General features: G+C 45.9%; 4 protein-coding genes and 1 non-coding gene across 7 annotated transcripts; all 5 read right to left on the bottom strand.

Moving 5' to 3' along the window:
• Nucleotides 1–14,750: 14,750 nt before the first annotated feature.
• LOC136524772 (disease resistance protein PIK6-NP-like) lies at nucleotides 14,751–22,517 on the bottom strand. Its single transcript, XM_066518024.1, has 2 exons — nucleotides 22,129–22,517; nucleotides 14,751–15,318 (listed from the first exon to the last, which is right to left on the bottom strand). Exons 1-2 carry the CDS (start codon nucleotides 22,515–22,517, stop codon nucleotides 14,751–14,753), a joined length of 957 nt encoding a protein of 318 aa, XP_066374121.1.
• Nucleotides 22,518–26,150: 3,633 nt separating this feature from the next.
• Nucleotides 26,151–35,338, bottom strand: LOC136520785 (uncharacterized). Its single transcript, XM_066514435.1, has 13 exons — nucleotides 35,024–35,338; nucleotides 32,961–34,134; nucleotides 32,065–32,283; nucleotides 31,751–31,977; nucleotides 31,085–31,159; nucleotides 30,657–30,728; nucleotides 30,138–30,236; nucleotides 29,979–30,050; nucleotides 29,779–29,893; nucleotides 28,715–28,783; nucleotides 28,295–28,604; nucleotides 27,721–27,838; nucleotides 26,151–27,624 (listed from the first exon to the last, which is right to left on the bottom strand). The coding sequence occupies exons 1-13, from the start codon at nucleotides 35,144–35,146 to the stop codon at nucleotides 26,620–26,622; spliced, it is 3,678 nt and encodes a 1,225-aa protein (XP_066370532.1). The 5' UTR covers nucleotides 35,147–35,338; the 3' UTR covers nucleotides 26,151–26,619.
• Nucleotides 35,339–60,560: 25,222 nt separating this feature from the next.
• LOC136520786 (uncharacterized) lies at nucleotides 60,561–64,111 on the bottom strand. 2 transcript variants are annotated; one of them, XR_010775374.1, is made up of 5 exons: nucleotides 62,277–64,111; nucleotides 62,012–62,117; nucleotides 61,456–61,898; nucleotides 60,863–61,349; nucleotides 60,561–60,736 (listed from the first exon to the last, which is right to left on the bottom strand). XR_010775374.1 is itself a non-coding variant. In XM_066514436.1 (4 exons), the coding sequence occupies exons 1-4, from the start codon at nucleotides 64,083–64,085 to the stop codon at nucleotides 61,155–61,157; spliced, it is 2,553 nt and encodes an 850-aa protein (XP_066370533.1). In that variant the 5' UTR covers nucleotides 64,086–64,111; the 3' UTR covers nucleotides 60,561–61,154. The 2 variants fall into 2 exon arrangements, 1 of the variants encoding a protein (XP_066370533.1); XM_066514436.1 differs by having other exon boundaries at nucleotides 60,561–61,349.
• A 180-nt stretch (nucleotides 64,112–64,291) lies between these two features.
• Nucleotides 64,292–64,363, bottom strand: TRNAT-CGU (transfer RNA threonine (anticodon CGU)). The gene has a single exon. It is a non-coding gene; the product is annotated as a tRNA-Thr (tRNA).
• A 2,250-nt stretch (nucleotides 64,364–66,613) lies between these two features.
• LOC136520792 (DNA-binding protein MNB1B-like) lies at nucleotides 66,614–68,586 on the bottom strand. Of its 2 annotated transcripts, none has more exons than XM_066514441.1 (7): nucleotides 68,356–68,586; nucleotides 68,051–68,161; nucleotides 67,898–67,955; nucleotides 67,673–67,717; nucleotides 67,475–67,555; nucleotides 67,239–67,364; nucleotides 66,614–66,946 (listed from the first exon to the last, which is right to left on the bottom strand). In XM_066514441.1, the coding sequence occupies exons 1-7, from the start codon at nucleotides 68,397–68,399 to the stop codon at nucleotides 66,926–66,928; spliced, it is 486 nt and encodes a 161-aa protein (XP_066370538.1). In that variant the 5' UTR covers nucleotides 68,400–68,586; the 3' UTR covers nucleotides 66,614–66,925. The 2 variants fall into 2 exon arrangements, with proteins under 2 accessions (XP_066370538.1, XP_066370539.1); XM_066514442.1 differs by having other exon boundaries at nucleotides 67,239–67,355.
• Nucleotides 68,587–70,717: the final 2,131 nt, after the last annotated feature.

Genomic DNA, 70,717 nt, shown 5'->3' with positions numbered 1-70,717 from the left:
CGCCTGTTGAACAACGGTGGCTTCTACTAGAACCCAGAGATTTTGGTAGACTACCCGCTCCTAGGGGTCGATAGGCTCGAGAACACCACGTAGAAGCATTGCTGCAGCAGCGATGTTCTGGCCGGCCCTCGTTCATGATGTCGTGTTGGACCTGGCGGGTGCGACCCCGGGTGCCACCCATCGGGCCATGCGCATTGGGCACAACATGTTGTACCGAGCGCGCCGGCTCAGGCGGCGGCTGGTTCTGTCACCGTTGTCGTAATTCTTCGGCATGCGCTTGCACAGACACGAGGGCCCCCGCACATGGGTCTAGAGGGGTGTGAGTCTACATAGATTCCACAACCACCGGTGGCTATCCTGGAGCATCCACCATAGCGCACTCTTGGGACGGACGGTGGTGAGGTGCCATGTCACCGATGCTAGAGCCGTCGCTCTCACCCTCATCATCCGGGAGTTCATGGAGAGTGGCAGGAGCGTAGCTTGCCATTCCCCCGAATTCAGATGTGAGAGGGGGATGGCGCCAGCATCCTTCGGAGACCTAGAGCGTACACATCCATGGGGGACGCGAGGCCATAGGGGAACCGATCGTATGGTGTTCGTGGCGTGGGTAGTATGGTCCCTCCAGATGATCGGCGGGAGATAGTAGATAAAGAGTAAATAACAGTACGCATATTACTTACAGCGGGGTTTGAGCAGAGAGTTTGCTCAGAATGAAGCGCAGATGCCGCATCGTTGAAGTTGTGTGTCCCGGAGTCGATGGAGGGCGCCCCTCCGACGGGTGTCGGAACGAGTGCCTCCTCACGGAGGTGTAGTACGCCGAGCCAGTCGGCGATGAACTCTAGGCTTCTGAAGAGGAAGGCCTAGGATGGCTCAAAGACAGGTGGAACCCACATCCCAATAGGTGAGAGTGCGGGAAACTCCAGCGAGCCGAAGCGAATCATATCACCTGAGCCCGCCACGGCGAGGGTGGTGAAAAAGTGGGTCATCCGATGACCAAAAAGTGTTGAATATACAACGTCTTCCCCACGAACGGTGCCAACTATCGGGGTAGAAAGTGTCCAACAAGTAAATATTTGTAGTTTTGCCATACGTTGTGATCGAAGGTGGCCTAGCACTCAATGACACAGGGTTTATACTGGTTCAGGCAACGTGCCCTGCGTCCAGACTAGGTCGGTCGGTGACTTTATTCCTGAGCCCAGGTGCTCAAAGTTTGCAGTGGGGTTACAAATGAGGAGAAAGATGGGGTGTACAAGAGGTCCGGTCGGCTCTGGTCGGAAGGGCCAAGAGCGACAGGAGCCCCGCTATGAGCTAAGTGTTCAAGCATGTGCTTGAGGTCCAAACCTAGCAGTTCTGTGGTTGTGAGCTAGTGAACTTGATCGATCTAATGAATCTGAATCACCTAAGTCTCTTGGGAGAGAGCGCATCCCCTTTTATAGATGAAGGGGATGGCCTTACAAGTGAGAGGGAGAGAGTACGTATGCTTCTAAACCTTGTTGCCCACATCGGCAGGTATAGGATGATGGTAGGCACCCACAACACTGTTGGATGTCGGGTGCATGTGGGAGGTTACGTCGTCTTGTTTTGGGTATGGCAGATGTCGGTACATGTATATATTGTTGATGCCCAGAGGCATGTGAGGGGTTTCACCATGTTCACTCGGTATGGTAAATTCTGGCGCCCGCAACACTGTCGATGCCCAGAGGCATGTGGGGGGGCCTTACCGTATGGGAGTTAATGGCGCCCATAATATTGTAGGTAAAATGTCGGTGCCTACAACATTGTTCGTGTCAAGGTGGTTGCAGAGTACTGTTCCTACTGGTGTACATGGTATGGTCCCTGGTATCGTGGTTTGACTTGAGCGCCTTGCCTTGCTTTCTCCGCTCGTTCCCTGGTCCTTTTCGAGTGGGCATCCCCGATCGGTTGGTCCCAGTCGGCTCTGGTTGTGCCAGTCGGAGAAGAGCGGTGAGCAGGGCTTCTGCGTACCCCGGTCGAAGACACGGGGTCGGAGTCGGAAGTAGTGCTTGGGCCAGGCCTTCCGGTCAGAGAGGCTGTCCGAAGGCGGCTGGAGTCGGAGCAAGCGCTCCGATCGGTGAGGTGGGCCAGAGGCAGAAAATGGGTGCCGCTCCTCCTCGGCCAGACCTTCCGATCGGTGATTGGATTGCCCACCTGGCCTATTTGTTTAGATACTTGGGTTGGCCCATGAGTTGCTCGCTGTCTGCTTGGGCCGAGCCTTTTGTTGGAAAGTCGGTCTGCGAGGGACCCCGGGTTTATGAACCCGACACAACTCATTCATCATGGATGAAAGAACTACATAAAACATTGAGTGAGGCGGAAGGTCTAACAAGGTGACAAGATCGAAGAGCAAAAAGATGGCATGACAAAAGGATGAGAAAGGAAGGGTGCAATCTAGGAGACAAGAAACTCATGAACAGCTCAAGCTGCGAGACTAGCCGAACAAGGAAAACTTTAAAGGGAAGGACCATCACGAGTCATCTACCCTTCATCATATGGTGACATCACGCTCCAATGACAAATGTAACATCCTAAGGTAAATGGTCCTTATTTAAAAAGTTTTTTCTTGATTTTGGTAGGCACATAAATAAGAAACAAAATATGTTTGAGTTATAATTTACCTGATCCAACCTGATTAGCTCAATATGTCTTGTTCTTTAAGCTTGTTCCTAGCACCACTTTCTTGATCTCATAGTTTTAACCCACGAAAAAAATAGCGCGCTATTTTGCCGCTATAGCGCGCTAATAGCGTCCCAGATAGCTCGCCGCGACGATATCTTGCATTTTCACGCTATACGCGCTATTGCCGCTATAGCGCGCTATAGCGCCGCTATTGCCGCTATAGCGCCATAGCACGCTAAATCGCCGCTATTGCTGTTTCATGTGCTGACAAAAAAAAACGAGGCAGAGTCAGATTTAGGCCCATCTTGAGCCCTCTAACCCTAATCCAGAGTACCCTCCGTTATTGTTGTTTCATGTTATCTACTGAATATTTGAACCTTATGGATGTTTAGACTGTATGGAAGTATGAAACTATGAATATGTTGCCTGTTAGGACTGTTTATTATTTTTTTGCCTGGCTGTATATAAATAGCACGCTATAGCGGCGCTATAGCGGCGATATAGCGTGAGCAGCTATCTCACGCTGCGGCGCTATAGCGGTACTATAGCGCGGCTATAGCGGCGCTATAGCGGCGCTATAGCGGCGCATAGCTCCCAGGAGTGGCCGCCGCTAAATTATATAGCGCGCGATTTTTTTCATGGGTTTTAACCAAATGAGCTAAAACATTGCACATCTTATCTCTAGAAGATGATAGTCATAATCATGTAAAGATTGATACATTATGAAGAGATAGGCAATCCTTCCATGGGTTAGGCAATTCAACCCTTTCTGCCAAATGAACATAAATGCTACATTCATGCTCAATCTTCTGATCTTATCACCTATGATATAATTGAACACATCATATAACATCAACTTCATCTTGTTAAGTGTGCCCAAGGCTAGAGAAGAATAAATGAAGTTTTGGTTTTGTTGGTGTTTTCCCACCAATAGAGCCCATGCACTTGATCGCTACCTTGTCTATATGAGCAGGACACACTTCAAGTAGAGTATGGGAGAGTCATTAATTCTCCAATTTCTACAAGTGAAGGTTCTGAACCTGCTAACCCAAAAATTAAAACTCAAAACCAAGACGGGTTTGACGGAAGAAGGTAACATCATCATCAGAGACACTGTCATAAGATATGCAGCCATCTGGGTCTCCATCGCTGAGACCGGATGATGCTCCTGAAAGGTAAAGGACTCTTCTCTAGTCGAGTCCAGTCCGGAGGACTTAAAAATCTGAACCCTAGACATGAGGATGATCAAGAGTAATGTCATCCATCCAAAGTACATTCTTCTGAACTGCTGCTAGACCCGCTACGCGAGGAACACAACTTCTGGATGGATAAGAAAGACCACGACAACATCTAGCTTGGGGAAGGAGCATCCTCCATGTATCTAGCTAAGTATTTCTTTCTCTTTTTGGTTCTACTATTTTTAAGTTTGCTTCATATTTGCAAAAGAAATAAAAATATGCACAACAAACTAAAACAAAATAAAAAATTATCTTAGCTATATATATTAATAAGGTGTGATTTTACATTATGAAAACAAAATAAAAAGTATGTCTCTAGTTTTCTATTTTTAAGAGTTGAATAAAATAAAGAGGACTCAAAATAAATCTCTTGAATGGAAATGATGAATAATTGCTTTGTTATAATTCTTTTCAAGTACCTAGTTTTCAGCCTTGAACTCTCCTGAGTTTTGGATACGACTGATTTGATATAAAGATTTACTCTGAACTTGAAACTCGTGGGTAGCGAATGCTAGATCTAAGTCTAGGTAATTGACGGATATGATATGAGAAGGTCTGAGCTGTTGTTTATTTTATTCCTAGTGACACTAAAGTTCTAGAGATTTATCTTTGAAAAACATAAAAATTCTACATTATGAGTTCCTGTACGACAAAGCTTGAATTCCCACCAGAGCCATACATGTTATTTAGGCTAGAAAAACTTCCATATATATGCTGCTTGTCTTGTATTGAGTTTTGTCAAGTTTTGTTGACCCTTATGAAAGGTTTGTCATGCTCTTAAAATCAAGATCACGTACACACCACATATACTTGTTGCTCCTACACTGGGAGTAGCAAAAACATGCCTTCCATCTAGAACCACCCAAAAAAGTTCTACTCCTACACTGAGGGTAAACACAAAAACATGTTTGTTAGGTTTTTCATCCACCAAATAAATGCTCCAAATTTTTTTTGATATCTCCCTCAAAGTTTTGTTGCAGAAAAGAGACATGGGGTTATATAAAAGTTATTCATAAAAAAAGAGAGAAAGTTGAGAAAAAATGGACAAGTGTCCAAGATATTTAAAACAATGGGTACTAAGATGCCCGCCTGAAAAAGATGAATAAGATAGCCCCTACTCTCTAGCAAATGTTTCCAAGTTTCAAAAGAGAAATAAGTTTTCAAGGAGCAAAGTAGAATTAGGTTATCCTCCACACACATGCATATCTTGATTTGATTGTATGACAACTCTCTTTGGATTCGTTGTTTGACTTTACAATATATGCATTGCAAGTATGCTTTAGTTTTCTCCCTACCCCTATGAGTATCTCCAAACAACTCTGCATGCAAATTTTCTTAAAACATTCTCTTACAGAATCCAACACAAGACCCACAAGTGTGAGGTAAAGTTATTAAAAGCTACTATTTTCAGTTTCATCTCACCCCATTCTCACGTGAGAGCACGATTTAAGAAGCTTCATGGGTGAAGCTATTTTCTTTTTGAGAATTACACAGTACAACGTAGACGCTCACAACACACACACACTCACCCCTATGAACACGTGTTGACGGTAGTTAACAACAATTATAAACCATCAATTAAACATGGATAAGGACATAAACATAATCACCAATGAAGATTTAGGGGTTTAAACTAATAAATTCTATGAGTTTTGGTGAATCTATATTTTTAGCAGGGTTTATCTAGACAACCGCCAAGGAGGACCTAATCGTCAAAGAAAATTATGGAATTCCACCGTGGCACCGACGTGGGAAGGATCTAGAAGGGTCCAGAAGGCAAATCATCGAAGCTTGGGCCAATTGGCCACGATAGTGGGCCGGCCGGCCCACTAGGAAAGCCGCCTGGCCCAGTGCAGAGCCCAATTGCTCTCCCCTTCGACGTGGACTCTTCCACCACCTTAAGGATTAGGTCGAAGCCATTGCTTAATGTTAGTTTGATCCAAGGGCACATGTTGGACCCTCAAGGCTATATATACCAGCCCCTGCCCCCTCCCTAAGAGAGATCCTGAAACCCTAATTCATATTCACCTCTTGAGGATCAGAGCTAGCTATCAAGAGAAGATTAGTCCTCCATAGGATCTAGTATTTAGAAATAGAGAGATGGAGAGTGACGGAAGAGTTTGGAGAAGGTGTCGGCCTGTCGGTGCTCTCTCTACGGCTTATACCTTGGTGGAAGTCAACCTTGCGTCTGGGATTTCTCTGGTAATCAACTTCTGATTTAAGTAAGTAACGTGTTTATATTGTTCTTCTAGTTTGCGAGTCTCTTTTGAGTGCTTTAATCTATTGGCCTTAGGTTAAAGTATTATTCGTAGTGTAAGCGTGATGCTTAGACTCGGGTAACTCATGGATGTACCCTACATTCCGGATCGCTGGTAGCTCGCGAGGGTGACTCTTATAGCCTCATTGAATCCTCTGTAGTCCACCTCCCGTTTGTAGGACTAGCAGGATTTAGTAATTATAAGAAACATACTCTGTCTGTGTTTCCCTTAGTAGTATCCCCAGTCGAACAATAGAAGACATAGCTTATCGAGATTAGAACTAGAAGACCTTAGCGATCTCCTCTACACTCCCGACTTTCTTAAGTCTTGTTGCTACTTCGGGTTAAGTTGGACTGTAGTTAACCTCACATGTTTCCCTGTGGATACGATACTTGGAATACCTCCGGGTGAAAGCCACAGCGGTATCCGTACGCTTGCGGATTTATCTGTGTGCGTTAAATATACCAACAACACGCGTACGCAAACCTTACCCCTATGAGCACCTTTGAAGGACTGAGCTGGCAGATCTCGAGATTCATGAAGTCACCACATGCACCTCGTGTCGACATGGACGTCGCCTACCACTGATAGCATAGCGCCGTTAAATCCTGGAATAAATTCAGGAAAATGCAAGCACCCATGCCAAGTTGAGGATTTGAACCCGGGTGGGTAGGTTCCACCACAAGGAACCCAACCAATTGATCTATGATCAGTTCACGGGTGAAGCTATTTTCAAATGACCCGTTTGGCAAAAAAACTCACAATAGTTCGTGAAGTTGTTGGTGAAGCTGTGCCAATGATGACCTAAAGAACGCACGCGAGCTCACCCCGCCGGCCACCGCTGCTACTGCCGTCGTCCATCATGTGCCCCACGCTGCCGTTGCTATCGCCAGACTCAACCATAGCATCCTGCATCGTCCCCTGTTGCCGCTGGATGTAGCGAGCGAGGTCCGATCCGGGCTCAGTGGTAGGCGCTCGGGAGCCGTTGCTAGGTAGGTGCATGTGGTAGAACCGCCTAATCTAATGCCTCACAGGAGTGCTTGTCTTCCATTAGACACTAAGCACTCGAGGGGGAACACTAAATTACTCGGTTCCGTCGGACACACCCCAGGGGAGAACCCGAAAATCCACATTTTTGCCATCAGGATCACAAATGAGAGAATAAAGCTTACATCATTCATAACCATTTCTTACATCACTTTTAATACAACATCAGAGTATAATATTTATTAATATAACAGCGGAATGAAATCATGTTATCAGAGTTATAGACAATTTAATTGAACAGCGGAATAGAAACATGTGAACAGAGTTACGGCGGAAATAAACCTCTATTAATGACATGATGAAGTATCGATATATATAGACTACGGCAATGGATTATGAAACTTTCATTTATAAAAGTATTTGGTGAGAGTTATAAATAACAACTACGATCGCAGCGTAAAGGAAATCCTCTCTGAGCCCACCAGGAGGAATCCACACACAAAGGTCAGCTCAAGCGTCCACCTGTCACCTGCAACAGGGGGAATAAAACCCTGAGTACTCAATTGTACTCAGCAAGACTTACCCGATAGGAGAAAAGAAAAGACTCCAAGGATATGCAAGGCTATCTGGTTTGTGGGTTGCATTTGCAGAAAGCATTACTAAGCGTGCATCCTTATATTCGATTTTTATTAAAAGCCGCATTGGTTCATTAACTAACCATTCTATGTAAGCACCTGTGCTACTTTCAAGTAGGTGGTAAGCAATCAGATTTCCTTTGTCCATCTTCCATCTTTCATCTTTCAGTTCTTACTACGATGCTAAACCGTAGACAAGCCGTACCGGATAGCCCGGCGATTCGCGAATCAATGCCCCCAGCTGGGTACCCCGAAAACACACGCCCCGCTTGTACCCCGGGCACAAGCAGGACCAACCCATCACTCTCCTGTCCCGGGTGTCCAGGTCCCCGTCCAAACTGGGACTCCAAGCCCCCGCCCCTGAGTCCCGGACTCAGTGCGGTGCAAGGACCTCCTCCACCAAAAACAAACCCAAACAGTCGGTCCGAAAAGAGCTGGATCCGCGACAAGAGAGCAACAAGTCTTTCAAGCGCCCATACACAAGTATGTGCTCGAGATAATAAGTCCGTGACCTGCCTAGAGTCATATGCAACGATCGGTCCTTAACCGACCAGACAGGGAAAAATGGTGTAACCAAGCTATGACCCGCCTCCGCGGCGACACAACTTCTTACACCCACCAATACCCAAACCCTATCCCTGCCCGGTCACCATTTTCCTTTCCACCATTTATATTTCGAGTGATGATCATGCAGTAACATATTTCCTATACCTCGCGAGTGATAGGCAATCACTCGACTTCTACCGGAGTCCTGTAGCATAGCAATCTACACGATCCTATCATACTAGTAAGACTCATGGGATGAAGATATGTATGCAAGTGGTTTCATTCAACTCCTTGAAACTTAATGCACAAATATAATTTAAACTGCAGAAAGTACGGGTTATGCACCGGGGCTTGCCTGGGTAAGATATATTAAAAGTTAGTATCTACATCTTCAGATCATCAGGATAGAAAGCCCATTGCATCACCTCCTGGAGAGAATACCATTACACCATCTTCGGATTCCCAATCATCCTTTGATCGATCCGTTGATCCATCATCGTACCTATATGATATGCATGCGATGAAATGCAAAGATGAAATTAATCAACTGCAATCGTGACTCGTATAAATACAATATATGTCTCTCAAGTGAACGAGCTAGTTCTAACGACGACCGTACTTAGGCTACATATCCATGTGGTCGCACAAGGCGTTATTTCCCCATAATTATTTTAGTTATATAAACCAAGGTGTTTCTTTATTCGCAATAGGACATTATTATCTAATTAGCAACTAGTTATTCCGGAGCTACAAAATTTATGGTGAATAACTAATATTGCTAGGGATCTACTGTAAAAATTTCGGATTCAACCCTATTACCAATTTACCACGGAAAATCCCTACAAGTTTATATTTTGCAATATTAAATATCTTAGATTAATTATATGGCTTCCAAAATTATCATCGAATTATGTGAACAAAATATACTAATAGGTAGGTCCTAATTTTAGAGACTCAACAAAACTGGTTTCGCTATTTATGGACAACCACACAATTTTATATTTTAAATTTACCGATTTACCTTGTAAGCTAAAATAAAAACTGTCCTACAAATTGAAAAGCCGGCGTCAACGAACTAGCCCAGCTGCATGGCAGCCCAGACGCACAGCAGCGGGTGGCCCACAGGTGCGCGCGGCAGGCCGGCCCAGCGCAAACGGCGGCCCAGCAGAGCAGGCCGCGATCGGCCAGCGGGGCAGCGGCCTAATCCGCCAACCGTGGCCCAGGCGGGGCGCAGCGCTCGCGGCCCAGTCGCGCAGCCTGCCAGGACGCGGCAACGGTGCGGCGGCCAGCGGCGGCCAGCCCAGCAACCGTGCGCGGCAATAGGCCGGCCCAAACAGCCAAGCCCACAGACTCGATGCGTATTTGCAAAAAGAGCCCCGCACTATTCCCTATTCGCTCCGAGATCCACAATCACTATTCATTCGAGTCACGTATTTGCAAATGAAACCCTGTATAAAACTGCGTCTTGGAGTTATACCCTCTTCTACCTTCTTCAAGCAGAGCACGGCATGGGGAGGGGCACGGCGGTCCGGCTGCACGCGCAGCACGGCGAAGACCCGACAGGAGACCGCGGCACAGACGACGGCGGAACACGGGAGTGCGGGGCACTGAAGGCGAGGTGGTGCAGCGCTGGCTGGGCGTCTCCGAGCGTGGGCTCCGGTGAGGCGCTGCAACAGCGGACCAGCGCGTGACATGGCGGCCACGCATGGCGGTGGAGGCGCCTGGGAGGGGCACGGCGGGGCTCGACGGCAGGCGGTGGTGAGGCCCGCGACAGACGTGGAGCGGCACGGGCCCAGGGAAGCGAGTGCAAGGCGACGCCACGCGCGGGGGTGATGGCTCGGGAAGACGCAGCGATGGTGGTCCGGCTGAGCGGGCAAACCGAGAGAGAGCGGGGAGGGTGAGCCGAAGCTAGGACCGTGGTCCAGCGAGGGTGCGGGAACTCGCCGTGGGGAGGAAGAGGAGTGGCGCCGGTGCTTCATGGCCCAGGCGCGCGGCCGAGGTGGAGCAAGGCGCTGCGGAGCTTGAACGGCGGGGCAGCGCGGGACCAAGGGGGCAAGCGGGAGAGATGGCGCTGCTGGCACAAGCGGCGGGGATGCGGCCGCGCCTGGCACGGGCGCGCTGCGCGTGGAGCTGCTGGTGCCACGCGGGACCGCGGGGATGCCAGCGCGCGGCGGTTTGGCGTGGTGCTGCGCTCGGCGTGGCCCTGTGTGGTGGCGCGGGGAGCCGGATGAAAGCGCGCGTGGGCAAGCCGAGGGAGGTGAAGGAAACGAGGATTGACCGACGAACACGGCAGTAGAAATAGAAAATGAAGTGGACATCGTCACGAGGTTCGGCCGAACATGACAGACACACAGAGACGGCAACAGCAGCTCTGAGATGACCGGCACAGATACGTTGGCAGAGGCAGACAAGGACACACAGAGACAGACAAGACCGAGCCAGCAGAAAACAAGCGCGTGAGGGAAAAAAAAAGATGACGCGCCAGGCAGTGGCGGAGCTCGCCTCCAAAGCAAACGGGGCCCGGGGCCATTTCACAAGTCCATGACAAAGAAGCAGCGAGTACTCAAACATGTGTGGCAGTGAAGAAAATAGGGAGTGTAGACTTTTACTACCAGCCAGTGATCACGTGGACAAAATTTCTACACACTGCACGTAGCAAGGGGGGGGTCCATCATCCTTACAGGTGCAATGCAGAGATAGAGAAATTGTAGTGCTCGCGAGCTGTGTTTCAGAACACGAGGAGCAGAGACAAGACAAAGACCAGACAAGGTTGCTTACACGTCCTTTATTTAAAGTTACTGCCGTAACGTGGGTGTATATATATATATATACACACACGTACATATATATATATAACGGTTTACTACTTTAGTCAATTTGCAACGTCTAGGCGCAGGAAAATTTCAGCAAGCTCGAATTTACATTTTATTCAAAAACTATATACATATATATATCGTTCTATTTATGAATGGATTTTATTTTATTTATAAACGTTGTTTTTCATGCTTAATCTAATAGAACGAACCGTTTGCTATCGATTGGCTCGAATTGTCGTTCGGCATTCCTAATTATTTCTACGCCCGGCGTGATTCAACTTGAGCGTTTACTTGAGCCCGCGAACTAAGTCACACTGGATTCGCGTATCGCGTCGAATATGTTTTAAATCAAAAATTCGAGAAACTCGTTTCGAAAACTTTACTGAGGCCTAAATTGCGGCGCTAAAAAGGATCGTAACACCGGGGTGTTACAGTGCGTAGGCGCATCACCACCGTTTCTGCCGAGTAGGGGCGCGGGTGCCGTCTTTGATGGCTAGGTCTGCGGGCACGTCGTTGCCGCCACTGGGTAGGCGCGTGGGCGAGCCGCCATCACTGTCGAACCCGAACACAACATGTTGCCTTCGTGCCTATCATTGCAACACACGCTGACACGCAGGCCTAGGATGGTGGCACCGCATGGACGGTGTCGTGGAGCAACAACACTAGCTGGGCAGGTGATGACAGCGACCGCGACAGCGGTAGCGTGCGCGCACAGGCGTGCAACAGTAGTCGGGTGGCGCGGGCCGCGGGCATGAAAGGGGTGTGGCGGCGCGGGGCACTGGCTGAGGTGTGCCGCGAGCAGCGGAGGGTGGGCGGTACACAGGGGACGGTCATCGATGTGGAGAGATGGTGGCACGGCGGTGTGCCAGCTAGCCGTCCATGGCGATGAGATAGTTGGAGAGGAAAGACGGAGCCGACACATGGGACAAGACCCATTTGGATGTATTTGAGACCCAAACAAAGTTTAAGGATCAAAATGACATATTTTTCTGAGTGTACAGGGACCGGATGACGGACTCTCATAAGTTCGAGGATCGACCATGCACTTTACAGGAAAAATAAACTAGGAGGATTGTCTAAGCTGATCACGCATCAGCGTGAAATAATAGCGTGATTATGCTCTTGTTTGTCCTTCTTTCCTAAAAAAATACCGATATACCCTCAATGATAAAATTTAAATTTTATAAATTATCTTCCTTAGCTAAATGGCTAGTGAAAAATGAAAGTACTTGGAAGTACCAATGGTACTTTTCAACCATTGTAAAAGAAAGGGTTTGAGTGCGTGCATAGAGGTAAATGTGTATACGTGTTTTGGGCACCTATATTTGTACTGTGTAATTTGCAAAAAAAAAATCATATTTGCCAACCCAATCTCGTGTCCACCACTGGTCCCTTTTGAAACAAAGAGTTTAGAAGATGTAATAACTAACAAGCTTATTACCTAGTCTACCCAATCAGCAATGCAAGTTAAACATCATAAGCAAAGAAATAGTATGTGTTACCCTTAGACAGCTAGGTTGTAGTATTACATTAAACTCAGCTAATCTAGCTATCTTAAGCTGGAACAAAAAATAGATAAAGAAAAAGGGGAGGAAAATCCATCAAATCCATTATTCACTTTCACGTATTTCTTTAGAATGCAGAAAGTACACATTTTCAAATTTTGAAAGCTAATTTTTGCAAGTTTGATGGAAATTCAATGATAATGTATTCGTTCATGCCAATAGAAACTTCACATTTCAGACATTTCAAACTTGCTTTCACCAGGGAAAAGAAAATTAAATTAAGTAGATGAAACTCATATATTAAGGATTGTGATAGCAAATATAATTTCATCACAATACAATTTTGTCGGTTTTAATGTAAAAAGTAGTTGTGGTAAAAATTGTGTATTGGAGACCGTGCTAATGTCCAAAACATTGAGCCTATGCGAAGGAATAGTTGATGTAGGGGTTATGCTTCTTAAAGTCATCTTTTTCACTTTAGGACGCAGCCGAGGCCGCCGCCGCCGCTGGCGGCGCAGGCCCCCCAACTCCATCACAGCTGGTCCCCATTCCTTCCACCTCCAGCAACTCGCCAAAGGCCGGAGGGAGTGGGGATCCATCTCTAATAGTTTTCTAGTAGATCGAGTTCATTAGGGATAAGGTTTCTCCATGTAAGTTTCTTGGTATTGGTGATTTGTTTCTTCCTCTTCCTTTCCAGCGACGGCGAGGAGGTAGGGTGGATTTGGTTTCACCATGGCGACTCTGATGAAGATGAGGGCGACAACTACGACGTCAGCAACTTCCTTGGCACGACGACATGGAGATGAATTATGTTTTCGGACGGCCACATCAAGGCGGGGATGATGTTGCCGCCGTGGAATAATTGTCTCCGGTCTCTTTTCCGTTTTGTTCCGGTGGGATCTAACCGCGATGAAGGAATAGTAAAAATAAGTCTGCCCTTCAAACCGATTACTGGTTTTGAGTTGGGAAGATTTAGCTCGATTTTTCTTATTCTTCGGTGACAGAAGGAGGAAGAAGGAAGACGCAAGAAAAAAGAAGTTTATGCTCAACTCCACCTACAGAAATGTTGACCACCGTTCTTTAGGCACCTGTTCTCAGCCTTTTTGCTGAGTGTTTCTTTAGGCACCTGTTCTCAGCCTTTTTGCTGAGTGTTTGCCTGTGGGCACATCCATATGAATGTTCATACTGGTTTGGGATTAAGATTTGGGGTTATATGATACGTGGGTACCATGTAGACGAAGAACAGTTGCTACGTACACTTATTGTATTCCAGAGTGCTTGTAACGTAATAATGTACTTAGCTATAATTGAATATAATCTTTCTTTCATCTCATAAAAAAATTTGTCCAAAACATTGTGTGCTTATTAGAATAGTGAACATAATAATAAGTATGTAGGAAGTTACGAGATCCAGATTGCCCTTTTGAAAGAATTGGCATATACATGTGACTGGATGACTACATCTATATCCACCTACCAAAGTCTGAACATAGGATGAGGACAATAGACAACTCAATAACTCATCATAAACCGATGATATTATCGTACGAGTGCTACATGTTCAGATCTAAACAAGAGTACGTGACTATCAGAATTGATGATTAAAGTAGGGTTGTATTACATTCGTAGTTTTGTATAGGAAAGAATACAATTCTAGCATTTAAATATTGTAAAAAAACAATTCTAGCTTAGGGCTAGCTTGTGGCCCTCGACTCTGTGTATAGTGTCTTAAAAAGGACCATCATATAAATGCAAGATGGCAATAAGCATGGGATTTATAGATGTGATCATTTGCCTTGTCCCAACCAATACATATGCTGACTTAAAAGAGTAGGTGTGCATGCGATTACTATTCACTAATTTGTCCACGAAATGTGGTAATTGGGTACTTTATTATGGGACGGAAGGAGTATTATGTTATGCCGTTGATGCAGCAGACTCTGTAATTAAGGATATATAATGGGACGAAAGGATAGAATTGAATTTGTGGCTTACATTGTTTTTGAAGAAGGCACAAAGGAATTGGTTATTACCATGGAACTTTGTGAGCTCCGATACTTGGTATGGCTCCCCTGCGCACAGAAGGGCAATCCCTAACTGTGGCGTCGACATGACTATCCGGCTACCGTTCTTACTGTCCGGCAGGTACATTCTGTGCCACCGCCACTACATTTTCCAAGACAACGAGATACCTTTGCTCACTCATTTTCTGCATGAGTTTAGGTAGTTTGTCTTCTTCCGTAACCTCTGGTTTCATCCTTGTCCAGAAATCTACACCAGCATTTGCTTGGTGAGAGGAGCTCGCATAGAATTGAGCCAGCAAGCTCTTGACAAACTCATCCTGATTGAAGGGATGCATCAACTTCACCCAGGCGCGGCTTTTGAATTTTTCACAGATTTTTGGGTCCCAATAGGCCTCGGTAAGGATGGATGCAGTGCTAAGATCGTCACCTACTGTACTTCCCCATACTGAGAAAACTTGAGGGCCATCATCTACGCTGGTGATCAGCTCTTGGAGGTTGCACGTGTTCCCGCGCCACTTGCCAGTATCCTTCCACGCATCACCTAGGATGTGGAACGCCGACGCTGAGGATGGATAGGTGGTGGCATCCGGCGGCTGCTCGGCCAACGGCGGCATGACAGCAGTGACTGCAGGCTGCTGCTTATTGTCGTTGTTGTTGGAGTCGTGGAGGTTGTAGCTGTTAGGTTTGATCTCCCACCAGTTAGGCCAAACGGCCTTTTGGGCTTTGTTCTCGCGCCCTGATCGGGGGTGCCCAACCCTACATGGTTGGTGGGCCCCCGTCGTACAGCGCTATAAAGGAAAGGTGGGGGCCGGGGCTCGCAGTACGAGGTTCACCGCGCCGCCAGTCACCCCACCGACATCCTAACCCTAAACCCGATCTTGAGAAGGGGCGCTGCCAGCGACGGGAAGCACCACCGACGCCGGCAACGCCACCCCGACGCACACGCCGCCGCCGAGGATGCCACAGCGGCGACTCCTCCCTCTCCACCGAACGTCGCTGCCGACGCGCAGATGGCGTCCATCAACGAGACCCCGGCCGGAGCTTCGACCACTACGGCTTTCGATGGTTTGCTACATCTCACTCCCCTTCTCTCTGCCTCTCATGTAAATCCTGAACACCTATTCTATTCCTATGCAATACATCCCGATCTGATGAATATGACTAAAAAGAAATCTAACAATGGTACCGGAGCTAGGTTCAGAGAAGAAACTGGATCGGGAAAGAAAATAGAAAGCCGAACCCTAAGACCTAACCCTAATTCCCCAAATCAAATCAGAGAAGGAAAAAGGGGAGGGTCGGATTCCGAGAACCCTAGACCCAAATCCGAAAGAGGGAAGAAGGGGAAGAAGAAAGAAAGAAGGGTCGAAACCCTAACCCTAACCCCAGTTTTCCATTCGGATGACGAAAAGAAAGAAATCGAAAGCAAAGAAAACCGAATCGGCAAGAACGAACCCTAACCCTAACCCTATTTTCCCATTCGGATAAACCCGAAAAGAACAACTCAAATCAGAAAGGGGAAAGTGGGGCTAGGGTTAGGGTGCGTCGGATGAACCTTCACCGGCGCGGGAGAAGAAGCCGAGCCGGGGGCGCTGGCTCGCCGGGCTCGGCCAAGGAAGCGCCGTGGCCAGGCCGCTCGACGGCGGCGTGCTCACCCATTGGGGAGCACGCGCGCCGGCGAGGGGGGCGGCGACGGCGCAAAGGCCCGCTCGCTCGTCGCGCTCGCTCTCGGCTGCGCTGCGCTGAAGAGAGAAGAGAGAGTGCGGCGAAGAAGAAGAAGAAGAGAGAGAGAGAGCAGGCGCGAATGCGCTAGGGTTTCCACGGCACCGGCGCGACGTTGGTTTTGATCCGGCCGAAGACGGCGCGCGACCGTCCGATCAGAACCAACGGCCACGGATCCTTGGGCCGTCGCCGGCCCAGGCGGGCATGAGCGCGCGCGGCGCTTTGCTGGCCCAGGCCCAGGTTGCGGCCTGGGTGCGGCCTGTGCGAGCGAGGACAGCTGGGCCGAGCCGGCTTTCAGCGCGTCTTGTGCCGCGCTGGGCTGAAATGAAAGAAGAAGAAAATTTTCTTATTATTTTCCAGGAGCAATTTTAATGCATATTTTGATGAATTTGAATGATTTTGATACAATTTTCTGTGCAAATTTTATCCAACGATATTTTGCTCAGAAAACAGTGAATTTTTAGTGCTTCTGGAAAATAATAATATGAAAAGATTATTAATGTTTCCGCTGTGCATGATAATTATTGTTCTCTTTGATTAAATTTGAACCAACGGGATAATTTAATTTTAAGAGAAATGAATTTCTGATAATTTTTATGCGATTATGATATTGTTATTTTCTGACCAACGTTGTTAATAACAATATTATAATTTTTGATCCATGAGAAATTATGCATTAATTTTACTTCTGCCCAACGGTGATGTAAAATGTTTGCATGGATGAATTATAAGTTTTAATTTGACCAACGTTGAGTTAAAGCATGAAATTTTATGTATAAATGTTTCTTACTTACTCTGGTGTAATTTCAGGAGGCAAATGCATTATGAACATTGCCAACATCCCGACACTCAATGGAACCAATCACCGTGTGTGGCGGGAGAAGTATGAATTGGAACTTGCGTTGGGAGAGGTCGATTTTGCCATCACCTCACCGTGTCCTACTGAGCCAGAGGACCCGATGAGAGGTGACAATGAATCTGACGCTGATTTCGCTGCTCGAAAGCGTGATCATGCTGAAATAAGAATGAAACATGGCCTTGAACATAGGCAATGGACTCTCTCCAACCGCAAGTGCCTGTTGGTAGCCAAAGCCACCATAGAAGAACAGATAAGGGGCTCAATCCCTAAATGTGCTACTGCCAAAGAATATCTTGAGAAAATCAATAGTCAGTTTACTGGGTCTACCAAGGCCACAGCAAGTTCACTGATTAAGAAGCTTGTGAATGAGAAATTCACTGGTGGTAGCATAAGAGAGCACATTTTGAAGATGAACACTACGACATCTAAGCTAAAAGAAATGAATTTGAAGGAGGAGGATTTCCTGATTCATTTGATTTTTGCTTCTTTGCCAAAAGAATATGACACCTTCATTGTGAACTACAATATGCAGCCTAAAAGATGGGGCATACAAAGACTCATCTCAATGTGTGCTCAAGAAGAGGAGAGGATAAAGTCCTCACAAGGTGAATCTGCTCATTTTGTGAAGGATAACAAAAGAAAGAACTTTAATGGCAAGAATTCTAAACCACAAGGGAAACCTAAGTGGGATAAGGCCTCTTCCTCCAATTCACAGGGAAAGAAACCCCAGGATTCTGAGAATCAGTAGTATGGTGGAGCTGAAAAGGATCAGTGCAAGCACTGCTTCAAGAAGGGACACTACAAGAGGGATTGTCCAGACTTCCTGAAATCTCTACTAAAGAAAGGTGATGAATTTATTACATTTGTAGATGAATCTCTGTATTTATGTTATGATAAATCCACTTGGTGGGTTGATTCAGGAGCAACTACTCATGTTGCAAATTCCTTACAGGGGTTAAGTGGGACGAGAACCTTGCAAAGAGGAGAAAGAACGATTAAAGTTGCAAATGGAGTGCAAGCCAATGTTGAAGCCATTGGAGTTTTTTCTTTAGAATTGAATAATGGTTTTGTACTTAGACTTAAAGAAGTACTTTATGTTCCCTCTTTGCGTAGAAATTTGATAAGTGTTTCGAAACTTGATGATGATGGAATTGATTGCCATTTTGGTGATGGCAAGTGTAAGATACTGGTTAATAATGAATGTGTTGGTCTTGCCTTCCGACAAGACAAGCTTTATTTATTATCTCTTGCTGAGAATGCGAATAATGTATGCGATGAGAATGTGAATGATTCCCCATCTGCGGATGTAACTAAGAAGCGGAAGAGAATTGATATTGTCTCTTCGAAATTATGGCATTGTCGCTTGGGCCATATTTCGAGGGGGAGAATGGAACGATTGGTTAAGGAATCAATTCTCCCGCACTTAGAATTTTCAGATTTAGAACAATGTATTGATTGCATCAAAGGAAAGTATGTCAAGAAAATTAAGAAAGATGCCAAACGAAGCACATGAATTTTAGAAATAATCCACACAGACATATGTGGTCCTTTTCCTGTGAAAAGTGTGGATGGTTATGACTCGTTTATAACATTCACAGACGACTACTCTCGTTATGGCAATATTTATCCAATTAAAGAAAGATCGGAAGCATTGGATAAATTCAAAATATTTAAAGCTGAAGTTAAAAATCAGCACAATAAGAAAATCAAGATAGTACGATCAGACCGAGGTGGAGAGTACTATGGGCGACATACCCCATATGGCCAAATTCCTAGACCATTTGCAAGGTTCCTACAGAAAAATGGCATAGTTGCTCAGTACTCCACACCGGGGGAGCCTCAGCAGAATGGAGTGGCTGAAAGACGTAACCGTACCTTAATGGATATGGTAAGAAGCATGATGAGTTACTCCACATTACCGATTAGTTTATGGATGGAGGCACTGAAAACCGCCATTCACATACTTAATCGAGTACTAAGTAAATCGGTGCCTAAAACACCGTATGAATTATGGATAGGAAGGGAACCCTCACTTAACCATTTGCGTGTGTGGGGCTGTCCGACTGAGGCAAAAGTGTTTAACCCAAACATAGGAAAGTTAGACTCCAAGACAGTCAGCTGCCATTTTATTGGCTATCCAGAAAGATCGAAAGGATATCGCTTCTATTGTCCTGACAGACATACGAAGATTGTAGAAACAAGACACGCTGTGTTCTTAGAGGATAACATGATCAGGGGGAGCATGGTAGCACGAGAAATCAGCCTACAGGAGAAGCGGGTACATGTACCCACTCCGATGGTTGAAGAACCATTCTTCACGCTACCTGCTGCTGTTGCACCGACAGTGCAGGACACTGTAGTGCCAACACCTGTTGCAAGTTCTCCCGTGGCGACAATGAATGAACATGAGGAACCTGTCCTCGAGGAACCTATCCTTGAGGAACCTATAGAACCAAATGTTGCACATGAGGAAGAACAACAATAGTCCAATATGGAACAAGTGCCGGAGGCACCTAGAAGGTCTCAAAGAATAAGAAGATCAGCTATTACTGATGACTATGAAGTTTATGAAACAGAAGAATATCAGATGGGGGTGATCCCACCTCATTTGAAGAAGCCATGAGAAGCGACCACTCATCAAAGTGGCTTAAGGCCATGGAAGATGAATTGAAATCAATGAGTACCAATAAAGTTTGGAACTTAGAAAATATTCCTAAAGGAGCCAAAACACTAAGCTGTAAATGGGTCTACAAAACGAAATATGACACCCAAGGGAATATAGAAAGATTTAAAGCGTGACTTGTGGTGAAGGGCTTCACGCAAAGAGAATGGATTGATTACAATGAGACGTTTTCTCCAGTCTCATGTAAAGATTCCTTCAGAATTATAATGGCACTTGTAGCCCACTATGATTTGGAGTTACATCAAATGGATGTAAAGACGGCTTTCCTAAACGGGGATTTGGAAGAAAATATTTATATGGCACAACCGAAAGGTTTTGTCGTAAAAGGAAAGGAAAATATGGGATGCCGCCTGAAGAAATCAATCTACGGATTGAAGCAAGCTTCAAGACAGTGGTATTTGAAGTTTGATAGAACGATAAAAGGTTTTGGGTTTGAAGAAAATATTGAGGACAATTGCGTTTATGCAAAGTTCAAGAATGGAAAGTACATATTCCTAATTTTGTATGTGGATGATATCTTGCTTGCTAGTAGTGATATTAATCTACTAATGGAAACGAAGAAATTCTTGTCCTCAAACTTTGATATGAAAGATCTCGGTGAGGCCTCGTTCATTTTGGGAATAGAGATTCATCGAGACAGGAGAAAAGGGGTTCTAGGATTATCGCAAAAGGCATACATAGAAAAAGGTCCTGAAGAAATTTAGTATGCATGCGTGCAGTCCTTCACCTGCTCCTATAGTCAAGGGCGATAGATTTGGGGAACATCAGTGTCCCAAGAACCAATATGAAATTGACCGAATGAAAGCGGTACTGTATGCTTCAGCTGTTGGAAGTTTACAATATGCTCAAGTGTGTACACGCCCTGACTTAGCTTTTGTTACCGGGTTACTTGGCAGATATCAAAAGAATCCAGGAATTGAACATTGGAAATTAGTGAAGAAAGTCCTGCGTTATTTGCAGGGTACGAAAGGCCTCATGCTTACGTATAGAAGATCTGACTCCCTACAGATAGAGGGGTATTCAGGTTCTGATTATGCGGGAGATGAAAGAAAATCCACGTCAGGATATGTATTTACTCTCGCAGGAGGGGCTATATCGTGGAAAAGCTCCAAACAAACCGTAACTACATCATCGACAATGTATGCCGAGTTTGTAGCATGCTATGAGGCAACGGGGCAGGTGAATTGGCTAAAGAAATTCATACCCGGATTGAAAGTGATTGATGATATAAATGAACCACTGAAATTGTATTGTGATAATAATCCAGCGGTACAGTACGCTCACAACAATAGGTCAAGTGGTGCTGCCAAACACATTGACATAAAGTACTATGTTGTGAAAGATAAAGTTCAGGATCATATAATAAATCTTGAGCATATAAGTACAGAGAAAATGCTCGCGGATCCGCTCACAAAGGGCTTACCACCCAACGTGTTCAGAGAACACGTAGCCGGCATGGGTTTAAGGGAAAGCCTATGATTCCCGAATATACGAAGGGCCCAAAGAAAGTTTACATTTCAAAACGGAAAAGCGTATTGTGGCTGTTAGTCTAACGGTACTAATTGCTGTGACGATGGAACAGTTCTATGCACTAATCTGTGATGAAATAGGATGGAAGCAAGAAAAATATGAATTGAAAATTTTGAGTATGAAATTAAGGAACGAAGAATAGATGAGAGATCAAGGGGGAGAATGTTAGGTTTGATCTCCCACCAGTTAGGCCCAACGGCCTTTTGGGCCTTGTTCTCGCACTCTGATCGAGGGCGCCCAACCCTACATGGTTGGTGGGCCCCCGTCGCACAGCGCTATAAAGGAAAGGTGGGGGCCAGGGCTCGCAGTACGAGGTTCACCGCGCCGCCAGTCACCCCACCGACATCCTAACCCTAAACCCGATCTTGAAAAGGGGCGCTGCCAGCGACGGGAAGCACCACCGACGCCGGCAATGCCACCCCGACGCACACGCCACCGCCGAGGACGCCACAGCGGCGACTCCTCCCTCTCCACCGAACGTCGTTGCCGGCGCGCATATGGCGTCCGTCAACGAGACCCCGGCCGGAGCTTCGACCACTACGGCTTTCGATGGTTTGCTACATCTCACTCCCCTTCTCTCTGCCTCTCATGTAAATCCTGAACACCTATTCTATTCCTATGCAATACATCCCGATCTGATGAATATGACTAAAAAGAAATCTAACAGTAGCGTGTACTTCTCTGGCTTACATACTCGACCCTGTCCAGCTGCTTTATCTCGGCCACCGCGGCATCCAGGGGCAGCGGTGGCGCGCGGCAGTTTACCATTTGCCACAAACGCCGCAGCCACCCCCAGTGCAAGGACTTGTCAAGGTCAAGGTGGACGACGTTCTCGACACAGTCCTCGAAGTCGAAGGGCAGGTTGCGGAGCTGCCTCACCCAGGTCAGCACCACCTGGTCGTCATTCTTGTTGCTGTTGGAGACGCGGAGGAAGGACTGCATCATCTCGAACTCGCCGGAGATAAACACCAGGTCGTTCTGTACCTTCTCGCTGAGCTTCTTCTCGTCCTCCACTGCCGACTTGACCAAGCTCAACGTCCCCTCCACCGCCGTCTTGGTCAACCCAAGAGAGAACTCCGCCATTGTTGCGTTGCTCGCTAGCTAGCTCAGTAGCCTCACTTGCTCCTCTTGTTGTGTTTGTGTTTGTGTTTGTGGCGAGATACGATCGATGGAGATGGCTAATAATGCTCCGGCGAGCTGTGTAATAACAGCATCTGCACCTGAACACAACGTTATAAATCAGAGACCATCGAATGTGCTAGCTACCCCAGTTCAAAAGACCGACAATAATTGAATGAATGTGGACCAATCGAGCTTGCGATAGCGTATTGAATCTGCCAGCTCAGCTCAATCACCAAGAAATTGAATGAATGTGGACCAGGAGAGTAGTGAGTCAGAAAAGTCACAGTTATGTTTTCGCAAACTGTAACTGTACAGAAACTACTACTGTACATTATTTAAGGGGCCGAGAGGAGGTAGTGACGCACTGTGGAGTGGCTCCGGCTCCAGCTCCTGAAGAAAGCATATCAAACACAACCGCAGAAAACGGCTTCACCGGAGGAGCTGTCGGAGCAGCCGGAGCCCTTTTACACTAACAAGACCGAGCCACGAATGGTACGTGTTTGTAAACTCGGGTCCCTTATGGACCGGTTTCTCAATAAAGGCTCGACCCAACAGACAACGTTGTGAGCAACACGTGACTCATGGGCCAGCCTAAATACCTAGACGACAGGCCAGAAGGACGATCCAATCTCCGACCAGAAGGCCCGACCGATGAGGAACGGCGTCCGCTTCCAACTCCAGCCCACCTCTCCAACCGGAGCGCTCGCTTCGGTCTCCAGCCTGTCTCCGGACGGCCTCTCCGACCGGAAGGCCTAGCCAAACACAATTTCTGACTCCAACCCACTTCTCCGACCAGGAATACGGCGAACCTCTGCTTACAGCTCATCTCCGACTGGCGCAATCAGAGCCGTCTGTGACCAACCGACCGGGGACGCCCGCTCGGTAAGAACCAGGAAACGGACGGAGAAAGTAAGGCGGGGCACACAAGTCAAACCGTAATACCAGGGACCATACCCTGTGCACCTGACAGACAGTACCCTGCGACCCTCCTGGCACGACAGAACCTAAGCAGTGTTGTAGACGCCGACATTTTTCCTACAGTGTTGTGGGCGACATTAACTCTCATACCAGACAAATACAGTAAGGCTCTCCCCACATGCCTCTGGGTATCGACAGTGTTGTGGGCGCCGGCATTTACCGTACCAGGCGAACATGGTAAAGGGGTGTTTGGTTCTTTTAGTCGCTCCTAAAATTTATGTCACATCAAATATTTAGATACTAATAAAGAGCATTAAATATAGATTAATTACAAAACCAATTACATAGATGGAGGCTAATTTGCGAGACGATTTTTTAAGCCTAATTAATCTATCATTAGCACATGTTTACTGTAGCACCACGTTGTCAAATCATGGACTAATTAGGCTTAAAAGATCCGTCTCGTAAATCAGTCGCAAGTTATGTAATTAATTTCGTAATTAGTCTATATTTAATACTTCATACATGTGTCCAAACATTCGATGTGACAGAAATTTTAGGCGCCCTGTAGAAACCAAACACCCCCTAAAACTCCTTGCATGTCTGGCAGGCGCCGACATCTGCCATACCAGAAGAAGACGACGTAACCTCCCACGTGCATCTGACATCAAACAGTATTGCGGGCGCCTACCTTCATCCTGTACCCGTCGGCGTGGGCAACAAGACTTAGTAGCACACATACTCTCTTCCTCTTACTTGTAAGGCCATCTACTTTATCTATAAAAGGGGATGTGCTCTCTTCCAACGGATAGATTCATTCAGATAGGTCAAGTTCACTTAGCATATAGCGGAGCTCCCGTCATTCTCGGCCCCTCTTACCAGAGTCCGATCGGATCTCTTGTACTTCTCATCTTTCTTCTTCTCGTTTCTAACCTCACTGCAAACTTCGAGCACTTGGGCTCAGGAATAAAATCACCGACTGACTCAAACTGGACGTATGGCACGTTGCCTGAACCAGTATAAATCATGTGTCAATGAGTGCTAAGCACCTCCGATGACGTACGATAAAACTATAAATATTTACGTGTCGGTCACTTTCTGCACGGACACGTAGCATCTCACGGCTCCGCCTGACGCACGCGGAAGCAAAGACGATGGTGCCCTTCTCTCCTCGCGGAGGCGACGCCGGCGCGGCGCTTCACCATTGGAGCGAAGCATGCGGGCGGCGGTTCGGGCAACGGCGCAGCACGAGCAAGCGGCAGCGCGGGAGAGCGGTGGCGTGGGAGACGGCGAGCAGCAGTGTCAGCGCCGATGCGAGCGCACCATGGGGCGGCGGCGGCGGCCTGCGCACAGAAAGCTTTAGCGGTGGCTGCCTCGACGGAAGGGAGAGGAGACTAGGAGCAAGAGAGGGAGCGCTGCAGGCCGTGGGCCTTGGCCCAAAACGTTTTGTGATCTAATCTACAGTACCTCCATTTCCTTAAGAAGTCTCAAAAAAAATTCTTCCTTAAGAAAATATTAAAATATGGTTTACTTTAATCATGACCAATAGTATAAGATTTAATTGGTGCAAGATTGCCAATTACTATGTAAGAATTGTTATGATACAACAAGTCAAATAATTAGGGGCACTATGGACATTTAGGGTCTATTTGGAACACAGGAATTTTACAGGAATCGTGTAAAAATTTCATAGAAATCAATTTAATCTCATAGAAAAACACCAAAAAATTTCCCGTGTTCCAAACAGGTTGTTAATATCTTCTATACATTAAAAAATTAGAAGAAAAAAAAACCCCACTTTGCCAAACGTTTTTCAAAACGTCTATAGCTTTTTTTTTTTTGAGAAACCACTTCTTCAGAGGAGTCAGAGCTGAAACTGTTTTTGAAGAGCCAGAGGCTGCAAACAAACTCGTTGAGATGAATGGTGCTCTACCTATTAATTGGCGGCTTGGAGTTGTAACTTGTATCTCAGCGCCAGAAATAATTCACCGATCCATGTGTGAACAAGGATGACTGGCAATTTTAAGCACGCGGCGCAGATAAATTGACAATAAAATGGTGTGAACGTGGCTAGCTCTTAGTGAGTTGCACGCGATGCCACATGCGACCAAACCAGCGACAGTGAATGCACCTGCCATGCTACAGTAGTGCAGAGAGAGTGGCAAGACAACGTGGCCGCCCGCCTAGGAACAGTACAGAGCTTATCGCCTAGAAACAAGACGACGACGGAATCTTCAGACAACGCATGAAAGCGTCTCGGTTTCATCTTGATGATGGGACAAAAACAAACGCCCTATTCGTTTAGCTTATAAGGCGTATTTTTTCAGTCAACGAATAATATTTTTCTCAAACAATAAATTAGTCAATAATACTTTCAACCATGACTTATCAGCCCAGCCAACAGGACAAAAGTAGATGCAAAACGGGGACTCAAGTCCTGTGTGAACGATGGATCCCCCGAAGTCCTCTCTCTAGTACAGTTTCACACTTCCACTCGCACCACATCTGCAGACAGCAGTAGTTATGCAAGAACCGAAAGATTTTACTGTTTCTTGCCACGGTGAAGAACTGAAGGATGTGGTCGATGTCTAACTTTTGATGTAGATTGCAATTACCACATTATACATGTTCCAACTTGCTGGCTTTTTCTTACAATGCAACCATACAACTTCTCGCTGAACCAACTTAACTGCCTCACAATATATTGCAGTAAGTAGCAACCCATAACCAGACTCTGACTTCTCAGCCACATTGTCTGTCTGTACAGAGCTCAGAAAATGTTGGAGAAACTGAAAAACGCTACGCCATGGAAAAAAAAAACACTCGAGAGTTTCTCAACCCAACGGGTTGACTCGCATCTTGTACATGTACTTGTACAATACAACGTATAAAGAATGTTTATAAGCAGCAGCAGCAGCAGCAGCCCACCAAACTCATGTTCCCAGCCTAGGTACAAAATTAAACACAAAGCAAACACACAAGCAAAGCCCTGTCCCATCCCTTTCCTTCACTTCCCATTCCCGTCCCCAGGTGTGGAGGAGCAGAGGCCCATGCCAAAAATAATTGTCTTGCCCCTGTACGTGTGTATATATCTGCAGTAAGGTGCACAAGCGCATGACCTCTATAATACAATACCTGCATCCTGTCAAAACGCGCTCCATGTGTCCGTCCCATGTTTCGTCGGGCTGCTGCTCGTGGTCTCTGTCGATTTAAACGTCCCAGTTCCAAAGGGGTCCTCATCATCGAATGAGTAGCCCCGGCTGTTGTAGTCACTGCTCTTCATTGAATCAAACCTCGCAAACGGGTCACCTCTGTCATGGTCGCTGCTGCTGTTCATGGAATCATACCTCATGAAGCTGTTGCCCCCACCCTGATCTGTAGTGCTGCGGAAAGAATCGAACCTTGCAAAGGTGTCATTGCCACCGTTGTCAGCATTGCTCGTGAAGGAATCGAATCTCGAGAAGCTGTCGCGCTGTCCAAAGGAATTGTTCTCGTGCATGCCAAATGAGCTGTATTGGGACATGGTGTCGAATGAATCTTCTCCTGCTTCGCTATACCTTGGCGTGTAGCTTGAGTTGTACATTGGGGTACTCGGGACTGAAGAATCAAAGAATCCCTTTTGCTCTTTGCCATACATGCTGCTGGCAGTAGGAGATTCTGCTCTGCTTGGCCCAGAATCAAACAGTGATCTCTGCATTGGAGTGCTTGGAAAAGAGTCGAAGAATGGTTTCTGCGTCAGCGTGCTCGGAACAGAATCAAAAACAGATCTCTGCATTGGCGTACTCGGAACAGAATCAAATACTGATCTCTGAACCGGTGTACCAGGAATGGAATCAAAGAGTGACTTCTGCATCGGCGTGCTTGGGACAGAATAATCAAAGCTTGAGTTCTGCATCAGCGTGCTAGGGACAGAGTAATCAAAGACGGATTTCTGAACTGGTGTGCCTGGGATGGAATCAAAGACGGATTTCTGAACTGGCGTGCCTGGGATGGAATCAAAGAAAGGTTTCTCCATTGGAGTACCAGGAACAGAATCAAAGAACGGCTTCTGTTCCTTGACAAATGAACTACCAGATGAGGAACCTCCGGTTCTTATCGGGGGAAGACCTTGTGGCCCAAAGAAGAGATCTGAATCACCATTCTCACCATCCTGAGAAACAAATCACAGAGGTAAGTGCTAGATAGTAGAGTATGAATACAACATAACAGTATGACACGATGCAAGAAAGAATGAACAGAGTCCAACCTTATGACCAAAGTTCCATAGAGAGTCATTATCCACGCCATGATCAAAAGATGGGCCCCATGAGTGTCCATCATGGGTTTTATCTCCATGAGTAGGGGAATCCATTGCTCCACGGTTGCTACAAAATTCACCAGTGCAATTAGGAAGATAGCTTAATAAAAACAAAATACTAATAAATACTGTCAAACTGAGAGGGGTCAATAATTCGACACAATTGGTGTCCTTCAAGCTTCCCTTCCAACAAAAAAAGTTATGCTATATTTCCAGCATGCAAGAAGCATGTTTCACATAAAACGTTCAGGAACCAACTTTCCTATACAATAGAGACTAACAATATATTGCGCTGTCAGAAGCCTGGCTTATAGGAGAAGCCAATGGCCTATAGAGTTTAAGCTACATGCGAGGTCATGCCTCGACGTGTAATATTTTGTCACCAAAAGAATTGATAAAGAAGATTAGCTGCAAGAGGTTACGGTTATATTGAAACTAAATGTTATTCACAAACAATGTTTCTTTTTCTCTAGCAAGACACGTGTATCTATCTATCATATAAAAAGAAAAGCAGAATCTATACCTGATACTCTCAGTGGCACGTGGTGAGATGTCATTTGTTCCAGATTGCTTTTTATCACGTTCATCAGAACCATCCTCTTTGTTCTTGACAGGACTAACTGGAGGGCTTTTTGCTGACTCTGGTTTGATATTCGATGGTGTTGTTTCAGGTTCCACTGCCTGCTCCGCAGCAGCAGCAGATTTGTCACCCTTGTTGTCTTCTTTTTCTGTTGATGCCCCATTTATAGATGCTTTAACATCTTCAGTAGGCTGACTCTTTGGTGCAATGGGAGGCTCCACTTCAACTGTTAGTTCTTTTATTATAGAGAATCCTGGAAAAATGCAAGCGGAGCAGCATATATAGTTTAATATGCAAATGGTCAACATAAACACGCATTGAATAATGAACATGGTGGTACAATCAAGATTGAAGTTAGCATACCCTCATCTCCAAATCTATCCCATTCTTCATCCCATGCATAAGCTGTCTCTTGAATTCCAGGTTGCCAACCTAAAAACGAAAAAAGGCAAAGAGCAGGATCTCATTAAGCAACTGGGAATTGGGATAGATGAAGCCCTGAAACAAATTAGATGTTGCAATGAACAGTGCATGGACTATCTGATACAAAGAAAATTAGCAAGAGCTACTTAAGATTGTTTTCATGAACATAGATATCATGATGCAAGTAAACATAATTTAAGATTGATTTTAGTAAACATAGTTTGGAAGGTCAAGTAGTGCCTAGGAAGGATACCTTTCGATATTTAGGATCAATGCTACAGAGAGACGGGGATATTGATGAAGATGTTAGCCATAGAATCAAAGCAGGGTGGATGAAGTGGCGGCAAGCATCTGGTGTCCTATGTGACAAAAGGGTACCACAGAAGCTAAAAGGCAAGTTTTATAGGACGGCGATTAGACCTGCTATGTTGTATGGTGCAGAATGTTGGCCTACGAAAAGACGACATGTTCAACAGATAAGTGTCGCGGAAATGCGTATGTTGCGTTGGATTTGCGGTCATACAAGAAGGGATCGAGTTCGGAACGATGATATACGTGATAGATTAGGGGTAGCACCAATTGAAGAGAAGCTTGTCCAACACCGGTTGAGATGGTTTGGACATGTCCAACGGAGACCTCCAGAGGCACCGGTGCATAGTGGAATCCTAGGCCAGGATAGTAACGTGAAGAGAGGCAGAGGAAGACCGAAGTTGACTTGGGTAGAGGCAATAAAAGGAGACTTGAAAGAATGGAATATACCCAAGGACTTAGCCTTAGATAGGAGTGCTTGGAAGACAGCTATTCACGTGCCTGAACCTTGATTGCTTCTGCTGGGTTTCAACTCTAGCCTACCCCAACTTGTTTGGGACTTAAAGGCTTTGTTGTTGTTGTTGTTGTTGTTGTATTAGCTCATAGCTGACGGACAGGGAATCAGTGTACAGTATCCATTTAAACAAGCAAATGTTGGATAAAAGTGAAGAAACAAAGAGGATAGTAACAAGTACCAAAAGGAAGCTCCACTAAAGTAGTTGGCTTAGCTCTCAACCCATATCTCTTGCATTGCTCATTCAAAGATTTCACAAGCTCCTCAAGATCTGACTGTATCTTATTAGCCCGCTCCTATAAACAGAGGGCAAAGGAGATCAGACAACAGATGTAAAGCATGATGCAATGAAAGATATTGGATGAACAAAAAAATACAAACCTGAAGCTTCTCATCACTTTCATCCCCTTTTTGCAGCTTAACTATGGCGTTATAAATTTCCAACTTCTTCTCCTGCAAACATACAAAATAATAATAATATGCTCACAGCCAGATCTCGAGGATGAAGTTGCCAGCATTCTAATAGAATCACAAATATACCTGGATCTCACGGAAAGTAGCCTCATCCATTGTTAGCTTTGATGCCACATCTCCAACCTTCTTGCATCTCTCATCATATTTTGCAGAAAGGGATTGGACCTGAATATAGAATTGATAGCTGTGAGATTCATATAAAACAGCATTAGAACAAAGAGTAGCCACTCTTACATGCCATCATACAAGGGACTTCATAGGACATTAGTCAAATTGTAACACAAATTATAATGCCCAAAAGTCTTCTTCTAGCTTCTACTAAAGTAATATATGATATGATTCCACTAAAGATGGTCTCATGAGATCTAAAGACTTGTACTTATTCCAGGAGCATGTAACAACAGGAAGCTTATACAAATGAAGTAAAAACGGTATGAGATACTAGAGATTATTTTCATCAAACTTTTCTGCTTCTGCCAGCACTTCAGAAACCACCAGGATCTTCTACAAACGATAATTACCCAAAAAAGGTAGGAAATAGAATCAGAGAGCTCAACTAATCAAAGGTTACAGAAGGAAAATTACCTCACGTTTATCAGCAGACATACTTTCTGAGACTTCATTAAACCTGTTCTCGCACCTACTTTTGTAGAGAATCTAGGACAATATAACGAAAATAAGTCAGGCATGAATACATTAAATTAGGACACAAATATCGCTCATTAGCTCATGTTAAACTATGCACTATAGCCCAGCACTTTATATATATGTTAAATCATCTTTGTATATGCCTCTTGTTGGGTTTCATCTGTAGACTCCAACTAAATCGGCACAAATGTTTTTTTTTTTGTCAAGTTAGTACAAAATGGTTAGGCAGCTAGGGCTGGTTAACAAATGAAACATGACAGCAGAGGTTGAATGGAAATGCTATAAAGGAAACTGAAACTAGCACAGTAAAGACTGAATCAAATACATGTTTGCATTTATAGTACATATTGCCAGAGAATACTTACAAGCTCCTGCATCTTCGTGCGATAAAACTCGGTCTTCTCTCTAGAATCAAGGATCTCCTTCTCCAACTCTTGGACCTTCATAGAAGATTCAGAATATCATGTTATAATAACATGAGTAAAATTGTATGAAGTCGCTCACAACCTTGAGTTCCGCTCATCAACACAATCTATAGAGATCAAACACCGCTACCATTTCAATTTGACATTTGAAATATGGATTGGAATATGTAAACAATGTTCTGAACATTAGTTTGTGTACTAAAGAATTCTATCGTGTTCTAGTTTTCACATTTTTAAACATTTTATGCAAATGGGAAATTCAAGAAATACAATCGTGTGACACATGAGCATTTTGAAAGATTTGCTACCATACTGGTACAACAGAAATGATAGCTTCTTATGTATTAGTTTAGCCATATATTTTTTGTCAACTATGAATAGAAACAACACTAGACCAGTTGAGCAAAATTGCTTCAAATATATTTGGACCATTTACAACTATATGCCCAAACTTTGATCTCAAGCTGCATGTTTGGGGCAAAATGGAGTAAGGTCAAAGTGAAGACAGTAATCAAATGCCCAATATATGTACTATTTCCGTCTGCTCTACGAATCTTAAGACATTAAGGCTCTTGAAAGTTGAAACAATACAAGAGAGGAATATACTTTCTTATCAGCGTCTGAAGCTTCCTTAAACTTTGCATCCAGTGTATCTTGTTCCTCCTTGCTCAGCTGGCCAACTAGATGTTCCTCCAAGACAGGAACCTTTGGCTTTTGTTGCTCTGCCTTAACAGTATCATCAGCATCTAAAGGAAGAGGCCTTCGAGATGGTGGCTTCATTGATGAGGGAAGCATCCCATGATGTGGTCCTTGCATTGTTCTACTTGTGTATCCTTCAACAAGTGTTCAGTAAAAACAACATCATTGACAAGTTACTTCCTTAGAAGTCAGTAATAAAAAAATTTCTTTTGGATGAATACCTGCACTTGCTTGAGGAGCAGGGGCACTAAGATTTTCGGCAAACTGGCCAGTAGAGGGTAGTGCGGTGCCCTCAGCCCAAATAGCATCCGTTACTGTGTCAGGAAGAGGACGATGCTCTCGGTGTCTCTCCATTAAGTACACAGCAATACAAAATTCCTTGAAAGATAGCATCCCGTCCTTATCCTGGTCAGACAAATCCCACACCTTCCTTAAGATATCTGTAGGTGGAGAGGCAGATTTTTTTTAGGAACTTTTGAAGCAAGAGATGAGAAGAATAGGAACTCAATTTCAGAGGAAATTTGAAACAGAAATAATTCACGTAGAGGAACAAGATAGTAATACGTAACACTTCAGGGCAACTTTGCCATTGATAAGACAAGAAGTTGTAAATTGAAATAAGGAATATCATAGCATTGTGGTAATGCTCCGAGACACTTGATTCCCAAAAATATAATTCCCAGCAAATATAAAACATGGACCCAACAATATGAGGAACAATATGTGAACTCAATGTGATGCTAGGAAAGAGAAAAATAACTGAGCAACAATGTATACATGTATTGACACAAGTAGTAACATGCAACCAGTTCGGAATGAATTTGGCATCCACAAAAACTAAGGATAAATCTAATAAATCATCTAAAATACATGTTTCGCAGCAAAAGAACAATGGTATGGGGGAAACTACAAACAATAAACGGCCATCTAAAACAAGCAATTCTTATTTCACAAGTGTATTGATGTGTCTGCAGGTTAAACAATACTTCCATTACTGATACGTAATTTGTAGAATCATCAACAGTCAACAGTCAACAGGACAAAAAATATAGCGCGCAAGGGCTATGAATTATGGTATCTAAAACAGGAAGAGTAAATATAAAGAGACGTGATGTACCTCTTGGCAGCCTCCAACTTAAAAATAGATTCCTTGCCTCTTCACCAGTGATTTTCCCATCACGATCCCTATCTACCTTGATAAATACAATCATATATTTTCTGACATCTACTTGAGTGATTTTCGGCCATGGGGCCTGAGATTGGCTTGGGTTTGAAGGAATTTGTCCACTGGGAATATTTGAACTCACTGGTCCTGGAGCACTTGGTGTAGCATTAAATTGTTGTTGCCTCGGAGCTGGCTGACTGTGTGGCAACTGGCTAGTATTAGAAGAAAGGGAGGATATACCCTGCACAGGACCAGCCTGTATTGGCTTAGGAGGGTGATGATGTCCAGCAGAGGCAGGAGGTGTAGAGCTCGGCAGATTATTTGGAACATTGGGGGGCAAAGGTGAACCCTGTTTCGGTTGTGAAGTTGCAGAGAAAGGGTCAGCACCAAAAGTTGAGTTCGATGACAATCCATTACCCAAGGGCACCAATGCCTTGGAGTCATTAACTGATGGTTGGGAAGACATCACGTTCAAATTTGTCAAATTTGCATTGACAGGTGTTGTAGCACCTGGCGTATGAGAATTGTAGCCCGGTACAGGAGTTGAATGCTGCGCTGAGATCCCCGCACTGCTAAGGTTGGCCTGCGGAGAAATACCTCTGGTTGGAGCTTGTGAAGTTGCACCCAACGGACTTGCACTTCTCTTACCACTGAACCAATCAGTAGCTAGACTTGATGTGGTTGAACTAGTATGGTTTATCCCAGTAGGACCACTTCCCATGGGTGGCCTTGAAGCAACTCCCTGACCATGAGCAGGAGGCACAGTGTTTGCATTTGGAGGTTGTGGCGGCCTGACTTGTGGATTTGGCGATGCACCAGGAAGCCCTTGTGTACCTCTTATGGCAGGATTCTGTTGAACAGGACCTGGTGCAGGACTCTGTTGAACAGGGCGTGGTGCTTGAGTGGCATTCGGGAGGCTAGCTACGCTATTTGTCTGAGGAGCAGGTGTAGAAACATTTATCCGAGGAGCAGGGATTTTCGCAGCAGCTGGTCCAAATAATGCTGATTTAACAATATCAGGTGTCAATTCTCGGCCGCTCTGAGCTACTGTGACGAGTTTGAGTGAATTGAAGAAGTCTTCGCGCCCAAGAAAACCAGACCGATTTCTATCAGCATACGTCCAAATCTGAACCAGAGAAGAGAAAAAATACAAAGCCATGAGTGGAAGTAAATAGAAATGAAGTGTGCGGTTCAATAGTGTTTGAATTACTAATAGTAATAACAGCACTCCAATAGGTTGCATTTTGCAAAAAAAAAAAAAGAAAGAAAGAAAAAAATCGTGACTGATTGCAGAGTTGATTTGGATAGCAGAAGTGAAATGTGCAGTTCTGCTGAGGTCCAAAGAACGGGCTGGTGGCCATTCCTCCAACTAACACACGAAATGTGCTAAATATTTAATATAAATGAGGAAAAAAAAAAGGTCCACAGTTTTGGAACAGCAATTCACTAAAGTAATCTTGTACTTCCGCTCAGATTGGATCCCAAGACCATCTCAGGCTCATGCCACACAAATGGAAAGCCCCAATCTGGGGCCTAAACCTCGGTTCTCAACACTTGCTAATGAGCAAGCAAGCACAATCGTAGAAACCCCAATCGATGTTCCAAGCTTAAATGAGTCGGTTAGCCAACCATGGTATACATACACGAACAGAACAAGCAAATTGCGAGCTAGAGTGCGTAATTACACAGCTAGATCAAGGCAGGAGTAGCAGCAGACGTCTAAGCATGTGAACACGAAGCACTGAAAAGCAACTAAAGTTGATTCCACTCGGGCGGTGTGAAAGGAAGGGCTAGAACACAGCGACATCCACCCCCATAAACCACAATGAGCAACGCAGGCTCCAAATATCGGCTCCCGTAGCCCACGGGAGCTTGGAATTCCGGCCGAGCAACTAGCCTGCACCGACCAGGCACCCCGCGATTCGAACCACACGGGGTGGCTGGACTGCGCAGATCGCCGGGGCAGGAGCGGCGCTGGTGAGGGGAGGGGAGGGGAGGGGAGATCTGAGGGTCACCTGTGCGAGGACAGGCTGGGGCAGGCCGGAGCCCTTGAAGAAGGCGACGGCCTCCTGGCCGCTGATGCGGCCGTCGCGGTCCAGATCCGCGGCGCGGAAGTAGGCGTCGAAGGCCGCCTCCATCGCCCCCCGGGCGGAGGGCGTGGGCGGGCGGCTGGGGGTAGGGAGGGTGGTGGGTATCGCCGGCGGCGAGGGCCACCGGCCGGCGAGATCGGCGGGGGAGTGTGTGCTGGTGCTGGTGCTGGTGCTGGTGCTGCGCGCGGGTGGGGCGGCGTGCGGTGCCTCCGACTCCGATTGTTGCCTTGTGCTTGTGCCCGTCCCGTCCGGAAATGTGTTGGCCTTCGCTGGAAACCCCTCTCGCTCAGGGGCCTTTCTGTAAAACTGCCCGTACTAGTTAGCAGTGATGACGACGATGATATGCCGGGAAGGATTTAACGGCAGAGTTAAGTGTAAAAAGGTTAATCTTCGGGGTGGTTGTGGGACAATGTACCCCAGTTGACAGAACTGTAGTAGTAGTGGGCAGGAGGGAATTTTTTTCTTAAATTTTAACATTTTTTGTAAATTAATTTTAAATATAACATTTTTTTTCAAAACTAACACTTTTGGCCGTGCCTATTGCCATGTGCATAGTGGCGCGGCGAGGGGATGACGTGACGACGACCGGAAAGGCTGACCGTTGACGTGGCAGGGCCTGCCGCGCCACCGATCTTGGCGCGACAGAGCCGAATAAACACCCCGCGGCTAGTCTCCCCTGCCCGAGCAGCAAGCCCGCCTGCCCGCGCCTAGCCGCCGCGCCCGCCGCCTGTCCGGCCCTCCGTTGCCGCCTCCCTCCCTTCCCTTCCATTCCCCGGTCGTCTCCCTCCCTCCTCGTCCTCGTTAATGACGTACTTTTTATTTTCGTTTGAATGGTGGATGAGAATATTATGAATAAGAGTTAAGGTTAGGAGAAAAATTATGTTTGGAAACTATGGTCTACAGTTTGAAGGAAGATATTAGTTTGATTTTGTCAATATTAAGGTTAATTATTTAGTTAGAAGTATGTTTACCATGTATATTTTTGTTGCTATAAGTGTTGGTTATATTATTTGAGTTGTAATGCAAATGATCATATTTTATATTAATTTGCGTTGTTTTGATTGATGTTTAATTTGAACCGTTTTATTAGATGAAAGACATATTTCGGGAGCAGTTGTGGTGAAAACAGGGTTGTCCTAGAGAATTATACCCCGACGAGTCTAGCAAAGATGTCCCCATCCCTCCTAAACTCCCTGTCCCTAACTGTGACCGTGGTCGTCCGATCGACGTGTTTCAATCGAGACATCCGGACACAGCGGTTCGTTGTTTCTACACATGCAATCGTTTTAATGTAAATAATTGTTTTCGTGTGTTTTTTTTCTTCATTTGTATTACTAGGTTACTAATATTTTATTAGAATTTTGTTGTGTAGGGTCATGAGAGGTGTTTTTCAGTGGATCGACGATGCAGACAAGTTTGACCATAGGTACCTCCTTTTCGATGATCGGTGGAGAGGGCGATATCTACGAGAGCACTTCGAGCAGTGGGTTTCACCTCCCCCTAACCCCCTCTAATGACAGCTAAAGAGAAGTACTTAGCTGCAGTTAGATGACTCGAGGAACCTCCTCTGTACAATTATAGAGATCGAGCTGTGATAAATCCTAAGAATACGTTGAAGTTTGTGTCCAAACAAGCATGAAGTAAGTGCAAAGTGTTTTATGTTGAAATATTGAGCTATATGTGTTCATGTACTAATGTCACGTTATTTAGGTGTATTCAATGGCGAATTATCATTTCAAGGAGTGGTTGTATGGTCCTAAGAACCAATGACCAAAAGAACCTCCAAAGGCAAAGCAAAAGAAGAAAGAAATGTTAATTTATAAAGCACCTCCAGTCAAGTGCGAATGTGGTGTTAAATCCAACTACGGTCTAGTCCCTTCGGAGCTTGAAATAGGCAATTATTACGGCTATATAGTTGACTATGATGAGATTGGTTATTTTTATGGTAACCATGAAATCGTATTTTGTTTCTTTTGCTAAGACATATATGATATAATTTTTTGTTTGAACAGAGCACTGAGAAATACAGGTGAGAATGTTATGATGGTCAAGCTAAGTTCTTGGATGAACTGAAGGGGAAGCAAGTAATTCTACGGAAGAGGGGATATGGACCTGACTATGTCAACCTTTTTGTTAAACATCACAAAGACAAGATGCGTGAGTTTACTAGACAACGCGATATTTGTAACCCGATCGAAGTTGGGCTTGACAAATAGGGATTGGAGAGATGGATGATGGTAGAGAAGGAGAGGGCAAAGGAAGGGGCAAGGGAGGAGACAAGAGTACAGATGCAGGTCTTGAACGAACATGTTGTTGCATTATGTGCCAGTGAGTGCTTGAAAGCCTTTTTTCGTTGCCTAATTTTAAATGTAATATAATCATGTTGCTAACTGATTGCATTTTATACATGAAGGGATTGGATGCAACGATGAACATACTATAGAGGTGACTCATGCAAGGTACGAGAAAAAGAAGTTAGATGAGCACAGAAAGCGAACTGATCGCACCGTTGAATCGTCGATTGTGTTGTCTGATGAGGAGGACGAGGATGAGAACGACACTGCTAGACTTAGCAAGCTCATCGCTCTAACAGAGGTGGGCTTGCAGGCGGGGGAGGCTAAAGACGACACTAGTAGATTGAGCGAGCTCATCGCTCTAGCAGAGACGGGCTTACAGGCGGAGGAGGCTGAGGACGACACTGGCAGACTGAACGAGCTCATCGCTCTAGCAGCGGCGGACTTACAGGTGGAGGAGGAGGATGACACATTGAAAGGTCCTAATGGCTAGAAGGGGGTGAATAGCCTATTAAAAATTTCTACAACAACACTAACACAAACCGGTTAGACAATTATGAGGCAAAGCGAGTGTTGCGCTAGCCTACTAAAAATGCAAGCTACCTACCACAATTCTAGTTTACGTAGTTTCTATCCACACAATAACTATGTCACTACACTAAGTTAGTGTACTCTCAAAGGCTAACTAAAGAGACACACTAACTAAACTAACAAGCTCTCACAACTAGCTACACTAAAGAGCTTGATAACTAGTTTACGGTAATGTAAAGAGAGTGAGCAAGATGGTTATACCGCCGAGTCAAGAATTGAACCAATCAATCACAAGAATAAATAACAATGAAGACCAATCACCTAGCAATCAAATGATGACACAATGATTTTTTATCAAGATTCACTTGCTTGCCGGCAAGCTAGTCCTCATTGTGGCGATTCACTTACTTGGAGGTTCATGCGCTAATTGACATCACATGCCAAACCCTCAATAAGGTGTCGCACAACCAACACAAGATGATGATCACACAAGCCACGAGCAATTCACTAGAGTATCTTTTGGCTCTCTGTCGAGGAAAGGTCAAGAATCCCTCACAATCACCACGATCAGAGCCAAAGACAATCACCAACCTCTGCTCGATGATCCACGCTGCTCTAAGCCATCAAGGTGGCGGTAACCACCAAGAGTAACAAGCAAATCCCACAGCGAAACACGAACACCAAGTGTCTCTAGATGCAAACACTCAAGCAACGCACTTGGATTCACTCCCAATCTCATAAAGATGTTGAATCTATGATGAAGATAAGTGGGAGGGCTTTGGTTAAGCTCACAAGGTTGTTATATCAATGCAAATGGCTAAGAGGGTGAGCTAGAGTCAACCATGGGGATTAAATAGAAGCCTCCACGAAATAGAGCTGTTGTACCCCTTCACTAGGCACAACACGAGGTGACTAGACACTCCGATCATATCGACCGGACGTAGGGCCCCAATGTCTGGTCGCCCAATGCTTGCCACGTGTTAACGGCTTCAAATGCTGATCGTCCGATCTCAACAGTCATCAGTACACTTAAGTGGTGACCGGACGTGTTGCTCCAAAGTGACCGGACGCTAGACCTCAGCGTCCGATCGTTTCTAGTAAGCATCTAGAAGCGAAAAATCACGACCGAACGCGTCCAGTCATGCTCGATCGGACACACACAACGTCCAATCACTCAACATCATCATACGTCAGACTGACCAGACTTGGGCCCTGAGCGTCCGGTCAGTTTTCGTGCCAGCGTTCGGTCATGAGACCGAAACCGCGCGCCCTCTGCTACCACTGACCGAATGCGCTGGTCCAACCGAGACCAGTGTCTGGTCACTTACAGTGACCTCCGTCTTTTCTATATAGAGCACCGGTGGCACCGTCAGACTGTCCGCACTCTATGGGCAGACACTCCGCCGGTGAAGTTTCTAACCCTTTCTCAAATGTGCCAACCACCAAGTGTATCACCTTGTGCACATGTGTGTTAGCATATTTTCACAAACATTTTCAAGGGTGTTAGCACTCCACTAGATCCTAAATGCATATGCAATGAGTTAGAGCATCTAGTGGTACTTTGATAACCGCATTTCGATATGAGTTTCACCCCTCTTAATACTATGGCTATCAAACCTAAATGTGATCACACTCTCTAAGTATTTTGATCACTGAAACAAAGTGGTTTCTATTATTTATACCTTTACCTTGAGCCTTTTGTTTTTCTCTGTCTTCTTTTCAAGTCCAAGCACTTGATCATCACCATGGCATCGACATCATCTTGTCTTGATCTTTATTTTCTTCACCACTTGGAATGTGCTACCTATCTCATGACCACTTGATAAACTAGGTTAGCACTTAGGGTTTTATCAATTCAATAAAACCAAACTAGAGCTTTCACACATTCTTCACTCAGGCCACAGAGGCCGCAGATGAAGCGGAGGCCACTTACTACAGGTGAAAGGAAGATCGGGGCAATGAGGTGAGCCTAGCCACAGCAACAGGGTTGTGGTTGAGAATTGATACTCGGACGACGAGTTGCTTACTTAGTATGTTTCTGACTGAGGGTTTTTTATTGCGCCGTCTATTAGTTCCATGCTTTATTAATGATCAATGTAGCTATATACTAGAAATTCCATTGTGTTGTCTTATATTCCATTTGAACAATTGATGTATTGTACCCATGTATCATGTACTTGGATTACCCATGGTAGATCTTAAGTGATCCCATCTATTTGAATCATGCGTTGAGAATTTATAAAACGAACATAATCGAGTGAAATTATCTCGAATGCAGTGCCATAGCCCACTGGTTCTGCAGCGCCATAGCCCAGGTTCTATCGCGCCATAGTCCACAGTGCGACAGTGATGCGCCATAGCCCACGGCACGGTAGTGATGCGGACAGAAACTGACCAGCCTCAATTGAGCTGTTGTCGGTGTTGTAAACAACTACAAGTGATGCCGTGACCGCGCGCAAGTTGAAATGAATATGAAGCAAATAAATGGACGACAAGTTGCCACATAACATTTTCATTGATTTATGAGTCTACAAGTTTTGGACGACAATATTCGTTCGACATAAGTTCGACGTAACAAACTAAGTCCCAAAAATGTAAGGATCCCTCGAATGCCTCTTGGAAACCTCGTCGTCCAGTTGAAGAAGGGGGTCATCGTACTCCACCTCAAGAAGGGGATACATTTGGTGCGGCGTGGGAGGGGTCATCCTGTTACAAATTGATAAACAAAGGGTTAGAACATTCAAATTAACAATATTCAAATTAACACTATGTAGCATTGCAAAATTTAAACTACTTGTTATGCAATATGAACACAATATGAAAGCACTTGCTGCCCTCGCCTTCTATGATCTGCTAGCCTTGTGACCAGATTCTTTGCAAACGGAGCAAAGATTCCTGCCACGAGTCTTGTTGAAGTCTCCCCCATCATACATGTCTTCGTCGTACCCTCTCATAGCGTCCATGTCCCCTTGAGTCGCTTCTTTTTCCTCCTACCCTTCCCTACCTTCATTAGATCCAGATGTGACACGTAGTCATAACCATTATAAGGTGGCCACTGTGTCGGGTCAAGGTATGGCTCGAAGCTCATCTCCCAAATACTAATGGTGTTCGAACGGAGATACAAGGGTGACATATATGGCAGATCCTCATAGTTGTACCCACGAACCCTATAGGCCATGATCATATGAGAGCAAGGGGCATGCATGATCTGAGGGACGTTGCAACTGCACTCTACCTTTTCAAGATCAACTCGGTAGTTTCGTCCACCATAATGTTCGCCGCCCAAGGTTGTGCCACCCTTGCCCCGTACACTAAAGATATGGCGGCAGGGTCCATACGGCTCGGTGGTGTGCTGCTTGGCCAATTCCTTAGCCTTCTTCAAATGTTTAGCTCTGGCCTTTCCAAAACGCCCCTGCTCAGCTATATTCCTATGTGCAAGTTTCCACCTCTTCATAAAATATTCGTTGCACTTATGAAAGGATAACTTAATAATTCAAGACATAGGCAATGATCAAACTCTGGTGAATACACGATTGAAGGACTCCGAGGAGTTAGTGGTCATGATATCATACCTAAAACCCCTCTCATCATATGCTAACGCCCACTGAGCCTTCTGTTCCATCTGCGCCTCTAACCAGGATTTTTCCGCTTCATTTACCATCTTGTCTAGTTCTCTCTTTGTCTCCTTAAACTGGTGCTCTGTACGTACATAACATAGAGCCTTTACCTTGTCACATACCTCCTGCTTCCGCTGACATCGCCAGAAATTAGCGGTAAAGTGTCTCATGCACCATCTATGCACTAGAGGCGGGAACCCATCTATATGCTCAGTTGCAGCATTAAGAAGCCCTGGGTGACGGTCCGAGATCAAACATATAGTGCGAGATGGGCCAAGCACTTGTACACGTAGAAGACGCATGAACCATGACCACGATTCATTGTTCTCTCCCTCTGCTAAAGCAAAAGTCATGGGTACTATCTGGTCCTCAGGATCAACAACAACAGCTTTCATCAAGGTGCCCCTGTACTTTCCTGTTAGGAAAGTGCCATCAACAAGTACGACTGGCCGACAAAACTGGAATGCATGTTCCTTTTACGCGAATGACCAGAACACACGATAGAGGACATGCCTCACCGGGTCCCAAAAAAGCATCCCTCCGGTGTCCACAAACCATTTCAAGCTAAAAGGATCAAGATGCCCAAGAGGGGGGTGAATTGGGCTAATTTTAAATTTCTTTGCAATAATTAAACTCTACGTTTAGCCCAATTAATCCCTTATGCCTAGAAAATGTTTCTATTAATCTAACGCACAAAAGTTTAGCACCCTAAGTTCCAATCCTACTCTAGCATGACAATTCTAGGAATGTAAAAGACAAGAATTGAACTGCTCAAAGTAAATGCTAAAAGTAAAGAGAGAGAAGGAGGAACACGGTGATGTTTTGCCGAGATATCAGAGAGTTGCCACTCCCCACTAGTCCTCGTTGGAGCACCCACGCAAGGGTGTAGCTCCCCCTTGATCCACGCAAGGATCAAATGCTCTCTACGGGTTGATTCTTCGACACTTCGTCGTGGTGAATCACCCATCACCGCTCACAACTTGAGTTGGGTCATCCACAAGCACCGTCGGATGATCACCAATCTCCCAATTATCACCAAGCCATCTAGGTGATGGCGATCACCAAGAGTAACAAGCACGAACTCTCACTTGACCACGATAAGCCTAATGAGAAGGGTGGATGCACACTTTGCTACTCTTGATCTCAGTAATGAGGGCTCTTTTTGGGATTCTCAAATCTCAATCACCTTAGTAGGACCTTGCTCTTCTTGGCACTCTCAAAGATGTTTCTTAGCTGTTGGAATGCGCAAAAGTACCCCCACACACGAATGGAGGAAATATTTATAACATGGGCTAAAAAATGAACCGTTATGTGCCTCTGCGGAGTGACCAGACGCTCTGGTCATGTTGACCGGATGTGTCAGTCAGTTCACTCTGAACTCTAGTGTTTACAGTGTGACCGGACGCTATGCGTCTGGTCGTGATTTTCCCTCTCTAGAACCTTATTAGAGTCGACCGGACGCTGGCCCTCAGCGTCCGGTCACTTGACCTTTCAGCGTCTGGTCGCACCAGACAAAAATACCTCGGTCAAATGAACTGAACGGACCCTGAGCCAGTGTCTGGTCACATCGGAGCCAGCGTTCGGTCAGTATTTGACCCTCTATTCACTTCCAACTCTCGATCATACGTGAATGAAGTTTGCTCCATTGAATCTAAGGGCTATTTTGGAGCTACCTAGTGCTAGATTTAGCAAGTGTGTACCACACCTAACTCACTAGACTCAACTAGGTCAAGCTACCCATCCATACCCCCCTTAATAGTACAGCCAAAGGATAAACAAAGTCATAAACTACTCTAAGTGTCTCTTCAACTCCAAATAACACTTAGAACTAGTCCATCCTTAACCTTATCGTCCATCCTTTGAAAACTAAAATGATTTCCATTGTAGGGCATGACCACCATGATTGCCCAGTCGATCTCCATTACCGTGACCTGACTTAATTGTCTCTACAAAACATACGCTAGTCACAGTAATCACATATTGCCATTAATCACCAAAACCCAACTAGGGGCCTAGATGCTTTCACAAGCCAAGGTTGTAGTAATGCATTGCATATAAGATGCGGGGCACCCTGTTGTACACTTCCTCCCAACTACCCCATCGAATCGGCAGGGCAATTTGCTTAGCACGCCAAGCCTTTCCGTACTTCATATCGTACTCAACGAATCTAGATATGGACTGTTGTAAATAAGACACCGAAATGTCGTTATTGTCATCAACGAGCCCCAATATACGATGGGCAAGGTAACGTGCAGTGAGTTGTTGATGTTTTTCCTTCCCCCTATTTGTTAGGCAAGTGTGGGGTTCGACAGCTTTACTTATCCTCCACTTGCCATCACTATGTCTCTTTCGTGCATTTAACCTCCACATACAACCATTTTTGTACATCACGTGGTACCTCAACTCCTGGTACGAATGAGTAACAGTGTACGGCCTGTGGTGGTACACAACATAGTCCTGAAGGAAGAGCTTCATCTCTGACGTTGCATTGAATATCATCCCCTTCCTAAGGGTTTCTTTCTCATGGTCATACAATGATTTTCTACACATCTGGAGACCGATGTCACAAACTGTCATATCCGTCATGCTAACATCCCTATAGTTCGGAATGCCCCTGAAAGGTATGTTCATCGACCTTAGTTGCTTAAGCTCAGTCGCTGTGTAAGGTGGTGGTGGAACATACTGCTGCGCTTCGCTAATTCTGGCCCATGAATCATAGGAGGTATCATCTGCTACCAAATCTGTGACTAGTCTACCCTAAGCCTAGATACCATGCAAACCTTAGTTGATACTGGTACTGGCATGGCATCAACCGGTGTTGGCATAGCATCTATACCTCCTTGGTCATCATCAGAAATGTCTGAATCACTGCTAACTACATCACCGATCCTGTCCCCTCCTCCTGCTCCTCCTCTTTCCGTTCGAACTCATTCACATCAAAGTCATTGCTTATGCAGCCTACTGTAGTTGAATGAAACTACTCCTACATCAACTGACCATCCAAATCCATGTTATCCTGAGTTGCTTCCCCTTCGACCCCTAATTCTTGTTCATTGCCTCCAACAACATCAATGGACGGGCCGTCCTAAACACCATGCATTCTGTACCCATTCTCCACCACCACCTTAGCCATGGGCACATTGGAACCTTGGAGCACCGTAGTGCAGTGGGACCAGTGAGCAGGATCACGCAAGGGCATGAGAACATAGTGTGCCCTAGTCTTCCCAGTATCAAACCTCGTCTTTAGTGTAAAATCACCGCCAAAACTTTGTATTCAAACGGACACAAAGGTCGTTGAAGCTAGGAGGTTCATCAAATTATTCCAATTCTTCTTCTATATCCTCAAATATACCATCTTTCTCTCCTAACACATCCTCCATATAAAATAACACAACAATCCATCTGCAAAAACATTTCAAGAAACTTCATCAAGTCATCGAAATCATCGAACGTAATGTCCATAGTAATATTAATACATATTCTAACTATAACTATACTAACTAATTTAATATTAACATCTTGTCGATGTTTCACCACCGATAGCCTGCCACGGGGGTACCTGGGGCAGTATGTTCGGGCTTCAGCGTACGTGGAACTCGACGGTAAACGCAAGAGACAGTTGATTTATCCTGGTTCGGACCCTCGATCTTTGATCGAGTAATAGCCCTATGTCCAGTCAGCGTTAGCCTTTACGTTGGATTGATTGTAAAGTGTTGTGTCATCAAAGTCTCTTCTGCTCTCTTGATCTAAGGAGCCCTGCCCTCCTTTATATAGTTAGGAGGCTAGAGTCCTAGTCGGTTTACAATGTAGAGTCCTAGTAGAATTATAGGGTAATATTACTACTAGGATTATATGGGAGGAATCCTAATCAAACTAGATCTCCTCTCTTTCCTATGGTGTATCTCGTGGGTCCTGCATCGACAAGCCCCCGAGCACTTCATGGTTGAACTCTAGAAGCCTTGTCTTGTTCCTCTAGGTCTTGCCGAGCAGGAACAAGCGTCATCCGAGTGCTTTCTTGAGTGAAACCGTGTAGCGCTTCTTGGGATCTTCGAGTGGTGTGTGCTTTTTTGAAGAAAAAGGTACTCCTATCTAGGTGTAGCCCCTGAGCCTCTTGCTATTTGGAACAAGGAGCTGGAGGGTCTTGTCTTGAAATTGTTATGATTCTTCGTCGAAGGGCTCCCGAGCATATACCTAGGTTCTTTATCAAAAAGAACTCGGATATAGCTTAGTCCGGGTTCTTTTTGTCGTGAGGTCTTGAAGTGGTCTATCTTGAAGAAGTCTTCTTGGTGACGTGTGCTTTTTCGAAGAAAAAAGTACACTCACTGAGTGTAGCCCCCGAGCCTCTTGCTATTTGGAATAAAAAGTTGGAGGGTCTTGAATCTTATGTTGTTTGAAAATTGCTGTCTTGAAGAAGTCTTCTGAGTGATATGCGCTTTTTTCGAAAAAAGTGCACTCACTAAGTGTAGCCCTCGAGCCTCTTGTTATTTGAAACAAAGAGTTGGAGGGTCTTGAATCTGAGTTGTTCAAAGAACTGAAAACCTCTCCTGTTGTAGCCCCCGAGCATATATCTGGGTTCTTTTATTCAGAAAGAACTCGGATGCAGGGTCTTGGCATATTCTCTGGTACTCTGCTGTTGTCAGATGTAGTTGTATGGTGGTGGTTGAGTGTAAACGCTGTTTGTTCATGAGTTGTACAGTGTTGGTATATTCTTCCGAATATGGTTGTTCTTGAGTACTGTTCCTTCACGCCTGAGTCCTCTTTCATTGAATTCTGTCTTTTCACTGTGTCCTTTGTTAGGTTTGTTCCGTTGGTGCTCCCGGTCCATGTGCACCACTTTTTTGGTCTATAAATACCCTCCTGGTGTGCTGTTTTGATTCATCGAGCATTTTGTTGCGTGGTCTGAAATCTCCGTAGTCATGAATATGATAGTTTCTGAAGTAGAGCAACCCCCGGGCATATTTTGTAGTTCTTGTATATCTTGAATGTACCAGAAATGTTCTTGCCCAGGTTCGTGTTCTTGCTTCGGAGGTCCCTTTATCCAAGATTGTGAAGGAAGCCGAGAGTCAAGAATATCTGGATGCCGTTGAAAAGGTGGAGCCTGAGGTCAAAGATTTAGCCAGGAGGATCGTGGATAATCTTTATATTGATATTTCTTCTCCTGATGACAATGCTCAATGTAATTGACCTTTGTACGCCAGCCTCTGTGATAGGATATTATACTCCTTTTTGAATGAAGATTCTTTATTTTTTGTTAATGTCTTCTTTGCATGGATGTCTTCGCCTTGTTTATTCTTCAAATGAGTTGTCCAAGTGATCAAAATTTTTTTCTGAGTAGTCGTTTCTTGGGCGTGGCACGCATCCACAGTTTAGAGTGGTCGTGTTCTTTAATCCGTTGTAGGACAATTCCTTGATAGGTCGAGCGTTTGTATGGCTTTTATCTGAGCCTTGGCTTGTCGAGTGCTTATTTGGCTTTTATCTGCGCCGTGTAAACAACTCGGGGTATGAAGATCGTTGTCTTGTCATAGTCCCTTGATTTGTCGAGTGTTTGTCTAGCTTTCATCTGTGCATGTAAACAACTCGGGGTCTATAGATCGTTGGCTTGACAAAGTTTCTTGATTTGTCGATTGCTTGTCTGGCTTTCATCTGCGCCATGTAAACAACTCGGGGTATGTAGATCTTTGCCTTTTTGTTCTTGTCAGTATTGAAAAGACTTAGGACCGGCGATCTCAAGCATCTTCAGTTTCTTTGCTTTTGTCCGGTGAGCTCAAGCATGTTTTCAGCTTTTTGCATAACTCGGGGTGTGGCCAACATCTGGCTCTTTCCCTGGTTGTGAAAACAACTCATGATCGGTTCGGGTGTTAGCTTATCAGCTACCCTCATCGGCGGGCTTAAGCATCTTTTCAGCTTTTTTTTTGCTCTTGGCCGGTAGGCTCAGACATAATTTTAGCCATTTTGCTCTTTGGTTCGGGTGTTAGCTTATCAGCTACCCTCATCGGCGGGCTCAAGCATCTTTTCAGCTCTTTTGCTCTCTGCCGGTATGCTCAGGCATAATTTCAGCCATTTTGCTTTTTTGGTTCAGGTGTTAGCTTATTAGCTACCCTCATCGGCGGGCTCAAGCATCTTTTTAGCTCTTTTGCTCTCGGCCGGTATGCTCAAGCATAATTTCAGTCATTTTGCTTTTTGGTTCGGGTGTTAGCTTATTAGCTACCCTCATCGGTGGGCTCAAGCATCTTTTTAGCTCTTTTGCTCTCGATCGGTATGCTAAGGCATAATTTCAGCCATTTTGCTTTTTGGATCGGGTGTTAGCTTGTTCGCTACCCTCATCGACGGGCTCAAGCATCTTTTCAGCTTTTTTCTCTCGGTCGGTATGCTCAGGCATATTATTAGCCGTGTTGCTTTTTGGTTTGGGTGTTAGCTTGTTAGCTACCCTCATCGGCGGGCTCAAGCATCTTTTCAGCTTTTTTGCTCTCGGCTGGTATGCTCAGGCATATTATTAGCCGTGTTGCTTTTCGGTTCGGGTGTTAGCTTGTTAGCTACCCTTATCGGCGGGCTCAAGCATCTTTTCAGCTTTTTTGCTCTCGGCCGGTATGCTCAGGCATATTATTAGCCGTGTTGCTTTTTGGTTCGGGTGTTAGCTTATCAGCTACCCTCATCGGCGGGCTCAAGCATCTTTTCAGCTCTTTTGCTCTCTACCGGTATGCTCAGGCATAATTTCAGCCATTTTGTTTTTTGGTTCGGATGTTAGCTTATTAGCTACCCTCATCGGCAGGCTCAAGCATCTTTTCAGCTCTTTTGCTCTCGGTCGGTATGCTCAGGCATAATTTTAGCCATTTTGTTTTTTGGTTCGGGTGTGAGCTTATTAGCTACCCTCATCGGCGGGCTCAAGCATCTTTTTAGCTCTTTTGCTCTCGGTCGGTATGCTTAGGCATAATTTCAGCCATTTTACTTTTTGGTTCGGGTGTTAGCTTATTAGCTACCCTTATCGGTGGGCTCAAGCATCTTTTTAGCTCTTTTGCTCTCGGTCGGTATGCTCAGGCATAATTTCAGCCATTTTGCTTTTTTGATCGGGTGTTAGCTTGTTAGCTACCCTCATCGGCGGGCTCAAGCATCTTTTCAGTTTTTGTGCTCTCGGCCGGTATGCTCAGGCATATTATTACCCGTGTTGCTTTTTGGTTCGGGTGTTAGCTTGTTAGCTACCCTCATCGGCGGGCTCAAGCATCTGTTCAGCTTTTTTGCTCTCGGCCGGTATGCTCAGGCATATTATTAGCCATGTTGCTTTTTGGTTCGGGTGTTAGCTTGTTAGCTACCCTCATTAACGGGCTCAAGCATCTTTTCAGCTTTTTTGCTCTCGGCCGGTATGCTCAGGCATATTATTAGCCGTGTTGCTTTTTGGATCGAGTGTCAGCTTATTAGCTACCCTCATCGGCGGGCTCAAGCATCATTTTAGCTCTTTTACTCTCAGACGGTATGCTTAGTGAAAACAACTCGGGAAGATTTGTAATAAGACATATGTTGTCGAGGAACACCATCTTTATTGATCATGAACGTTGATCTCTTGTGGCTTATATATATATTCTTCTTTAAGTTGTTTTCATGCATAGAATCTTCTTAGTTGGCTGATGTGCCATGTATTGTTGACTTCTTTTCCATCTTCAGTTATCAACTTGTACGCACCAGCTGTCGATGTTTCAATGATTTTGCTTGTCCGGGTTGTCTCGGTTGTTTCTATCAGGGAACCTTTTTCGTGTCTTCTCCTCTGCAGTAATCATCTTTTCTACTGTGCGTCCGAATTCTTCATTGTTTCTCGGATTTTCTTTGCAGAAGTCCTAAAATTGCTACCTAGCCATGATTCCGTGAGAGAAAGCTTCGATTACTTCTTATTCGGTGATGTCATGTACTTGAGCACGTAGTTCGCCAAATCATCGATGGTAATTTTTAAGACTTTTGCCTCCTTTCTGCTTGAGTCCTTTTAATTCTACGTGGGTGATGGGGTGTGTAATGATACCCACGAAATTTTCATAGAAAACTCTTTGCAAGTCCTCCCAATTTCTGATTGACCCTGAATTTAATTTGTCGAACCATTGGAGGGGCATGGTTTCTAGGGCCATGGGAAAGAACAAGGTCTTGACATCGTCGTCTCCTCCGGCTAGTTCAATCAACTGCGAGTAAATCCTGAGCCACTGTCTTGGTTTGGTCTTGCCATCATATTTAGAGTGGTTGGACGGCTTGAACTTGTGAGGTAGTCGTTTTGAAGCAAGTCTATTTGCAAAACAGGGAAATCTATCGTGCATTCCGGCTTCTGTGTATTCTAATTCAACACCTCCTTCTAGCCAACTGTTGTCTTGGTGAGAGACATTCTCAAGGGTGTATCCAAGTAACCCGCGAACTGCAGTAGGCTATCCATATACCATTGCAAGTCAACACAGTTGCGCCACCGAGTACTTTCCATAATTAGCTTGTGTGCTTGATGTCTTCTTGCATGCTGCTGTATGTCATGCCTCTTCCTTTGTTTCGCTTGAGTAATGAAAGTACATATAAATATGCACGTGCATCCTCATATTCGTGCTCATCTTGCTGACGCAAAATCTTCTCGTTCGACCATGATCCGATCCGAGTAAGGCAACCTAGATGATCTGTCAAAAGGCTTCGGGTGGGCAGTCCCCTCACCAGAGACCCCGTATCACCCCCACCTTAGAACATCCAAATCACCACAACAAGGTCGACCTTAGCTGTCGAGTAGTTGATCACCCCAACCGAGTAGTCGAACGTCCTGGCGACTTGTAGAGTAGCAACCGAGTAAGACAGCGCGGGGCGTGTGTCTCACCCAACGAAGTAGTGGCCAAGTAAGGCAGCCAGCGGTGGGCGAGCTCCTTATTTGATGACGTGGTCTAGAAAATGGTTCCCTTTCCGGCGAGTAGGCTTCATGGATTAAAGCCTCAACAACCCAGGTAAATCAACTGTAGTAGAGCCGCTGAGGCATATGGATAATATCCAGAGATATATGATGATTAAAGAATATTTGAAAAAATATTAAACCATGACTTAGTTTGATTGACGGCAGCGTGGAAGAATCAGCGCGCGATCCTGACATTTTGCGCTCAGGAGACCCCAGTGGTTGTAGCCCCCGAGCATCAGCTTGTAAGTACTTGGACATGAGCTATCGAGTAGTTGGTCACCACGGCCAAAGTAGTCGGAAACTGTGATGAGTAGTCAGACAACTGGCTTGTTTCCGGCCCTCAGACTCGCCATCGTATTCTAGGGCGTTGGGAGATATGTTGGATTCTGACTCATCTGAGGATCTGACATCTAGTGCTTGTGGCGGTATCAGCGGTGATTGTCGAACCATAAAAACTTCTTGGGCATGTACTGCTTCTATGTCTGCCTTGCATGAGTTGTTGATGTCTTCTATGGAGGCATCGGTGTCGTAGAGCATACTGCCTTTTTGGTAGGGTAGAACGGCTGTCTCATCAACTAATCGGGCGTTGCTGCTTCTGGGAATAGGACCCGACCAATGGACGAGGCAATCTTGAGATGTCATGGTTAGTATGAGGCCTTCCTGTGCTCCGGTAAGCCGTAGCCTTCGCACTGGACCTATGACTTCTTGGAGCGGGTCTTGGTAAGATCTTGCCATGTTGTTGAGTCCAATTGGGAGAGGACTCGACTTCTTGAAAGGACTCTGAGTGTATTCCGAGTTGTTTTCTTGATAGACTAAGGCCGTGCTCTAGAGCCTCGCCAGAAAAGAACTTGGTTTCTCGAAAGAACTCGGTAAATACTCCATCTCGGATGCGGAGCCTGAGTTTGAGTCGGATGCGCAAAGCCGTGAAATCTGAGTTGGATCGGACATCACGAGTTGCGTGAATCTTTCGATGAGTTGATCTGTCGTAGTCGTCGAAATAGAAAGGTCTTCAAGGTGATCCAAATCTTTGAGGAGACGGCTTTGGAGCTTGCCATCATCGCCTGCCTCGCAGATCCATGAACCGAAGATGAAGGTTGATCCCGTCGAGAAGATCATGTTGTCGAGGTCCGTCGAGCTCTCGGATGCAAATTTGCCGAAAGCCCCTACCTGGCGCGCCAGCTGTCGATGTTTCACCACCGATAGCCTGCCACGGGGGTACCCGGGGCAGTATGTTCGGGCTTCAGCATACGCGGAACTCGACGGTAAACGCAAGAGACAGTCGATTTATCCTGGTCTGGACCCTCGATCTTTGATCGAGTAATAGCCCTACGTCCAGTCAGTGTTAGCCTTTGCGTTGGATTGATTGTAAAGTGTTGTGTCGTCAAAGTCTCTTCTGCTCTCTCGATCTAAGGAGCCTTGCCCTCCTTTATATAGTCAGGAGGCTAGAGTCCTAGTCGGTTTACAATATAGAGTCCTAGTAGGATTACAGGGTAATATTACTACTAGGATTATATGGGAGAAATCCTAATCAAACTAGATCTCCTCTCTTCCTTGCGGTGTATCCCGTGGGTCCCGCATCGACACATCTATACAAGCCTAACTACAACAACTAATTAGACTAAATCTAATGTATAACTAGACTCACTAACTATACTAACTAAACTACTTAACTTTACTATATATACTAACTAAACTAACTAACTTTACTAACTATACTTTACTAATTATACTAACTTTATTTATTTTACTAACTTACTATACTAACAATGTCGATTCAATCAACAAATACACTAGGGGAGTACCTCGCGGCGGTGGTACGCTAGACCGGGCCGGGAGGTGTGGGCGCTGGCCTCGGCGGGCAGCCACCGTGTGTGGCCGGAGGGGGTGGCGCGCCGACGTGTGGGCGCGGCGGCCGCACCGGGCGGCCGGCGGCCGTGCCGTGCTGGCGTTCGTGGCGCGGCGGCCGGAGTGTTCAGCGGCGGGCAGGGGCGGCGTGCTCGGCGACGGGCTGGTGCGGGCGGACACGGGTGCGGCGGCCAGGCGCGGGTGGGCGCGGGCAGGCGGGACTGGCCGCGGGGCTTTTATTCGGCCCTGCCGCGCCACGGATCAGGACGCGGCACTGCCGCCCTAAGATCGGTGGCGCGGCATGCCCTGCCACGTCAACGGTCAGCCTTTCTGATCGTCGCCACGTCAGCCCCCCCCCCCCCCCCCCCCCCCCCCCCCCCCCGCCCCACCGCGCCACCCTGCATGGCGAAGTGTTAGTTTAAAAAAACAGTGTTAGATTTAAAATTAGTTTACCAAAAGTGTTAAAATAAAAAAATCGTAGGAGGAAGAGCTTCACCAAATCACACACAAATTTACAACGTTTATTAAGCTACCATTGCATGTAGAGTAATTCGAATTCCACAAAGAACCATGTATTTCCTGGCGACAAAAGATAGCATCCTTTGGTGGCATTCTTTGAATAGCATATATTTATGACGATTTCTGGTTCAATTTATATACTCCTTTTCATCTTAATAATTTTTTCAAAGCCCTGAGAGCTCATAAGTGCCACCTTACCATGCGTCGCATCTTTTCATAAGTTAAATAAGTGGAGGCATCAAGGTAACGATAAAAAATGGGCTTTTTCAAAACTATGTCTTTTTTACAATTGTGTCGTGTTTTACAATTGCTTGGCATCATTACCTAGAAGCCATATTAGCTGGGGCATCCATGTGTGTGTGCGCGCGCATGCATAGTAATCCAGCTTGAAAAGAATAAGATATAAATGGTTGCAAAGTTTTAGAACATGTTTTGGATCTATCCTAAGGTTGCCACAACTAAGTTAGTTGTTGCCACGACTTAGTCAACCCAACTTCCGAGTCATTTGACCCATCTATTGTAGACTCAACATTTTTGTCCAACTTTCCTGAATCATGATCGAGACAGACACTTATCCAAAAAGATTGAGCCCGTAGATCTTGAGGACGGTGAATTCGTCATAGGCTCTCAGTGCTGTCGATCGACTGACATGTCGTCCAGCACTAAAGAATAACGTCATTAAATTGTGAAATAAATTTAAAAAAATTGTGAGGACCTATGCCAAGTCAAAGATTTAAACTCAGTGACTAGGTTACTTCAAAGAAATCCAACCAGCTGAGTTTTGCTTATAACTTTAGGTGGTGAATTTTCTTGCCACAAAAATGTGGTGAGGTCTTTTTTTCGCGATCGTGCTATTCACCCGTATTTCATTAAGAGGGAAAGTTTCAAACAACAACTTCGCCATCAAGGCTGACCAAGGAAGCACTCCCTGACTACTGGATACAAACAAGGTGATTACATGACGACAAAGTTTTGCGACCAAAGCGGACAGACAACGGAGAGCGTCTTGAACCCAGCGTGCACCCAAACATCGGCCTCTCGGATCACCTTCAGGTACAGCTCCTGGACACCAGAAGCCGTCCGCGACAGAAGACAAGCGACCAGCGGTACATCAATCATAGTCTCGACAAGACAAGCGACGGAGGCGCGTTCCTGCAGCAAGAACTCGCGAGTTAAGGCCACGCACGTTCCAGATGAAGATATTATGTCCTAACATGGAGAACAGACTAGAGCGACCAGGGCCGAGACTTAGGACAGCAGCGTGGTGAAGGCGGTCTGGAACTCATCAAACGATGCTTCACCGGGGAGCTCCGTGTCGACCTGGACGCTTCATCGCTAACTTTTGAATTATTGCTCCAGTATCCCACGTCTTATCGATGCTCGACTCCACTTCACTGGCTTGTTCATGGGTAATACTCACACTAACGCAGCTAGCTTGTTTAAAAAAATTCAAAAGTTTGTTCCAAGATATATGTTGTTTTATTGAGGCCCTGTTCGCTTGAACTTATCAGCCGTACCATTTCAGTGAAATAACAATATTTTTCTTTCACAACAAATTAGCATCAGCATCAGCCGTTTTTCCAGCCAGCCGAACAGAGCCTTATTCTCGTCCTAAGTTAGAATTATATATGTTCGATCAGATTTATGGAGCTTTTAGTAACAATATTAACACATGCAATACCAAACAAATTCGCTACAAAGACTTATTTCATGGTTGATTTAACAAAACTAGTTTAAAATATGTGATCATGAACCAAGGAGATTTGGATTTGGATCGGAGCACCGACAGACATACAGCTCTTTCTTTCTTTCTTTTCTTTTATTTTCTTTCTTTCTTTTATTTCTTTCTTTCTTTCTTTCTTTCTTTCTTTCTTTCTTTCTTTTGCTGTAGAGGAGGCAAGGCAACCAATTAGAAGGGAGGGAGGGCGTGTGTGTTTGGTGCAGCATTACATCACCCACCTGAATGGACCTCTTGCTGTGTGGACAGAGAAAAAGATAAGATAAGCTACCTACCTAATAATAGTAATATAAGCTGCCAGCCTGGCATGAAATTTCATCACCTCTCACAGTCTCGCCCATCGGATACCACCACCAACAAATTACAAAGGCAGTGCAAGAAAAATGGTTAGAGTGACTGACTAAGCCACCAGAACCAGATGGGATCTGGAATTCTGAATGAATCAGCTGACTACTCAACTCACCTCAATCATAATGCCACTTGCTGCTTTGCTTTGCTTTGCTGCAGGATGATCAGAGCAGCACGAGCTAAGACCTCCCCTGCCTTCCTTTCAAACCCAACAACCTATAAGCGGCTCAACCCAACTCAACCGGCCACGCCAGACAGCGGTGGCAGTCACTGCTGCCATGGCTGAAACAGAAAGCTGGCGGCTTGGATTTGATAAGCCGGTCAGTCAGTCACTCACTCAGTCAGAACAGAAGCATACTACCCATCCACTGGAAGTTCATGCTCTGGCTGCAAGCGAACCCAGCCACAGCCAGCAATCCAATCAATCCAACAGCCTAATACTTGGCCAAACATAAGATAATTTGACATTTTTTTTGGAAAAAACTAGAATGCCATTTTTTTAGGAGGACGCATCACCTGTGCAACCTCTGCTGCTATGCCTGTCCACTTGATGCACTATTGCACAACCAGCTGAGAAGAATCTAGCTGCACCAGCGGCCATCACCTCTACTCCATTTGCCATACCAGCAACAGTACCCATGATGCTCCATACTTTCCTATCACCACCACCCAGGATATCACAAGCCAATGTTGCCCAGGGGCATCCACATGTATTATGTATGTATACGTACTATAGCACACTCATCAGAGGATACCTGTACTAGCTACTGCACCATTCTCTAACGCTGCTACAACGCAAAGCAAGATGTCTTCTTCAGCAATAACCTTGTGCTGGCAGCAACATAGACAGCAATGGAAGGTTATGCTTGGTGTCCACCGAGATCAAAACACTTGACCACTTCTCATGCTGCCCATAATTCCATAAATGTCATCTCGAGGGGTCATACAAACATGGAGGCACCCTCAAGACATCACCATCATAAACCTTCTGACAGGTGAAAAGGAATAGAATTTTGACATCTTGCAATGCCAATGGCCTTACATGTTCAACCACCCATGCATGGTGAGTTCTCATATTAAAAAGGATCTGGAAAGAAACACCATACAAAGTATCTAGATGTTTGCCCATCACAGGGCGTAAATTTGGTGAACTAATGGCCAAAACTAGAAAAGTGGTCAATAGTACAACTGCCTTTACATGGGATTATCATTAGACAAAAGAGGGCAAGAGTTTAACCAAATCGGAAGCATGCTAACATCGTATGCTGGAATTAGGATCTACTCAGAAGCAGCGAAAACAGAGGCTCACACATCAGTCATGTTCGGTCTTATTAATTACATTCCTTATATAACAATTTCCTCTAGCTCAGACATAAAAGAGCAATTACCTCCAATAGTAGTTACAAGCAAATAGGGCTTCTTACCTGTTGTCATAATCCCCTCACTATTTAACACAGATTTGCACCATGATAGCGTAAAGGACATCATTTACTCCAAGGCAAGAAACACAGGTAAAAAATTAATATCTCAGAGCATTGGTTACACGGTGCCATTTATTAATACGATGTATGCATAACAGGTACATCTACATGATTATACCACACTCCCTATCACTAGTGACATCAAATGGAAGCACGGACGGAAACAATACAGTAGAAATACCCAATAATCTATATACCATAAAACAAGCACATTTGTATAAAAAATCAAAGCAAAGGTGAGATCTAACAAGAGAGATTTACCTCCTCTCCCTCCCCTCCTTGTCTGAATAGTCACTTCAACATACAAAAATCTCACAACAAGCATAGCTAAGACAAGCATCTGCCGAACTATACGCTATGGTGCCTCGCTAATCAGCTTTCACCGAAGCAGAGGTTTCAGCCGCCGCAGGAGGCAGCGGGCAAACCTTGTGCAACACCTTGCTGTCGGAAGAACAGTGAGATGTCTTTAGCTTCTTGAACTTCCATACAGATGTTATCTTCATTGGCGTCACGCCGTTGCCTGGGGCCTTTGTATCTGCAGGGCCTGCAAGCTTTTCTGTTCCATTCCCATTTGGCTTTGATCTTCCTTTTCCATCTGAGTTTGATTCATCAAGCGCAATAGAATGTACAAAGGGTTCTGTTTCTCTGGGCTGTTCTGATTCTTTGGGTTCTTCTGTTTCTTTACTACCACTATTTTGATTCAGGAGCAGCTCCTTTCTCTTGATCTTCACTTTCTGACCGGCACTTAAGTTTCCAACCCAAACTCCATTGTCAGCAATGTCGCCGCTACTCTTTGCGGCGTGTCTGGATGAGTCTGGACCCTCATGATTGAGCAATGGAACAGTTCTCTCACTAGATTTCCCCTCAGAGCATCCATTAGGCAACCCACTGCCAGCCTCGATTGGCACATGAATTGAAGAACCATTACAAGCATCAGCGCCACCCTCGCCGTTACCTCCACCAGGGGCAACAAGTCCATCTTTGGCATCACCAGCAGTGATGGTGCGAGGCCTCTTGGGTGGTCCAGTGTGAGAGATCCTCGGCGAGCTATTCATGACGCGGTGCAAATTGCGCGCGACCTCTTCATCCGACTGCTTGCGCCTCCTAGGCTTGGGAGGCTCCCCTGGCCCTAGGGTTCCATTGGGCCTGTACAGCATCTTGACCTGGACATGCTTCTTCCTGGACTTGACCTTGAACTGGAGGCCGTTCCCGTTCCTGGACGCGCCGGCTCCCCTGGAAGAGAAGGAATCGAGGAACTCCATGGCAGCCCGCGCGGCGGCCCTAGCCTTGGCAGCGACGGCGGCCTTCTCCGCGGCCACGGCGCGCGCGGCGACGGCGGCGTCCGCGGCGGCCTGAGCGGCCGCCCTGGCCGCCTCGATCATCTCCTCGGGCGAGGACGCCGACGCGTTGGCGGCGAGCGCCATCTCGCGGAGGCGGGCGGCGAGATCGCCCGCGGAGGCGGGCGGGGACGAGAGCGGCTCGGCGGCGGCGGCGCCGGCGGTGGCCACCGCCGTCCTGAGCCCGGCGAGCAGCCGCTTCCGCGGCGGCAGGTGGGTGTTCAGATCCGACGGCGGCGGCTCCATTTCTGCTCCAGATCGCGGGGCTCAGATCATCTCGCGGAGCCGGGGGGGCGGGGCGGGGCGCCGCGAGATCGAGCGCGAGCAGCAACGGGATCAACTAAATCCGTGCGTCCATCCCCGAACCGGCGGGCGGGCAAGAGAGGCGAGGTCCTAGCACGGGCACGCGGATAAAAATGGCTCCTTTAGCATCGGGGACATGGAAATCTGCGTCTGAATTCCGCGCGGAGGCGGAGCAGGAGTGAGGGGGGAGAGAAACCCTACCTTGGAGGCGCGTGCTGGGCAGAGATCGGTGCGGAATTGGCGTGGATTTATGTGGTGAGAACAAGAGGAGGAAGAAGAGGCGAGGAGGAGATCCCAAAAACCCAGGGACGGTGGAAGGAAACAGATCAGGCTTCACAGGTCACAGCCACAGTTTTATACTTATACTTACCACTCTCCTGTATATCCTATGTAACCGACAAATCCTATGACGCCTCCGCAATTTTTAACACGACTATCACTAATCACTAATTTCTCAAAATATATTTACAAAACAACCTATGGGATCACTGTGTATTTGCAATAAAAAATCTACACATATGATTTTCAGGTTCTCAAACCAAATGTTGTTGTGTGGTAATCATCAAAACTTGATAAAAATGTTATCCCAAACATCAAAGGAGAATATATATAAGGAAAAGATCCACTTTTTGTCACTTGGTTTCTGGCAATTTAACACACACAATGACGTTTTACCTGTGCCACTCATTGATCTTTTAATTATGACAGTTGGGGTGGTACTATGACTATTTATACTCGTGAATATATTTCTTCGTCGTATGGCTACTTACACTCGAATCACTTCTTAGAGAGAACGCCGCTATGTTTGTAATGTGGAGTTTGTAAGGAACTCTTGATAGAGCTACCATCTATATATATCTGAATCACATGATCTTGAAGCTCTAGATTGTTATAGAGCCTCGAACCAGGGTTGTTTTTTTGAGAGGCATAGCACTATGTATCCCTTATAGCTTATAATGAGGTCATGCTTATTTTTTCTCAACATTTCATGTAAGCTAGTGAATGTGCTTGCTACTATGTGTTGTGCAATCGAACAATTATTTCTTCCCTATACAACGGTGAGCAGAGAAATTTGTCATTGGAGGAATGGCTCTCCGTCCACAACCCTGTGGGGACAAAAAATTCGCATTCCTATCCCTATGAAAGCTCATGGGGAGCTTTACTCCCTGTATCAGTCGAAAGAATTAGTACTCGCAGAGATCCTAGCCCCCCATCATAGCATGAGTGCATGATAAAATAGACGAAACAAAGTTTACGAAAAAAGCATGCAATAATGGTGTTAATTATCGATCATTTGCTTGCATTGCACTAGGTGTAATCGAGAAACCAAATATCAGATTAAGAATTAATTAAAAAAAGTCTATTATACTTTCATGAAACATCTTTGTAGTCTGATTTTTCTCCTCCAACTTGAAAACCAGACATCTTACTCATATGAACTCTTAAAACTGTCCAAGTTGCATCTCTGTCCTGTTTTGAAGCCATTTTGAAGGCAATTTTGCCCTTTTATTAGTTAACTTTTTTTAACAAAAAAAAATACCTGATAAGGATTTTAAACCATAGAAAATGTCCATAAACTTCTAATTTTTTCGAGAAAAAAACTAGTACATATATTGGGATACAAAAAATCCAAATAAAATTTTTAGACCTTATGAAAAATATCTTTAAACACTTCAAAAAAGAGAATTAATTACATAGAATTGAAACAAAATATCCAAAGCATTCTAATTGGTGTCTAAAAATGTTTTCAAAACCTTTTTCAATAAAGCAACACAACTAGCAAAAATGATAGCATGAATGCATTCAACATTAAAGTAGCATTCATGCTAGTTGCGTCTCATATATTTTTCCCCATGTAATTTTTAAACATGTTTATACATCAATTAAAACGTTTTGTAATTTTCTAGCTTTTTTGGATAATTTTCTCATTTTCCTAGAGCCAAATCTAATTTTTGTAAAGCTTCTAAAGATACTCTCAGAAGCTTTAAATATTTATTTGGATTTGTCGTATCCCAATTTATCTGTAGGAAAAAGACTTTAAAAACTTAGAGACATTTATGTGATTTAAAGTCTTACCAAATATTTATCAAAATTTTTAACTAGAAAAGGTACAAGACCGCCTTCGGAACCACTTTAAACATGAACAATTTTAAGAGTCCAAGGGATAAGGTGCCTGTTTCTAGAGTTTGAGATGAAAAAATTAGACCACTATAGTTCAATCAAAGAGGTATAATGGACTTTACTCCAAAACTAATTAACAGTCTAAGGGGAAATGCGCTTGAAGTGTGAGATTGAAAAGAGTTTTTGGTCGTTGGACCCATTTCTCACCCACCTGTTGGAGGTCGATACAATACTGTCGAAGACCTATTTTGGGTTTGGGTGCCCTTGTGAGTCATCTGTTGGAGACATTGGCCCTGTTCGGCTTACCCTATATTCGGCTTGTTCGACTTCTTTTTTCAGCCGGAATAATGTTTTTCTCTCGCAGCAATTCAGCTGAAACAGTATTTTTCAGTCAATTTCAGCTAAAATTCTGCTAGACGAACGGGCCATTCTGACCTCGGTTTGAAATTGCGGCCCCGCCGGCGATTGCTCCGGCCAGCTGCACAGTAGGATGCGGCGCGGTTATTTCTGGGCCGGAGGGTGGGCCTCGCCTTCGAGTTTTTTTTTGTTTTTTTTATTTACTCGCCTTCGAGTTCGAAGATGTGTGACAGTGTGAGTGTGTTCTTGGGCTGCGTTCGTCCAGCACATGCAAAAAAAAGGTCTTCGATCAGTTCATCCAAGATGGCACGCACACTCCTGTTGTCTCCTGGTGATGCTGAATAGGAGGAATGAGCGTTTCACAGGAACTCACTCACCATTGGAACTGCAAACCACGGTAGATGATCAACGCGTTCGACTGACACTGTCATGCACGAGAGTGACCGATGCAGACCGATACAGCTTCAGCTCCTGCTCCTCACGGACAGATCGAGCTTCTCTCACAGAGACAGAGGAATGACAGATCGAACAGAGAAGGGACAGAGGAAATAACGAAGCTTTTCATGACAGTGACACAGGACGGTCACTCCCTGGCACTTTAAGAAAGCTGCTAATCTCATCAGCAGCATCACACACACGTCTGGCCATCTGGTAGCTATCTCGGCTTCATCATATGAAAGCCTCCAGCGCATGCAAAAAGTCTTCGATCAGTTCATCGAAGATAGCACGCTCGATCTTCCTCCCAACAACATAAACGTCCTCATGCAGCACCTCCGTCCACACGGATCTCCGGACCTCGTACGCCACCATGCCATCTATCGTCTGCATCTCCTGCGCCTGGGGATGATTCCTCAGAGCTTGCACCTGAAATTCGATCATTTGTAACAAACAAAGCTGCAGTCTTTTTTTTTGTGGGTACAGTTAGAACAAGTAGTTCCTGCATGTATAGGTTCCAATGGAGATCACTGACCTTCTGCCACACATCATCTACCAGCTTCTTCCCTGGCGCCACTCCCGTGCTGTCAACGACCCATTGACGCAGCGACGACGAGCCGGACTTCGAGCTCTCTACCACCAAGCTCTGCAACGCCTCGTTAGCGAGGTCGAACAGCATCCTGTGATCATCGTACATGCCGCCGCCGCCGATGCAGTCGCCGCGGTAGTAGTACATGTCCTCGACGTCCTCGAAGACGTCGTCGCAGATGGGCATCGGCCTCGCCATCGAGTCCACCCGGGCATTGGCCGACGACGGTCCGTCGTCGTCGTCGTATAAGCCGGTGGCGATGAGAACCTCTGTTATGTAGGCCTTGTCTCGGCTGCACGCTGCTTCGACGGCGGTGATGTCTGTCCTGAATGATGATTCACTGGCAGTGGCAGGTTCCTCGAATTCTGACAGGCATTTTGGACTCAGCTCTGCATGCAGGAGAATATATCAGGTTCAAAAACAGAAACTAATTAGTGAGCAAGATGTAGTAGCATATATAATTGTTTGTGGTTTTGCTACCTTGTAGTCATATATACAGTACCTGGCGGCAAGGTGAAGTGCAAATCGGTGAAGAAATGGCGGGAACTGTGGCCTGCTGCAACCTCCAATGGGAACACTGGGCTCGGAGGCACCTCGCTGAGATTTGCCTAACATAATAGCAGCAAACCCAAAAGCAACAGAATTTAATTTCAGTCAGTCCATCTTCCCTTCCCTTGATGAAACATACAGCATTCATATTACAGTAGCAGCAAGCCAGCAAATAAATAAAGTAAGTAATTTGATGCTGATATTTAACATATACTTGCCTGTGCAACCTTGAAGAGGTTGAAAGTTTCATGAGACGGAGATGTGACGGGCATCTCCATCTTAGCAGGATGGATCTCTGCAAGAGACGCCATGTTGGACCAATGCGTCTTCCTCCTGAACGGGAGATTCCTTCTCGAGCTGAAGCTGTGCCTCAGGCTCGACACAGTCCCCCGGATGAAGCTGCTCAAACTAGCACTGACGACGTTCTTGGTTGTCAGTGTCACTGCAGCAGCAGCAGAAGGAGGTTCAGAAGCTCCATGCTTGGTACTCCTCGCACTGCTGGCAATGGCGTCTCCAAACAGCCTGCTGCCAAGGGAGGAGGAGGAGAACCCTGACTCTGGTGCAGAGAACGACCGGAACAGCAGCCGTGGCGGTGACGGCACAGCGTCCTCCTCCTTGTGCTTCGTCAGGGTCAGGTACTCGCTTCTGAAGCTCTGGCCGTCAGTAACGCCGCCGACGCCGGGCCGGAGTACTGAAAGAGATGCATCCGACGTCGTCATCGATTCTTCATGGGCCGGCGACACGGTTTGGCTCTTCGTCAGAATGTAAGCCTCTGGAGATGCATGTGTTGTGGAGGCGTTGCGCTTGCGGTCGCTTCTGAAAGCGCGAAAGGACTCTGACCGGAACAGCCTCCTCTTGTTTTCACGGTCCTCCTTGGTGACCTGCTGCAATGGTGGAATCGCCCAAGTTGGTGCCTTGATGGCCTCACCACCTGTAGCGGCGGTGAGTACTGTCAGCTCTCTCTGAACCCTGTCCTTGACCTCCTGAAGAAGCACGCTCATGTTGGCATCCCTGTGGAGCTTCGGCAGACCAAGCAAGACGGAGGTTTTATGACCACCACCAATGGCGACACCACCTGTAGTCTTAGATTCAGAACAAGTGGCAGGCTTGAGGAGCACTATCGACGTGTGTCTGTGTGACGGCAGCTCTTGAGCTTGAGCAGCAGGCTCGCCGTGGCAGTGGCCATGTCCATGTCCATGTCCATCCCTGCGCGCGTCCAGATCTCTGTCGTCAGGCATTGCAGGTGTTTCAGCTGCTGCTGCATGCTCTGACGACGGGTCACCTTCACCTTGCGCCACGCCGCCATTCTTCTTCTTGTTCTTGATTAGTGAAAGATCTTCCTGCTGCGTCACGTTGCTGTGAGCCAAACCAAGACCAAGACCATACCTGGCCATCTTCTGCTTGCGCAGGTCCTCCTGCGCGATGGCCTGAAGAACAAGGGACCTGCCGCCGCCGTCCGAGTCCGACGGCCTAGCACCACTCGTCTGCAGCTGCAGCGCCGGCTCCTTGGACGCTTGCCACGCCTGGAGATCCTGCCTCATCTTCTGGAGTAGGTCCTCCTGGGGATGACGCCGCCGCCGGCGCAGGCGCGACGACCTGCTCCGGGATCGGGGCACTATCATCATCTTGTGGAGGCAAATCCTGGAACTGGAACCGGAGTACTCTGTATCGTCGTTCCCGCCGCGGTAGGCGTAGTACGGCTGTCGTTGCGCTTGGAACTGGACGACGACGCCCGCGACAGGCTTTCCCGGTGCCGGCGGCGGTGTCTGGACGGGGGCGTCGTCGATGCCCATGAGACGAGCGATGACGTTCCGCTGGAGGTGGACGACGGGCCGCCGCATGTCGTCGTCCCTGTGGCTGTGGATCATCATCGACTCTTCCGTGGCGGCGCCGGTGTGAAGGAGACGGTTGGTGCTGCTCCCTTTGGACGGCGGCTTATGGTGGTGGCGGCGGCGGCTCATCATGTGCACGCAATGCAATACGAACGGCAGAGGATTGCTGAAAGGGTGAACAAGATCGAGAGGCATATAGGAAAGTTGCAGGATGGTGTTGTGCGGAGGTTGATGTCGTCATGGCCTGGTCCTGGGAAAAAAAAAGACAATAGATCTATGGTACAAGTGCACAAGCAGTCGCGCGCACGAACACTCCTCAACGGACAGACACGCGGTCACGCCCAACGACAGAGTGTCAGGACCGGATGAAAATACAAAACAGGAAAAAAAAACCTGAAAATAGCCCCCGGCGAGGATCGAACTCGCGACCTTTCGCTTACGAAGCGAACGCACTACCACTATGCTACGGAGGCCCAGCATGCTGTTCCTTTTTATTCAGCGTATCTGTTTGTTACCATTATCAGATTCGTTGCAGAGGAGGTGCAGAGACAACCATTCCAATTCCAGAATTCCGTACCACACTAGTGCTCAAACTAGCCCTCTCTCCCCATAAAAAAAAACTATTCTTCAATTTTTAAATTTTTTTTCTCAAAATAGAGAGTTGTTCATCATCCCGTTAAGATAGAAAAAAAGTACACGAGATCAGGAGGACCCAAACCCGAACACAAGGAATGAACACACACGCCACACCCAAGGAACTATTCTAGAAACGTGACACAAAGAATAAGAAAACACGAGCAGAGACCACAGGGCCAGCAACCTGGGCATGAGCTCTTGGAACTTTAAAGCCCCTGTTGAACACCAGAGACCACCCTCAACCCTCAACGCTCACTTCCCTTTTTATCAAAAAAAAAAAACGCCCACTGCCCTAAACAACCAAAACTATAAAAAAAATATTTATAGCATAACAAGTATCGCTAAATTAATCATAAACTGTATTTGCTAAGGCTCTCTTTGGCGTTGCTCGCAATGGCTTTACCTTCTCCGACGTCAGGAATATTCATGCACTGTAGCGTCATTACTAATTGAACTATTTTCCTCCCTCTCCTTCACCTAAACCAACTAGAAGCTGATGAAGAAGAAGCCCCTATATGAAGGGGCTTCATTGCTACATTGCTGAAATGTAAGGGAGTTGAAGCCGATACAAGCTATGCCCTAAACTTAAATATGGATGTTGATACTGAGTAGTAGTACTATCTTGTATAAATTTAGTTAGACTGAACGAAAAAAAAATGAATTTATTCAAATCTAGAACTGCAATTTTTTTTGGGAGGAGGGAGTACTCGCGTACGCCTTCCATTGCTCCTGCTAGTATATGTACTGCCTATCATGCAAAGCTTGCACCCCATTGCTTTGCTTTTAGTGTCAGCAAGGGCCAGCTTTAAACCCAAACTTGGGCGCTCGTTGAACAAAACCACTCAGCGTTTTCAATCGTTTTCACCATCTATCAATCTATAGAATGTGTACAACCGTGTTCACTCGTCCATCAGCTGCCTGCTCTCATGCTCAGCTGCTCCTCCTGCAGCTGCTGTAAATAAATTTTTGACATAGGGTGAGGGTGGGCGAGAGGACAGCAGGACACTGGCACACTGCCTGCTGCCTGGCCCGGACCTCAAGCCTGCAGCGGAGCACATTGCCCTATAAACCATCAATCTCAACGGACACATACAGCAGTACGTACGACTGCAAATGGTCCCTGCTGCCTCCCGTCTTCTGCCCTCCCCAGTCCCCACAGCTGGCCATGTTTAGTTGGCCACAAAGTTGGCGCCGCCTGAAATCACGAGGTAGTATAGCACACTGTAGCATTTCGTTTGTATTTGGTAATAATTATTCAATCGTTGACTAATTAGGCTCAAAACGTTCGTCTCGCAAAGTACAATCAAACTGTGCAATTAGTTTTTAATTTCGTCAACATTTAGTACTCCATGCATGTACCGCAAATTTGATGTGACGAGAAATCTTCTTTTTGCATAGTGTCAAAGTTGGAAATTTGGTGGAACTAAACATGGCCCAAGATTTTTCCACTCGTCCCATTACCTATCTCAAGCAGTACGCGTCCTCCCACCATGAATGATGAGCATTTTTTTTTTGAGTTTTGAGATTTGAGGCTTTTGAGTTGCTTAATCACTTCTCAGCCCCTCCTACCATTTACCATGACGAACATCATTGGAACCAAATGCTCCTTTCACCTAGGCTACCAACGTTTCAGGCGCAATCATCTATTCAAACCATAACAAAACCTGCACATGCATCTTCTAATCTTAGCATGCAAACCATCAGCTCACATCAAATTTAAGCATATTCGACCACCACAGCAAGACTAAACCCAACCAAAGACAACCAGGAAAAAGGTCAACCAAACTACCAAAGCGACGCAACCAGTTGAATTTTCCAAAGAGGGCAAGGATGCTACCCAACCACCACAGGATGCCAACAGCACGCCAGTCATTTTCCCAGCTCCAGTCCAGTCCACTCCATTCCATTCCTTCACAAACATTCAAACTACACTGTGCTCGTGTGCCTCCGAACAACTGGAGTACATGTATTCACCCAAACGGCTATCTGCAATTACACATCAGGCGCACGCAATGCAAAGCAACAGCAACTCCCAACAGCAAGCGCAGAGCAACAATATAACACAAAAAAGATATCGAACACAATGATTACTTAATCTAACATTACCCAAACTGATATTATCACAATGTTAGCCGATGCCGACAATGGAAACAGAAACAGTAATCTAGGTACAAGCAGGCGATCTGCCAGTGTGGAGCAGCGGCAGACCCACCCACCGGTGGCGCCAACAAGGAGCGCTATCCGTTATAGCACAACAAAAGTAAAAACATCACGATGTGAAGTGAAACTGAATAATTCTAGTACATGGATATAGGCTCCTTATAGTTTTTCGCCACGGGGCCTTCTGTCGCAGCTCCATTGTTGGACAAAGCATGGTCCATTGTCTCATGCGAGGTCCATCACTCGTCATCATCTTCGTCCTGCAAGCAGAGGGACAGAATTTTTAAGCCTCCCTAACTCCAATGGGCAATGGATTTGGTTCCAAACAATGCCTTACATTCCATAACTGTAATGCAATCTACACAAATGCTATAGATATATGAAACTTTCTATCTGTTGTATGGGTTGAATCCAATCCAATACTACCTACATTCTAGATAAGCTTATGTAGCAACTTGGGCAACACATGAGCACGCTATATGCATTTTTCAGGTGACAGCACATGTAAGCAGATTAGAAGCGCTGAGGACGACATGAAAGAAATCAGCATACCTCCTCGCTACCCTCGTCGTCATCCTCATCATTGACCTCCGACTTGGACTTGTCGGACTCCTCTTCGTCTTCCTCCTCTTCCTCCTTGGCAGGAGCCTTCTTAGCAGCAGTGGTGCTCTGAACAAGCTAAGACATGATTCAGTAAGGATAATCTTTACTTATTAGAATAAATGACCAGCAGGAACAGTATTATATACACAAGTAACAAAGCAATTGAAGTATGCAAGTTTCTCTACCTCGCCCTTGTTGTAGGCAGCAATGGCCTTGTTATACTCGAGCTTGAGCTTATTGGCCTTGGCTACATAGGGAGCCTTGTCCTACAATCCACAAACACATGTACGTTACCAATCAGCACAAGCTTTTAGTCGAATCTAACCACTACAACAACTACATTTAAGTAAGGAGGTGTAATGTGTGGAGCAAGCTTCGCTTACCGATTCGCTGAGGGATTTCCACCTGTCGCCGGCAGCTTTTCCCACCTGAAAAGTTCCACCAGGAAAGAGGTGAAAAAACGAGAGAAAAAAAGGTTAAGTAAACAACGAATCGAGACGATTAAATAAATTAAATAAAGTGGTTAATCGCAGCAAAGTCATAGTAGATAATAGTACTATCGGTCGGTCATAAAGTAGTAGGTTGGTTGATGTGTCGGGGGTACTTACCGCAGCAACAGACTTGTTCTTAGGGTTCTTCTCCTTAAACTCCTTGCGGAATTCCTCCCTGTATACACATCCATCCAAAAACAGATCGAACCACAGTTCCAGAAACAACAACGAAAAAAATAAAGTGGGGGAATAAAAAAAGTCGCATCTCACATGAATACGAAAAAAGCGCTGGGAGCCCTCTTGGGCTTGTTGGGGTCCTTGCCGGCCTTCCCCTTCCTGCCCTTGACGGGCTTCTCCGCTCCCTTACTCTTCACCGCCAGCCTGCAGAAACCAATCGAGCCGCCGCCGACGATGACAGAGACAGCGAGGACAACCCAAAAAAGAAAGTCAAAAGCATGTTACGGCGGCGCATAATAATAATAACAACATAAATCGAATGCTTGGGACACCAAGGAACAGATCTACGCGACGAACAACGAAGAAGAAAACCGCGAGATTCGTTTCGTTATTCTTACTTGGCATCGGCCTTGGCGGCGCCCTTGGATCTGGCCCCCTTCATGGCGGATTCGAGCGGCGACACGGAGCGCAGCGGTCAGATCCGCGCGGGGCGGAGCGAATCCCGCTCGCGGCCGGCGAAGCGGGGACGAATCGAGGGCGAGTTGCGTCTGGCGGCCCGCGGGGATGGGAGGGACGGGAGGGGAAAGGGGGGAAAGGGAGGCGACGGACGCTGCAGGAAGGGGGAGGGCAGGCGCAGGGGGATAAGAAGGAAGGCGTGGCCCAAGGGCATAGATGCGATTCCGCCCGCGCAGCGAGGGCCCGCACCCGCCTCCCAATTTGAATTCCCGTACGCGCCGGGACCTTTCCTCACGCCAACGGCATACGTGGCCCTCACTGACAAGAGGGGCTAAGAGGTCCCGGGGCCCGGCTGCCATCCGATGCTCCGCTACGACGGCTAGGGCTGCGGCCGCCCGTACGAGTGGCAGAGAGGTGTTCTCGTAGTTTCGGGACACCCCGGGGTACTCCGCGCAAAAGCGGCGGCGGCAGGGGCTTGGGCGGGATTTTGGAAAATTTGGGCTCGCGGACGGCCGAACCGCAGGAGGGGAACGGGTGTGCATGTGCCGCGCGGATCACATGGCTGACGCGCGGGCCCCGCACGGCAGTGGCACGGCGGTAGATATTTTCCCGGCGCGGGCTCACCTGGGGAGGAGGGGGCACCACGTCACCGATCCGCGAGAACGTGCCTGGTTGGCTGGCGTGCGGGGGGGCGCCAGGGCGTGTTTGTGTGTGTGCTTCTTCGCTGTGCTTTCTGTGAGCGCAAACCATCCCTTGGGTTTCCGGTTTCCGCAGCCGACCGTTTGAAAATTTTCGGTTTCGCGAGAAGAGCATCCGCCGCCGGTGGGGAGCGGGCGGCGCGCGTCCCCGGTGAGCCGCTGCTAGGGCGAATTGAATTTCCCACCTCACCCGCCCCGTGCTGTGCGATCATCAGCTTATTCATTTGCCAGGTCCCAGATGGAACGACGCCAACTGATGTAGAGGAAGACATCATCGTTGTGAGGGTGAAACTGAGTATGATTCGGGTACATGGATGGAGAGGACCCTTGTAATTTCACCACGGACGCTGTTCTGACGAGGCATCATCTTCAGTAATTCGATCACACGTTATCGTCTTCGTCATGCAACAGAACGAAAGGAAGGCCCTATTCTGGCCTCCCTGCTTATTACATTGTGAATCTCAACTTTTATCTCTGATTTGTGGCCACCTATACTGAAAAATTAAGCAAGAGTGTTTACCTGTTGCATTGGCTGATAATATCTGCATTCTACAACCGCTGGTAAAAGCAACTAGTTTAACACAGGGTGCCTTTGGATTTTCACAGGAAAAAAAGAAGCGCAAGAAACAGGGGGGCAAATCATGCATTCTGAGGAGGTCAGATGACAGTGTATGTAATGCGGAGATTAAAAACTTACAGACGTTATCAAAGACAGATGTATTCTTCCTCGGTCCTCACAAGAAGCGCAAACAACTTGCATTCTGTAGGCGTGGGCAATTGCATTGTGTGATTAGCTTAATTGGAGAGTGCTATGGTATTGATCACTCTTTACCTACAAAGGTGTTTTAAGCCACATGCAGAAAAAAGGAGAAGAAGAGAGAACCGCTCTAGTTTTGCATGAGAAGAGCAATGGCCAATTTGGAACAAAGTTGTTTCGATGGTCATGGTATAGTTAGTCCTTTATGTACAGAAAGGGCAATGTTTTTAGCATAGAAGATACTCTCATTTCTTGTGTGAACAAAAGGTTTGCTAAAGAGTGGTGTTCTTAGGAAAAAACAAGCATCTTTCAAAAGTCAACACAAATCCAAAGAGCCCAAAGCGGCCCATGGGTCGAAGATGTCCCATTTTTCCATGGTCATGGTATAGTGACTACAGTCGTCCTTACATGCAGAAAGGGGCAATAACATTAGTAAGACATGCCAAAGAAAAAGAAGATAGTCCAATCATTGTGAAAAAGGAACGATCTCCAACATGTGCTCAGGGTTTGGATATGTAAATTTTTTACAAAGGAAAACCAAGTTATTGGTGACTCTACCCTGCTCTTGAAAACTAAGGCCCTTTTGGAACACAAAAACTGTATAGGATCTCCAGGGATTAATTCGGTTTTAAAGGGAAAATGTGGAATTAGGGTAAATTTCATGTGTTCCAAACATACCTAAATTCTGTAAAATGTTATGTTGTGTCCATGCAAATAGCTATAGCAACATGCAATAACCTTACTGCACACTTTTTGCAAAAAAAAAAAAAAAAAAAAAAAAAACTGTACAAACTAAACCGTGTATATTTGAATCCATTGTTATTCTATTGCTAGTGTTGTGGGTTACAT

The sequence above is a fragment of the Miscanthus floridulus genome, chromosome 18 (assembly GCF_019320115.1).
Source record: "Miscanthus floridulus cultivar M001 chromosome 18, ASM1932011v1, whole genome shotgun sequence".
In the NCBI taxonomy this organism is placed as follows: domain Eukaryota; kingdom Viridiplantae; phylum Streptophyta; class Magnoliopsida; order Poales; family Poaceae; genus Miscanthus; species Miscanthus floridulus.
Note: the sequence above shows the minus strand (reverse complement) of the source record. Positions and strands in the feature narration are given on the sequence as shown.

Bases quoted from the DNA above. Each gene is read 5' to 3' on its own strand.
- LOC136524772 (XM_066518024.1), bottom strand. From the start codon at position 22,517: ATGGCGGAGTTCTCTCTTGGGTTGACCAAGACGGCGGTGGAGGGGACG. The intron at 15,319-22,128 runs GTATGTAAGCCA...CAAACCTAACAG, and splicing joins AAGCAGCTGGACAGGGTCGA to CTACAACCTCCACGACTCCA.
- LOC136520785 (XM_066514435.1), bottom strand. From the start codon at position 35,146: ATGGAGGCGGCCTTCGACGCCTACTTCCGCGCCGCGGATCTGGACCGC. The intron at 31,978-32,064 runs GTATTCATCCAA...CACTTGTTGAAG, and splicing joins TGCTCCTCAAGCAAGTGCAG to GATACACAAGTAGAACAATG. The intron at 31,160-31,750 runs GTATATTCCTCT...TCTTCTATGAAG, and splicing joins CTTCAGACGCTGATAAGAAA to GTCCAAGAGTTGGAGAAGGA.
- LOC136520786 (XM_066514436.1), bottom strand. From the start codon at position 64,085: ATGCCTCTCGATCTTGTTCACCCTTTCAGCAATCCTCTGCCGTTCGTA. The intron at 61,899-62,011 runs GTACTGTATATA...TCCTGCATGCAG, and splicing joins GCACTTCACCTTGCCGCCAG to AGCTGAGTCCAAAATGCCTG. The intron at 61,350-61,455 runs GTCAGTGATCTC...ATCGAATTTCAG, and splicing joins TAGATGATGTGTGGCAGAAG to GTGCAAGCTCTGAGGAATCA.
- LOC136520792 (XM_066514441.1), bottom strand. From the start codon at position 68,399: ATGAAGGGGGCCAGATCCAAGGGCGCCGCCAAGGCCGATGCCAA. The intron at 67,718-67,897 runs GTAAGTACCCCC...GGAACTTTTCAG, and splicing joins AGAACAAGTCTGTTGCTGCG to GTGGGAAAAGCTGCCGGCGA. The intron at 67,365-67,474 runs GTAGAGAAACTT...ATCATGTCTTAG, and splicing joins CTGCCTACAACAAGGGCGAG to CTTGTTCAGAGCACCACTGC.